Genomic DNA, 72089 nt, shown 5'->3' with positions numbered 1-72089 from the left:
CAAACTTCTCCGTCCACTTCTGCAAGTATGAGGGCTCCTCCTGTCAGAACCCAGTGAACCATGTACGGACCCTGCCAGTTGGGAGAGAATTTCCCTTTGGCTTCATCTTGATGCGGAAAAATTTTCTTTAACACCAGATGCCCCGGTGTGAATTGTCTTGGCTTGACTCTTTTGTTGAAGGCTCTGGACATTCTATTCTGATAGAGCTAACCGTGGCAAACTGCATTCATTCTCTTTTCGTCTATAAGAGCTAGCTGCTCGTAATGACTTTTCACCCATTTTGCATCGTCGAGCTCTGCTTCCTGTATGATCCTTAAGGAAGGAATTTCCACCTCGGCGGGAATGACTGCCCCTGTATCGTAAACCAGCATATAGGGGGTTGCCCCAATTGATGTGTGGACTGTGGTGCGGTGCCCCAATAAAGCAAATGATAACTTCTCGTGCCACTGTTTATGCTTCTCTATCATTTTCCTCAATATCTTCTTGATATTCTTATTGGCGGTTTCTACGGCACCGTTCATCTAAGGTCTGTAGGCTGTAGAATTCTTATGTTTGATATTGAAGGTTTCACACATGGCTTTCATCAGGTCACTGTTGAGGTTGGAACCATTATCAGTGACAATTGACTCTGGGATCCCGAACCGGCAAACAATACGGTCGCGGACGAAATCTGCCACGACTTTCTTAGTCACTGCTCTGTAAGATGCTGCTTCAACCCATTTGGTGAAATAATCAATTGCTACTAGGATAAATCTATGCCTGTTTGATGCGATAGGTTCGATTGGTCCGATAACATCCATTCCCCAGGCGGCGAACGGCCACGGCGAGCTTGTTGCATTAAGCTCATTTGAGGGCACCTTTATCATGTCTACGTGTATCTGCCAGCGGTGGCACTTTCGGACATACTGGATGTAGTCTGTTTCCATATTCATCCAAAAGTAACCAGCTCAGAGTATTTTCTTTGCTAAGACAAAACCATTCATATGTGGATCGCAGGTCCCTGCAAGAATTTCCTCTAATAGCCTGGATGCTTCCTTTGCGTAGACATACCTTAGTAATCCTAAATCAGGAGTCCTCCTGTATAGGATTCCTCCACTGTGAAAGAAATTGTTGGATAACCTCTGAAGCGTGCGCTTCTGAGTAGCATTTGCGCGTTTTGGGTATTCTCCTTTTGCCAAGTATCCCTTGACATCATGACACCAAGGCTTTACATCTGCTTCTTCTTCGATATGAGCACAGTAAGCTGGCTGATCCTGGATCTTTACCAAAATGGGATCAATGAAATTCTTGTCTGGATGTTGTATCATGGATGATAGGGTAGCCAGTGAATCGGCGAATTCATTCTGGACCCTGGGAACATGCTGGAATTCTGTCTTTGTGAACCTCTTTCTCAACTCCTGTACATGATGCAGATAGGGGAGTATCTTGGAGTTCTTGGTCGCCCATTCTTCTCGGACCTGATGTATAAGCAAGTCCGAATCTCCAATTACTAGCAACTCTTGAATGTTCATGTCAATGGCCATCTTTAGACCTAAGATGCAGGCTTCATACTCGACCATATTGTTGGTGCAAGTGAACCTGAGTTTGGCAGACACTGGATAATGCTGATCGGTTTCTGATACTAGGACCGCTCTTATGCCAACTCCTTTGAAATTTGTTGCTCCATCGAAAAACATTCTCCAACCGTCATAGGACTCTGCAATATCTTCTCCTATGAATGATACCTCCTCATCAGTAAAATATGTCTTCAGGGGTTCGTATTCTCCATCCATGGGATTTTCAGCAAGGTGATCTGCTAGTGTCTGTCCTTTGATTGTTTTATGAGTCACGTAGACAATGTCAAATTCGCTCAACAGGATTTGCCACTTGGCCAGCTTGCCAGTGGGCATGGGATTCTGAAAGATATACTTCAAAGGATCCATCCTTGATATGAGATATGTGGTATAGGCACAGAAATAGTGTCTCAGCTTCTGCGCCACCAAAGTCAAAGCACAACAGGTGCACTCTAATAGATAATATCGGGCCTCGTATGGGGTGAACTTCTTACTGAGGTAATAGATGGCCTGCTCTTTCCTTCCCGTTTCATCATGCTTCCCCAGAACACAACTGAACGCTCCATCCAGTACTACGAGGTAGAGCAATAGAGGTCGACCTAGCTCGGGCTGGATCAAAACTGGTGGTGTTGATAGGTACTTCTTGATTCGGTCGAAGGCCTTTTGGCAGTCATCGGTCCATTTAGTAGCGGCATCCTTCTTCAACATCTTAAAGATTGGCTCATAGATAACTGTAGATTGTGCTACGAACTAGCTGATATAGTTAAGTCTCCCCAAGAAACTCATTACGTCCTTCTTGTTCTTTGGCTGTGTCAATTCTTGAATAGCTTTGACCTTTGATGGATCTAGTTCTATTCCTCGGCGACTTACAGTGAACCCAAGTAGTTTTTCGACAGGAACTCCAAATGCGCACTTCGCGGGATTTAATTTTAGGTTATACCTTCTTAGTCTATTGAAGAACTTCTTCAAATCTTCCATGTGATCAGTGGCTTTCTTGGACTTGATGATAACATCGTCTACATATACTTCGATCTCCTTGTGTATCATATCGTGGAAAATGGTGGTCATGGCCCTCATGTAGGTGGCCCTTGAATTTTTTAACCCAAACGGCATCATTTTGTAGCATTACATTCCCCACGGCATAATGAAAGTCGTTTTCTCAGCATCTTCTTCATCCATCCAGATCTGATGATAACCAGCGAAACAATCTACAAATGATTGCAACTCGTGCTTGGAACAATTGTCAATCAGGATGTGTATGTTCGGCAAGGGGAAGTCATCTTTTGGACTTGCCTGGTTGAGATCCCAGTAGTCGACACAGACTCTGACCTTCCCATCCTTCTTTGGTATCGGCACAATGTTGGCTAACCATGTCGGATATTCTACTACCCTGAGAACTTTAGCTTTGACCTGCTTAGTGACTTTTTCCTTGATTTTCAGACTCATATCAGGCTGGAACTTTCTGAGCTTCTGCTTTACCAGTGGACATGTTGGATCAGTTGGCAGTTTGTGGGCCACAATAGATGTGCTCAGACCAGTCATGTCATCATATGACCAGGCGAATATGTCCTCGTATTCTCTTATAAATTTTGTGTACTCTTCCTTTTCTGATGGTGATAAGTGGACACTGATCCAAGTTTCTTTGACATTTTATGCATCTCCCAAGTTAACAATCTCGGCCTCGTCCAGGTTGGACTTAGGTCTGTTCTCAAAATTCTCAACCTCTTTAACAATCTCTTTTGGTATATCGTCTTCCTCTGAATCTATGTCTGTTTGTTGTGTTGTCTCGTTGCATGTCACAGTCATTGGTTTATCAAGATAAGTAATAGTAATGTTTATAAATAAAGTAATGAGAGAAAATAATAAGAGTAAGATTTATAATGAAATTGAAATGCTTTGATAAATTTCATAATTGTTTTGAACATTGGAGATCTTATTGCGAAATTAAAAATGCAAAAGGAAAGTTGACTAGTGAAAATAAAAGATAATGCATGATGCTTTGTTCAGCCTTGCTACCCCGAAGCTTTCTGGGCTCTGGTGGTTCTGATGGTCCAGTTATTGAGGAATGCTCCTCTGCTCACTACCTGTATGGAAGGGCCTTCCTTCCCCTCCTCCTAGAAAATGACACAACAATCCATGTCATCGTCTTCTAGGAACAAGTTCCTCACTGCTGCCAGTGCTTCCTCTTCTTCCGACCCATAGATAACATTGGTTGGCTGGAAAGTCTGCTCCAAATGTGGTATTGGCTACTCCAGCGGGTAGTATATCCCAGGCCGAAAGTGGTTCCATGTTTCTTCAGTTTGATAGGCTTGGCGATTACTTGGAGGTTCTTGCCAAGTCCCTTGCCAGGTTCATATCCGCTCCAGTTCAATATGCTTTCAATTTTGTTATCCCACCATTTGTCTTTGTCAACGGCGCTGACTCACTCGATGTGGTGATAGGTTTCCCTGCCTATCTTTCTTCTTCCTCCGATCGCTGGGATGGTTTGGCGACTCTATATGGGATTGCTACTGTCGCCGTGAATGATCACCTCTCGGTGATTCCACTCAAACTTCACTACCTGATGTAGTGTTGATGCTACAGCCCCAGTGGCATGAATCCACGGCCGTCCCAATAGCAAGTTGTAAGATGTCGGCACATTTATTACTTGGAAATCGACATCGAACCAAGTAGGCCTCATTTGCAAGCACAAACTAATTTCCCCAATAGTGGACCTTTGGGAACCGTCGAAAGCTTTGACGTTGATGGCCTCATCCTTGATCTCATGCAGTCCCTTCCCTAATGTTCTGAGTGTTACCAACGAACAAATATTGAGGCTGGACCCTCCATCAATCAGGATCCTAATGATAAAACAATCTTCGCATTGCACGGTGATGTGCAACACTTTGTTGTGACTCAACCCTTCTGGTGGCATCTCGTCTTCATGAAAAGTGATCTTGTGACTTTCCAATACCTACCCTACCATGTTTTCCACTTCTCCTCCGGTGATATTGCTTGGTACATATGCCTCACTCAGCACCTTCAACAAGGCATTCTTATGTGCATCGAAACTTTGTAGCAAAGCTAGGGTAGAAATTTGTGCCGGTGTTTTGTTCAACTGATCAATGACTGAGTATTCCTTGGCTTATATCTTTCTCCAGAGATCATCGGGCCTGGTTTCAGTGATGGTCGGCCGACTAGAGGCATGCTTACTCAACTTAGCTAAATGATCCGGAGTATAAACCCTGCCGGTTCTTATCATACCCTATGCTGCAACCATTTCCCCGAACTTGGCTTTCCCTTTCCTTCTCACCTCGGCTATGTAATCCCAAGGTATGGTATTTGTATGGAATGGTGTTACAACCGACATTGCTACCAGAATCAGCATGGTCACCTTTACTCCGAACGGAGCATGTACTTTGGAAGGTAACACAGCAACTTCAAATGGTACAGGTGCATTTGTTGGAGACCCAAACTCGACCTCAATCGGTGCTAGCATATTTGCCGAGGATGGTGCTTCAAACTCAAGTGGTATGGACATGTTTACCTCGGCATCCCCAGAAGGATGAATCTGGACTACGATCGGATTGAGGGTGACTATTGGCTTCTTTGGTTCGTCGCCTTCTGTATCAAACTGATTGATCCCTTGGGGTCCCAATCATCCTCTATTTCAATCATGTGAACACTTACACCCTTGTGGTCCGACATAGGGTTGTTGCGGACATTAGGAATAGGCTTATTTGCCACAATGATCTTGTTATCAATCAAAGTCTGGATCTTGTCTTTTAGAGAGCGGCATTCATCAATGGTATGCCCTTTCATGTCGGAATGGTATGCATAGGTTTTATTTGGATTGACCCATTGAGAAGGGTTTTCAAGGGTTATAGAAGGGATAGGGATGACATAACCAGCAGCTTTGATCCTTTTGTACAGCTGGTCAATTGTCTCAGCAATGGCGGTATAATGTGGGAGGTCTGCGGTCAAAATTTGGTCGAGGTCTAGGAAAGTTTTGGCGTGCGGGAGGTGACTGATAGTGGGATGGTTGAGCATTGTAGGCTTGATAGACATGTGCAGGTTGGGAGTATTTGGGTGAAGTAGGTTCATATGTGGGAGGTGGGGGTGATTGGTAAGTAGGTGGTGGAGTTTGGTAAGAGGGTGAGGGTGTTTGGTAATTTGGGGTAGGCTGATATGTGAGTGGAGGTATCGGATAGGCTTGGTATTTGATAGGGGATTTGGCTCTTTGTGCAACCATTACGGCACCTACGTCCCTTTTCTTGGACGTACCACTAGACTATAAATCCTTATTGGTAGCTTGCAAAGCTTCAAAGTTTGTAACCATACCACTTTTGATGCCTTCCTTATTTCTTTCCCCTAGCTTGATGATGTCGGAAAATTTCTGGCTCTCAATCAACATCAGCCTTTCATAGTACTGTGGGTCTTGAGCCCGGACGAAAAACTTGTTTATTTGTTCTTCTTCTAAAGCCGGTCTGACCTTAGCGGCTTCTGATATCCAACGAGTAGCATACTCGCAGAATGTTTCCGTGGGCTTCTTCTCTAAATTCTGGATGTAGAACACATCTGGCGCATTTTCTATGTTGAACCTGAACCTGCCCATAAAGTCAGATGCCATACTCACCCAGTTTGACCATTTCTTCGGGTCTTGGCTAATGTACCAAGACAGAGCATCTCCTCTAAGACTCCTCATGAAAAGCTTCATGCGAATCATTTCGTCCTTCCCTACTCCGACCAGCTTGTTGCAGTATGTTCTCAAGTGGACTCTCGGATCCCCTGTACCATCAAACATCTCGAACTTAGAAGGTTTGTACCCCTCAGGCAGTTCAACATCCGGTTGTATACAAAGATCTTCGTAGTTCAACCCTTCAATCCTCTTACTTCCTTCGATACCCTGAATTCGACTAGTCAATTTCTTGAGTTCTACAGCCAGGTTCCTGATGAGTGAGTCTTTATCATCAGACTCGGGTGCGCTTGAGATGGGTTGGGTAGAGTGTGGCATGGTTTACACGTAGATGGGGGTGTTATGATGAGTGTGGAAGTGGTCATTTGTGGAGTTCAAAGGTTCTGGGATGAGCATTGGAGTATTGTTGGAAGTGTGGCAAGTATTGCAGTGGTGGTGAGGAGTGGGATGGTTTTGTGGTTTTGGGATATTTTGTGGAGGTGTGGGGTTGATATCTGGGGTAGTGAGGGAAAATGACAGATTTACCAAGTTTTGAACTTGGTCAAGTTCCTCTTGAAATTTCAACAACTTTTGCTCGAGTTGGAATGCACTTTCTTTGGAGACCTGAGAACCATGAGTGACCTCTACCCGTTCAGTTGAGTTTTCCTTTCTGGTGTTGTTCAAATCTTCCATCTTTCCTTTGTTCCTGTTTTTGACAGGGCTAGGAGGAGGAGTGGGTGAAGGGCCCTTTGATCTTGTGGAATATGATGACAATGCCAGAGTGCACGAACTAACCTTTGGGGAGGGGAATAAGTAAAAACAAAAAAGGTAACAAGTCAGTGCGAATTATAAGAAAAAATGTTGCGATATTTAAACACATAGTGCAAGAATGTAAATCGTGTCCTAATTTGGGAACCTATTTGTGCCTGAGGTAGGTCTAGCGACAAGTTGATTTGGAGAACTTAGAATGCTAAATGCCTCATTTTATTGATAAAAAGTAGACGTATCCCAAATTGACACTAAATAACAGGAAATAAAATATCACTAGTGGTCGTCGGCCTTATTACATTCATAAAACGAAAAAGTAAATTCCTATCTACTTGGTCCCAGAAGGACCTTCCTCAGGTTGAATGCTCTCGTTGATCAATCCTCCAGTTTACGTAGGTTTACCAGTAAAAATGCCTTGGCCAGTTGTTCTCCTTCATTTCTCTCCGCATTTTGGTAGTCGGTGACTCTCTTCCTCACTTTTCCTACTAATTCCAGCAGACTGTATTCCAGATATTACAACTTTTCGCTAGCTCTGGCGGCCCTCTCTTTCCACTCATTGATTTGGTCATCTGATGGAAGACTCCTCCAATAGTCTAGCAAGAGTGGGGGCGTGCTAACCATTCCGAAACTGGGGAGCTCATTCTTCATTTTCTGCAAAACAAAAGGGTTAAGACCCTACCCCTACCGGACTCGACTATTTAACATTAACAATTAGCATAAAAGCATTTAGTTCTCCAAATAAATGCACAGAACGTGGTAACGTCCATTTGGGTTTTAGGGAAACCCAATGGACTTTGGACAAGGCTATCTTGAAGAGTCATTATGCAGACAACAAATTGACTCAGCTAGGTTTGACCATGATGCATGCACAGTTAAACAGAGTAAGGTTCTATGGGGTTTTAGACTGGTACCCTTGAGCGGACAACTCAAGGGGGAAAGGCACGGAACCGTCGACTACGCCATTGATCGACTAGTTTTACCGCAAATATACCTTTTTCGAATTTAGGGGTGATAATATTGGAAGAGCGCAACCACTCGGTATAAGCGTTGCTATGGGATTTTGTTTGGTACGAGTGGAATATGATGTTGAAAACATGTTTATGCAATAATTGAAACAAGTTGTCACGTATTTTCACGTTCATAAAGTAACAATTACAATAATTTAAAACAGTAATAAAGAAGTGCGGTAAAGGAAAGAAGTAAAAGAAATAAGGGAAAGAAACAAGAGACAAGTCAGTTTTTGCAGTAGAAGAGGGAATTAAATGCTTAAAGGTATTAAACAAATAAAGGCACATAAGAAATATAAAGTCACAGTAATAGCTTGAAATGGTAAAAGCCTAAAAGAATATCCCTAGCAGAGTCGTCATGCTGTCGCGCCCCTTTTTTTCTTGCGAAATCGGGTTTATGACATTTGGGAGACAACTCGTTCCCTTTCGGGAATTGGGTTTTGAATTGAATAGTCGCCACCTAATGATTAGAGTGCATTAGGACACTAGGAGGGGTTTGTTTTGAGTAACAAGATATTGGGTAAGGGCTTGAAATTATCTCAAGGGGAAGGTGTTAGGCACCCCTCAGGATCTACTAGTATGGTTCCCGGCCAAACTATTGTTGTGACTTAAGTGCAAATAACACATAGGAAAATAAAGGCTTCAAATAAGAGGGGATTTTCACGTAATGGTTACAAATAAACAAAAGTAAGAAAAAGGAACTAAAAAGAGTTGATTTTCTTAAAAGAAATGGTTTAAAAAAGATTTAAAAGAAACAAAGAAAACAAAGGGAAGGGGGGTCCTAGGTTTATTAATAATATGGATCATCCCACACAACATCCGGTAATCACTCCTCAGTGAGGGGCTACACGTGATGTTATCGCATGGTCATCATATCCATATCTACCCTTTCCCACCCCGTTAAGGTATTAAAGCGCGGAATGGTCTCGTTTACTTATTGCATGCTATTACCCGCCCCAATCCTATCAGCCCCGGAGGCACTTGGGACTACTAATCCTAAAGGGAGGAGGTATTGGGCTTATTTGTGGTTTCAAAAGGTAAAATACTAAGGCGACAAACAAAACACATATAGCAAAGTTTGGGGAAGCATATAAACAAATAAAAGGGCTCAAACAGACCTCCTTTAAACCAAAGAAAGCACATAATGTAGCATGACTTACATGTACTATTTAGGGTCTGATTAAAACTTAAAAGGTTGAGGTAGACTGATTTATTACATAGTTCAGATAAGAAGCCCGAATCAGGCCTGCCTGCTGGTTGTAGCATATAAAATATGATTCAGTTTATAAACTTTCACCCTATGGTTTGCCTAAGTGTTAGACGAAGACCCTATACGCATGATATCTACTGATTCCAGAAACAATGAAGTAAACATGAATACATACTGATTTAAGAAATAATCATCTATTATTAAAGAAAAGGCTAGTTTTAGCAAAAGAGCATGTGTCACTGTTATTGGTTTTAGACTTATAAGCAAGTGAAGCAGTTCAGATTCGATTAAAGCTCCTATAGGCATGTTTTCTATGTGTTGTCGATTTTGGACACTTTGTAAACATGGTAAAAAATGCAGAAATCCTATAGGCATGGAATCTAGATGTTGAATTTCGTTTAAAGCCTATGAACATGATATCTAATTGTGGTTGATTATTTAAAATCTATAAACATGTTTGCCTAATAAGGAATGCATATGCAAGATTCAGAAAGAAACTATAGGCAGGATATCTATATAACACGCAGAAAATTCAGAAATTCCTATAGGCAGGATATCTATATGATATGTAGAAATTCAGAAATAACCTATAGGCATGGTATATATATGAGAATGCAAGATTCCTATAGACATGGTGTTTATATGAGAAGGCAGGAATTCATAAACTCCTATAGGCAGGTTATCTACCCCTTTTTGCATACATAGTTACCGCTCCCTTTTCACTAGCCATCCCCGAGAGTCTTATTACAAAGTTATTACAGCCCAGAAAGAGTAAAGAAAAGAAAAATACAATCAGAAAAGTAAAACCAATGAGCGCCTGATTCAGACTTCATGTCTGAAGTATGAAGTAAACCAACTCCAAGAGATCTTATTTCAATTTATCCCATTTGGATGTGTCAAGTTCCCTAAGAGTTTCATAAGAACTCCGAGAAGTGCTTACACCCAAATGTATCACCAGATTAAGCCATAGTGCAGTGTGGAAGGGCCAGCCCTCAGGTGTCCAAGTTCAGAGGGAACTCAAGGTCCTAAGGCAAGGCTCACAAGAGGGGGCAGAACTTAGGAACTAAGAGGGAGTGCAAGTGCGAAAGTAGCATTCTAAAAGGGGAAAGGAAAAGGGGAATAACTTAAAATCAGTACACATAAGGGTATAGGGGAATGGGGGAATTTGCAAGAGCAAAAGAAAAGCAAACTAAAAGGCATACCCAGCAATGGGAGATGCTGGCACACTTTCCAGCCTATTTGCTTAGAGGTCAAGACCCCAGTGGTTCAAACTTAATTCATGGACAACAACTTACATTGCCATGCCATAAGTAACAACTCAAAACACATAGGGGTGATAGGGGAGTGGGGGATCATAACAAAACACACATAAGGAAATCAGCATGCCAATTTAAGTGCTGAGATATACAGAAACAACATGTGAACATGGATACAAAAGCAATAAATACACATTGTTGTGGTGCTGAGAATTAAATCCAGACATACCAGTTTTCAGGGAAACAAGTAAAGAAAAGTAGTAGGCCTTGTAAAACAGGCCACAGTGTAGACAAGAAGAGAATATTATTATGAAAGAATATGAGTTCGGAAGGATTCTAAAAGTGTCTTATCGTTAGTGAAGAGGTTTGTGCCTTTTATAGTGTAAAATTAGGCAGAAATAAGGTAAGAAAATAGTTGAGGAACTGATTGTCAATCAATTACACAAGACTCCCTTTAATTAAGGGATTCAGATTCAAACGGGTAAAAACCATTTAAGGAAAGAAATTGAGTAAGCACTTTGTGCACAGCAAGCAATTAAGGGCAAATACATAAAATGTTATTTTAAGGACAGGGTTTTGAAGTACACGGTGGTACAAATAAGGTAAGAAAATCAATTAACAGCCAGTAAATCAAAGGTCGGGGATTTTTATATGAATGAACCGAGTCAAGAAAGGTGAGAAAGGCTTTAACTTAGGCCGAGTCATAGAGAAAATTAGCAAACAATGGAAAGAAATCAATCAAGCCATATTCAGAAGAATGTTTGAACTAATTGCAAATTTGAAAACTATTTTAGAGGGAAACTCATCATATATAAGGAGCATACGAGCATGTTAAGCATGAAAAAGACTATGGTGTCATTGTAAAATCAGTAGAAGATCCAGTGCAGAAGAGTTTAGCAAGAGCTGGAATCATATGAAGAACAAATGTTTTGAAACTCATTTCAGAGATTCAAAAAAGGTTCAGACGTCTCAGGAATAACTGAACCTCTACCATGTTCCTCTCAGCAACTGAAACTCGTGAGAAACATGATAGAAAAGTAACATGCAGAGCATAGCGGAAGAATTCAAAGAAAATAGAGTAGAAGAAGTTAACACGAAACGTAATGGAAAAGATTGATAAGATCAGTAGCAAAAACATGCTGAGAAGTTTTTTAGAAGAAACTTAAACAAAACTTAGTAGAAGGAAAATAGTAAAACACTTAAAAACACAGTAGAAAAATATAGTAGGAGAAACATATCAGAACATGGTGGAAGAAAGTACCAGAACACAATACAAAAGCGTATGAGAACATAGTATAGGAAAACACAGTAGGAGATGCATACAAGAACAGGATATAGAAAATACAATAGAAGAAGCATACAAGAACGTGGTAGAAGAAAAAATATAAGAACATAGTAGAGGCAGATACACACAAAAGAAAAAAAAAGTTAGAGAAACATTTAAACATTTTTCCAGAAAACCCTAGATCGGAAAAGAAATGGTTCCGAAAGTAATTTTGAAAGAAAAGCCAGAGAAATCATTTGAAACTTAGGGAAAGCATAGATACACAACAGATCTAAAAGAATCAGAGAAAACCTCGAAGGGTTAGGGTTTCAGAGGAACCCCAATAGTGAGAAAGGCTTCAAAGAGTCACCGATCTAAGTCGGATAGGTCAAAATCAGACTCAAACAACAATGGTATGCCGGAATAAGGCTGGAGATGGTCGTGAAACTTCGAATCGACAGAGGTCTAGATATGACCCTTCATGGTCAGGCCTTGAATCTTCAGAAATCAGGCGCGTGGGAGCCATAGAAGGCCGGTGTAGGGTTTCCATAGCCTTGGAAACCATGGATTCCGGTGGTTTTTAGGGTGGAAGTGATAGGAGGTGGCTAGGGTTTGAGAAGTTTCGAGAGAGTTTGAGAGAATGGGGAGGGTTTAGAGGCGCCTGGCAAATGAAAATGATTAGGGTTGGGGGTGTTGGTGAATTAAAAAAGGCAAGGTTGAAATGTGGTCGTTGATCATGTCGATCAACGGCCTGGATTAAAATGGGGTCGGACGGGTCATTCAAACGAGCTGTGGGTCGGGTAATTTTAGGAATTGGGATGGTGTTCAATTGGGTTTAATTGGGGTAGAATTTGGGCTACAATTGAAATAAAATCTGGCTAGATTTTAAATAGCCATTTGTTTCCCATTTATTTTGTAAAAAATAGCAAAATAAATTCTGGAATAAATTCAAAGTACTAAAATAATTTATAACATATAATTATCAATTAAAAATGCTGGACATAATTTTTATAAATATAAATGCAATCAAATCATAAATGAGGCAAATATTGCAATTACATGCAGTTGAGCTTTAAAAATACTAAATAAATTTGTAAAAACATGCAAAAATAATATGAGTTGTAGTTTAGCATAAATATGAGAACTCAACAAGTGAATTACCAAAAATGATAATTTTGGACACGTATTGGATTTTGCTTGATAAAATAAGGCAATAAAATTGATTTTGAAAGCCTTTAAAAATTAAAAAAAATAATAAAAATATTTGTAAATACTTATGTATGCATACATATACTATTTTGAAAGTATTTTGCATATAAAAATATACAGGGAAAAATTGGGTATCAACAGTGACACATAGTGATAATGCTCTGCTTCTTTTCCGACAAGGCTGCGGGGCTAGAGTTCACCCTCAACCACCTAAAACGGTTATACCGACCTCAGCTTTTTCGAGGGTTGATCAAGCTCCAACACCGAGCGTTGAAAGCATTTTTGCAAGAAACAATAAGGACAAGTATCGGGGTTGGATGAGCTGGTTCGTGCGGGTAAGGACCTATGACCTCATCCACGAGGAGAAACTGTCGTTTCCCGAGAAGTGGAACCTCGATCGTAAGTAACTTATTACCCATCAATCTTCGTACTCTAGTTTTTTTACTTTATGTAATACTTTCATCTGTTATGCAGCGGTTGCCTGGATGCCTCATGCGGTCCCCGACCTTAAAGACTGGTTTCGGAAGTTGGCTGCGACTTCCTCTCATGCCGAGCACTGCTGGCGTGACTTGGCAAGGGGCAGATGGGAGGCCAAGAATCATGGTTAGTTTATCCTGTAAGCCTTCGATGCCATTTTTCACAACGTTTCTCTTTATTTACACCTGACTTTATTTTATGCAGGCCTTGGAGATGTTGCTGAACTGAGGCTAGCTCCGCCTGGGGAAGAGGCCGAGTCCCCAATTTCAAAGTTGGGGAAAGATAACAAGAGGAAGAGGGTCTCGAGGTCCGAGGACCGCCAACCTAAAAGGGAGCCGGTTCAAAGACGCGGGAGAAATCTCATCCCTAAGACTGTAGAGTCATTTGTCAACTGGGGGAAGAAAAAGAGGAAGATGAGGGTGATGACTCGGCGCTGGTGGTTTGAGCAAGGAAGTCGGTCGAGGCCACCGATCCTTCTAAGCCAAACATGATTGTCGAGACCCGGCCTCGTGATGAGGAGTCCTCGAAGAGAGATTCGGGCAAAGCCCCCAAGTCCCTTGAGGTTGAGGTCATCCTTCGACCATCAACAAATATACCTGAGGGGGTCAGTTTTGAGATCCCTAGGGCTAAACAGGGTGCCCCGAGTGATTTGCTCGGGGTTGTGACACTAGGTCACTCTCCTTCTCTACCGGCCTTTTCTGAGGAGGCTATAAGGGATGCTCGGGCTCTACAGACCCCTGACATAGGTGGAGTCCCCAGTGAGGAGGATCTCTTTGGGATTGTTTTATCGGGGTTGATGATGCCGCCGATCTCAATGACGCATCTACCCTTTTCGAAGAGGCTCAACGCCTTTTATCTCGAAAAAGCATTAATTTCTATCGTTGCAATTTTCTTTTCCTTCTTCTCCCTTTACCCTAACTTGTATCTTTATTTCTGTATAGGCTTTCACCAAGTTTAGGGCCGACCTGAGCCAATGTGAGGCCGAGCTCCAGAAGACCTCGGAGGAGAGGAATGCTTTGAAACTCCTTTGTGGTCAAATAGAGGAGGAGCTCAGGGACCTTCAAACAGACTTGGTCTAGGCTCGTAAGGAAAAGTCCAAGCTAGACAAGCAGGTAACTATCCTTTTTAAAGAGTACGGTCTCGACCCAACTGTAGAGGCTAATACTTTAATATCTCAGTAGCAACAGAAGCTGTAAAGGATCGAGCTGCTCCGAGGGGAAGTCGATCAAATCAATGCTGACTGTGAGCGGTGGAAGGAGAACATGGATCGCCTTGCTGCGGAGAAAGAGGCTACCTTTGCCAAACTGTCATCGACCGAGATCCAACTTCGGAGCATTAAAGAGAAAAACTCAACCCATGCTAAAAGGATCGAGGAGCTTGAAGCCGAACTTGCTGAGGCCAAGGCGGAGGCCGAGAAAATGAAGGTCACGGCCGACAAGTCCATAGTCGTGTATCTGACTGATGTCGAGGCTGCCCAAACATAGCTTAGGGAGGCCATCGATCGAGCGCAGTAGAGTAATGATCTAGCCAAATGCCAATCTCGGAGGGAGACCCTCGAGGAAATCCATGCTCGAGGTTTGGACCTCTCCAAAGAGATAGCTCAAGCTAAGGCGCTTGAAGCTGATGCCTGGTTGATTATCTCCTCCGATGATGATGATGATGAACAATTCCGATAACAACGAGGGGCTCGAAGAGAAGCTTCCCCTGAGGGAGAAACCAGCCCCGGGTATAGTTAGGATTTTATTTTTCCTTTTCTTTTTTTGTAAGACCCTTGTCAGTCCCTTGTACATATTTTTGCCTATATATATAAAGAAATTTTCCCTTTTGAATGCATTCTCAATTTTTATCTACAAGCACATTTTCTGCCTTGTAAACCTTTAGCAGAATCTTATGCTTTGAATGGTGCGTTCGATATTTTGCTTTTGGGTGGCTTCCTCGAAGTCACCATAGTCGAGTTCGAATAAAGTTCGAACTTGAAAGCATGGGCCCTTTAGGGTTTGTGTCGAATAATGATGAGTCTCAGAGCTATAGTCAAGTCATTTTTTATTTGGGTTTGGAGTAGTCGAACCCTTGGGTTCGGATGAAGTGAGAACAAGATCTCGAACTCTAAGTCTATTGGCCCTTAGGGTCTTTATATTGGGCCGTTACGACCTCTAAAATATGGCTATTATTCCCCTTTCGTCTTAAAATACTTAGTAAAAATTTCTTTATGCCTTAGCATGTATTTTTTACTCATTGGGTTTTCTGAGAGTTTGATATCTATTGAAAACCCTCTGCTTTTTGTGCCTTAGCACGTTTGTTTTAAGATAATTTGGTACTTTATAAGGTTTTTCGAGGGCTGATTTTATTGAAGGCCTTTTGACTATTTGCCGAGGGTGTTGCGCCCCCTTTTTTCCTTCCGTAGAGAGAAGTCCGGGTTTCAAAGTTCATGGGGGTAATAACTCATTTCCTTTTGGGATTTGGGTATTTGAAGAGTCGCCACCTAGCGGATTATGGTGCCCTTAGGCACCTAGAGCGATTAACTCTTAGACTAGTTTGCATTACGAGAGATTTAGGGTAAGGGCTCGAAATAACCTTGAGGGAAAGGTGTTAGTCACCCCTCTCGGTCCACAACGGTAGGTCTCGGTCGCACTTATACTTATGTGAATTAGTTCTTTTAACAAATAAATAGTTTAAACACATACTTGCAAATAAAGGCATGTTAAGCACATATATGACTCAAGTAATGGAACAGGGGAAAAGGTTTGAACAAGTGGCACATATATAAAGGAAAGTAAAAATTTAAACATCAGAAATTGGGAAAGAGGGGTCCTAGGTTGGTTAGCCTACAGGATCACCCCACACAATGTCCGGTAATCACTCCTCAATGAGGGGTAAAACGTGACATTAGCGCGTAGTCATCATATCCTTACTACCCAATTCCCTCCCCTTGGTCATAGCCTAAAGCGTTCTAATAACCTTGATAATTGTCCTATGAGTGCACTACTCGTCCCTTCCTTGTGGCCCTGGAGGTATTTAGGACCTCTAATTTAGGTAGTTCTAGAACTTCTTAAGGTTTTAAAGGATAAAAGTCTAGGCGTCAATCAAAAACAATTAGGACTGCATTTAAAGAGAAAAAATTACAGGCTCACAGTCACATCCACAAATATAACAAATAAGTGCACGTTTCAAACAACAGTTAAGTATTTAAGAAAAATCCTAGAACATGATATCTAGGTGAGCAGGGATTATACAGCATTGAATTAGGACAAAGCATCAAAGACCTATTTAGCTTGCCTAATGATTTTAGACCTGTTAAATCTGAGCAGTCTCAAATAACAAAGCACAGTTTTATAGTTGCAGGATTTTAATCGTCCTAGAGGCTTTCCTAAAAGCATAATAGTGAAGTCCTAAAAGCATGGTATTTATAATGATTGGGAATGCAGTAAAACGGTAGAATGATTTTTAAACGACAACTTGAGATCCTATAGGCATGCTTTCTAGCAGTACTAATTTAAGGCAGCATTTGAAAACTTATTAAAGAAGCAACAAATTAATTAATTAAGCTAATTCAAAACATGAATTTGAACTGATTTGTTTAACTAAACTGGTTTTAAGTTCTATAGGCATGATTTCTATTAGAGTTGATTTCAATTCCAATAGGCATGATCTCTATTATTAAAGCCATTTAGATCATATAGACATGGTTTCTAATTGTGTGGAAGTAAAGCAAATATAACAAATGCATTTGAATCAACATGGACCCTATAAGCATGGTATCTACCCAATTTACCCAATATATATATATAACTACCCTGCCCTTTCCACTAATCACCCCACTATTTGTTACAATAATTATTACAGACCAATGAATTGAAAAATAGAAAATTACAGAAATTAATCTATAGAGAGCCTGCAGTAGACCCAAATGACTTCCCAGCCTCCAACAACCTCAAATGCCAAAGTTCCATAGCCAATTTCATGTCTAGGTGTATCAGAGTTCCCTAAGGACCTCAAGGATCCCGGGCAGTGCTCACACCTAGATCATTTCTCAAACAATAACTGATTTAGGTGCAGTGTGGAAAGGCTAGCTCTGACATGCCAAAGTTCAGAGAGATCTCAAGGATCTCAAGGTAGTACACATGTCAGAGGGGCAGGACCTATTATTCTAAGAGTAAAGTGAGAGTTCTTGACATAGTTTTGAAAAGGTTTTTGAAAATTGTACAGAGATGACTTTAGAAGTAAAAGATTTTTTAGAAACAGGAAATAGTTTGGTGGCAAAAGATAGTTTGAGAAGAGTACCAAAACAACAGACAATCAATTGGTCATAAAAAACATCCAGATTCAGAAAACACTTAACAAACAGATCTCACATAGGGATAAAGGGATTGAGGCACCTAAGAGTCAAATTGGGGTACATGGATAGGATATAGAGGAAACATATAGTCAACAAACTGCATAAAACACTTGGGGTCTTAGAGACTCAGTAGGCTAATCATGGACAGTAAGTAGTTAAGACATATATCATAATTGACATGTCTTGAACAGGATTAAACATACAATTTAGACATACTAGTAAAGAAGTAAGCAGGAAAGAGGGCATACATTGAACAGGACAGAGTTTTAGACATGCTAGGCAAAGAAGTAAGCAAAAAAGAGTGCAGAATATAAAGAATACATTGAACAGGCAGAGTTTAGACATGCTGATCAAAAAAGTAGGCAGGAATATAAGTTGAACTCATAACTGATGTACTAGTACAGGAATGTTTGGATTTCAAAACTTAACTAGAGACATACCAGATGAAGAAAAGGGTGTAGAATATAAAGCAAATAAAGTTCCAATATCTAGCCTTGGCTTTCAGCCGGCTAGATCAGTAAGTATCGCAAATAGCAGAAAAGAAAAAGAGAACTTTTAGAGTGTAAGTGTGCTTTTTGTGAACTAATGTTCTGTTTTTAGAAATGAGAATAGGAGGGAGTTTATATAGTAATTAAAAGCTTAGGAAAATAAGGTAAGGGATTAATTAAGTAGCAATTAGAGAGATTCAGGGAATCAATCACATGTAAAAATTAGCAAGTCTTCCCCTTAATCAAGGGATAATCAAATCAACAGTAAAAGCATTCTAGATATTTAAGGAAAAGAATCAAGTAAGGTTCGGGTACAAAGTAGGTAATTAGGAGTAAATGAACAGAAGTTTCAATTAAGGTAACAATCAATAAATATCAGCAAATAACAAATAAGGCAAGGGGAAAGCTAATTAAGGCAAAGGGTTCAATCAAAAATAAGAATCAAAGTTTGTTAAGGAAAATAGTTCAAACCAAATCAGAGAATAAGAATTTCAGAATAGTCAAGGAGAAAATCACGTTCAGAGTCACAAGTTTAGCAAATAAAATAAGGTAAGAAATGAATAGTCAGGATTCAACACGTAATTTTAACGAACAAATAGTTAAATCGACACTAATTCAAGGAGAAAGATATAGGTCTTAACATGAATAGTAAGGATGAACACAAGCATAGAGAATCAGTGAAAGGTTGAACTAAGAAATTCAGTAGAGGCATATTAGGACAAGAAAATCACGAGGAATCACAAGAGCTAAAGCAAGAACACAATCAGTATACCAATATTCAGAAACCAGACGAAGAAGGCTTTTAGTACAAGCGAGTTAAGGTTTACAAAATCAGTCAAAACACACAAGAAGCAGAAGATTAAACACTCAAAAATCATCTAACATTTTGTAAAAGAAATTTCCGGAAACCCCAGTTTAGAAAAAGATGAAAATCACTTGAAAATCATATGATTCTAATAAAGAATCTCAAGGTTGTTGTAAAACTCATGTGAAAAAAGTTCAAATCATCTTAGACCTGTACAAATCTAAGAGGTTCAGAAAAAGAAATTAGGGTTTCGAAGAGAACAACACAGAGGTGAAGGAACATGCTTAGAAACCCATAGATCATAGTCAATATAGGACGATCTTACTCGGAATCACACTGGAACAGCCTGAAACAGGCGAGAAAGGGACCATAAATGCAAGCCAACTGACCATGGTCCCTTGAGGACCATGGAGATGGCGATATCAACGTGAGAGAGGCTAATAGAGGCCCAGGGGTGGTAAGAGACCACCAGAGATAGCCATAGACGAGTGACGATTAAGTTTGATTAGGCTTAGGTTTGAGAGCATTTGAGAGAAGAGAAGGGTTTCAGGGCGGCGGATGGTGTAGAATGAAAGGGTTTGGGGGGGTCATTTGGTTTATTTTAAAAAGGGTCATTTGTGGCCGTTGATCTCTATGATCAACAGCCAAGATTGAAGGGGTTTTAGGGCCGGATCGGGTAGCAGGGTTTGGGCTGGGTAATTTGAACTAAAATTGGGCTGGTTATTGGGTCGAGATAGGGATAAAAATTGAAATAAAAATAGGCTAGATTTTAAATAGCCACTTTAATAGCTACATAATTTATAAAAATAGTAAATGAGTTCCAAAAAAATATTTTCGTGCACTAAAATGATTTAAAATAGTTTTTTTGATATTTTAAAAATATAAAAGACTATTTTATGCATCAATAATGTAATTATGCATTAGTAGGGTTATTATTGCAAAGATGTGCAATTTAGCCTAAAAATGTAAATATAATTACAAAAAATGCATTAAAATATTTAAACACTATTTTGGCATAAATAAATAATTCAAATGACTAAATCATCACCAAAGTAATTTGAAGGATAATTATCGGATATTTTATAAATAAAAGAGAAGAAATACATTGATTTGGAGCTTTTAAAATTATGGAAAAATTATAAAAAATATTTATGCATGCTTATAACTGCATATGTGCTATTTTGAAAGTATATATATGTATTAAAAATATATGAGAAAAAATTGGGTATCAACAGAGGGTAGCCTTTTTAATCGGTTTTTCAAAGAATTTGAAGGCCTATTTTTATTGCGGGATTCGGACGTCTCTGAGCCGCATTAATTTGCTCGTAGCTTTTGGGTATGCCTCTTGGGCTTATTCCCCTATAACACTCCGAACATGTTCGAACTGTTAGTCCCCAAGAATGGGGTGCCTCTTTGAGGTCTTATGAATTCGAGCTTAGATAACTCGAATATGTCGATCGTCAACGACAGTCCCTGAGTATTTGAAGCATATTTGCTCTTGGCCCTTGAATCATTTCTCACAAAATTATAAGTATGGAGCTCGTATAGCAGAAAATTTTCTTTGAGACACAAAATGTTTGATATAGAAAGAATGCTTCTTTGAATAATTTATACATGCGTATATGTTTTGCCATCGGGGATCGACTAATCTATGTGGATACAATTCATTCGACCATTTGGTCCATTACAAAGTTTCCCTATCGAGACCTTTTGACATGAAGTACTTTCCTCAAAAATATAACATCCGAGGGTGATGCCCCTTAGTATTCGAGGTTGATTGTAAAGAAGCCTTGGATACTGTTGAATTTTTCTCAGGTAGCACATAATTATTGCCTTGTTAAAAATCTCGCCGAAAAAACCCATTTGGGATAAAAACTGATCTAAGGGAGTGCAACGCGTGCTTTAAAACCTAAGGTCCTAGTGTTGAAGAGCTTCTCGACATCCTCGATCAAACACCTGCAATATGTTAGTATCAAATACAAATGGAAAGGGAGAGAGTCATACCTTAGCAATAATATTATTTGAGGAGTGATATATTCCAATTGTTTGGCAATTGTTTGCCCTCCATTGTGCCAAGTTTATAAGACCCCTTTTAGATGACACCGAGGACCCGATATGGTCCCTCCCAATTCGGGACTAGCTTCCCTTCGTTTAGGTCTCGAGTATTGAGGGTGACTTTCCTCAAAACTAAATACCTGATTCTGAAGTGGCGAAGGTTGGTTCTTTTATTAAAATATATCTTGATGTTTTGTTTTTGCGCAGCCATCCGAACGAGCTAGCGGCTTCTCGTTTTTCATCCAATAGTTCAAGGCTAGTATTCATAGCCTCGTGATTTGATTCTTCCGTTGCATGTCAAAATCTGGTGCTAGGTTCCCCGACTTCAACTAGATTCAAGGCCTCGGAGCCATATACTAAGGAGAACGGGGTTGCCCTTATACTGGACTTCGATGTTGTTCGATACTCCCAAAGGACCTCGGGTAGAATTTCTCTTCATTTCCCATTTAGCGTTGTTCAACCTTTTCTTTAAGCTTTGAATGATAGTCTTGTTCATCGATTCGGCTTGTTCGTTCACACTAGGGTGATACATCATTGATAATATCCTTTTTATTTTGTGGTCCTCGAGGAATTTCGTTACTTTGCTGCCGATAAATTTTTTTCCATTATCACACACTATTTCGACGGGTATCCCAAATCGACATACGATGTGATCCCAGATGAAGTCTATGACCTCTTTCTCTCTCACTTTCTCAAACACCTGTGCTTCAATCCATTTAGAGAAATAGTTAGTCATAAATAAAATGAACTTAGCTTTACCTGGGGCCCATGAAAGAGGCCGGCGATATCCATCCCCCATTTCATGAATGGCCATGGGGATAGGACTGAATGAAGTTGCTCTCCGGGCTAATAGATCATCGGCGCAAACCTTTGACATTTATCACATTTTCAAACAAACTCCTTAGTGTCTTTTTGCATGCTATCCCAGTAGTACCTTGCTCTAATGTTTTGTGAATCAATGATTCGGTGCCAGAGTAGTTCCCACAAGTGCCTTCATGGACCTCTCGTAAATATAATCGGTGTCTCCTGGTCCTAAACATACTGACAATGGTTCATCGAATATCCTTCTGTATAATGTTACATCTTCATCCAATGTGAATCGAGCAGCTTTGGTTCATAGGGCCCTCGACTCTTTAGGGTCCGATGGGAGCTTTCTATTCTTCAAGTATTTAATATATTTATTCCTTCAATACCAGGTCAGGCTTGTAGAGTTTATGTCGACGTGACATTTCTCGATCACAGATCTCGAGAGTTGAACGACAGTCCCCGAGCTGATCTCATCTTCCTCAATCGATGAACCCAGATTTGCAAGTGCATCAGCCTCACTGTTTTGTTCTCGAGGTATATGCTGTAAAGTCCATTCCTTGAAACGGTGCAATGTTACCTGCAGCTTGTCCAAATACCTTTGCATTCTATCCTCTCGAACTTCAAAGGTTTTGTTTACTTGGTTCACCACCAGTAAAGAGTCACACTTGGCTTCAATGACTTCCACTCCCAAGCTTTTAGCTAGCTCGAGACCTGCAATCATGGCCTCGTACTCGACCTCATTGTTAGTCAACCTAGAAGTTTTGATAGACTGCCTAATAGTGCTACCCGTGGGCGGCCTTAAAACGATGCTTAGCTCGGACCCCTTCACATTCGAAGCACTGTCTGTGAAAAGGGTCCACACCCTCGATGATGTACCTGATTTTAACAAGAGTTCCTTTTCAACTTCGAGTACGAGGGTTGGCATGAAATCGGCCACGAAGTCCGCTAGAATTTGAGACTTGATGGCCGTTCGGGGTTGATACTCGATATTGTACCCATTGAGTTTGACGGCCCAGTTAGACAATCGGCCCAATATTTCGGGCTTGTGCAAAATATTACGAAGTGGGTAAGTGGTTAACATGCATATAGGGTGACATTGAAAGTATGGTCTTAACTTCCTAGAAGCGCTTATCAGTGCAAGTGCCAATTTCTGTAAGTGTCGATATCTAGTTTATGCTTCTCCTAAGGTTCGACTCACATAATAAATAGAAAATTGCGTACCTTGCTCATCTCGAACCAGGACACCACTTACCGCGATTTTTGACACTGCCAAGTACAAGTAAAGTTTCTCTTCTGCCTTTGGAGCGTGAAGCAGTGGTGGGCTCGACAGGTATCGCTTTAATTCCTTTAATGCATGTTGGCATTCCGGGGTCCGGGCAAAATCGTTCTTCTTTTTGAGTAGAGAGAAAAATCTATGGCTTCGATCCGACGACCTCAAGATGAATCGGCCCAAAGCAGCTATCGTCCAATCAGCCTCTGCACGGCTTTTACACTTTCCACGATGGTGATGTCTTCGATAGCCTTGATTTTATCGGGGTTGATCTTGATTCCCCGGTTTAACACCATGAAGCCCAAGAATTTGCCCGAACCGACCCCAAAAGCATATTTCTCGGGGTTGAACTTCATGTTATATTTCCTCAAAATCTCGAACATTTCCTGCAAATGAGCCAAATGGTCCTCTGCATGCAGGGACTTAACTAGCATGTCATCAATATCAACTTCCATTGACTTACCTATTTGTTCTTCGAACATCTTATTTATTAGGCGCTGGGAAGTAACTCCTACATTTTTTAGCCCGAAGGGCATTACATTGTAACAAAATGTTCCATACTTGGAGATAAATGAAGTTTTTTCCTGGTCTTCCGGGTTCATTTGAATTTGATTGTACCTGGAATAGTCATCGAGAAAAGTAAGGATCTCGTGGCCAGCCGTGGCGTCAATCATGCGATCGATGTTAGGCAGTGGAAAAGAATTTTTTGGGCCTGCCTTGTTTAAATCTTTATAATCCACACACATTCTAAGTTTGTTCCCTTTTTTAGGGACTACGGCTACATTCGCTCACCATTCGGGATACTTTCACCTCCCGAATAGACCCAATTTCGAGAGGTTTAGTTACCTCGTCCTTAATGAATGTGTGCTTTACCTCAGACTGGGGTCTTCTCTTTTGCTTCATCGGTTTGAACCTAGGTTCCAGGCATAGCCGATACATCGTTATCTCCGGTGGGATCCCTATCATGTCTAAATGGGACCAAGCAAAACAATCTATGTTATCAATAAAAAATTGAGTAAGCTTTCTCCTAAGTTCAGGAGTTAATCCCGTTCCCGGGTATACCTTTCGCTCGGGCGGGTACTCGATAAATATAACTTGTTCCAACTCTTCGACCATTGATTTGGTGGCGTTGGAATCTTCAAGAACAATAATGGTTCGAGGGGTTAGGAAATCCTCCTCTTTTTCTTCTATCTCATGCTTCCCCGATTCAGTCAAGGTTGGTGGCTGTGATTGCTATTTGGCCTCTGTTTACCTTTGATGCTCGATCTTTCCGAGGTTGATAACGTCGATATCGGTGTTACATCATCGACCGCGAACATTTCCTTTGCAGCATGCTGCTCCCCGTATACTGTTTTTATATTGTTCAACATCGGGAATTTTATCATTTGGTGGAGAGTCGAAGGGACTGCCCTCATATTGTGGATCCAAGGCCTTCTGAGTATGGTATTGTACCTCATGTCGCCCTCGATCACGTGGAACTTGGTATCTTGAATGGTTCCAGCCACGTTCGCCTGTAGAGTAATCTCCCCTTTATTTGTTTCACTAGCCATATTGAAGCCGTTTAAGACCCGAGTTGCGGACACGATTTGATCTTGTAGGACGAGCTGCTCCACGACCCTCGATCGGATGATATCGTTGAGCTACCTAGATACACTAAAACACGTTTAACTTGAAATTTATTTAATTAGATAGAAATTAGTAGAGCGTCGTTTTAGGGCTAAGAAATGCCTTCTGCTTCTTCGTAGTTGAATGATAAGGAGCCTTCGATCATATAATCTCGAGTTCGTTTTTCCCTAGTGATTGATACCTTAGTGAATTTGAATATGGGTCCCTGTGGAATGTCGATCCTGCCGACGATCATATAAATGACATGTTGGGGTTCCTTCTGTTCATTTTTCCTATTGGCTTCATTTTCTCAGAAATGATTCTTGGCTCGATCGCTGAGGAACTCTCGAAGGTGGCCCTCGTTGAATAGACGGGCTACCTCCTCCCTTAATTTCCTGTAATCCTCGGTCTTGTGACCATGCGTGCCATGATATTTGCACATCAAATTTGGGTTTCTTTGGGAAGGATCGGTCTGTATGGGTCTGGGCCATCTAGTATCTTTGATCCTTCCGATTGCCGATACAATGCCCGATGAGTCGATGCTAAAGTTATATTCCGATAACTGAGGTGCCTCTATGGGATCGACATGCTTATCAAAACCAATTTTGCTCATAAGTCCCCAAGAATTCTGTCCTCGATCACTTCTTCGATCATTCTAGGCAGAATTGCATCTTGAATCATTGTTCCTTCGATTTGAGGTATATGGTTGATATCGTTCTCTATTTGACCTTGGCTCCCTGTCGACGTCCCTCTGGGTTTTAACTGCCGACCTGTTTGGATGTACTGACCTGGAAGTGGATCCTAAGTGGTCGTCCTCGACCCTGATCTTCGATTGATATCGATTGTGCACATCTACCCAAGTTATAGCCAGATACTAGATCAAATTTTGTTTCAACTAACGTGATGCTATCGAACTTCGGTCGTTCAACCCTTGGGTGAAAGCTTGAACGGCCCAATCATCTATGAACGCTGGTAACTCCATGCGTTCCATTTGAAATCGGGATACGAACTCCCTCAGTATTTTGTTATCCCTTTGCCTTACCTTGAAAAGTTTCGATTTTCTTGTTGCGACCTTTATTGCCCCGGCATGTGCCTTTACGAAAGAATTTGCTAACATGGCAAATGAGTCAATGGAATTTGGCGGCAGGTTGTGATACCAAATCATTGCTCCCTTTGAAAGGGTCTCTTCAAACTTTTTCAATAACACAAATTCGATCTCATCATCTTCTAAATCGTTACCATTGATGGCGCATGTATATGAAGTAACATGTTCATTGGGGTCGGTGGTCCCATTATATTTGGGTATGTCTGGCATATGAAACTTCTTTGGAATAGGCTTCGGAGCCGCACTTTGAGGAAACGGCTTTTGTACAAATTTCTCTGAATTCATGCCTTTCAAGATTGGTGGTGCCCCTCGTATCTGATCAACTAGAGAGTTGTATGTATCCACTTTTTATCATTAGCTTCGATTTTCTTCTCCCCTGACTCGATTCTCTTGGTGAGCTCCTTGAGCATTTTCATTACTGCAGGATCAGTCCCTGATCTGTTACCATTCGACCTCTCTAGCACCGGCTCGGTATAGCGAGAAAATTTCCGGCTCAACCCCACTCGGAGTTCTATGTTGATTTTGAAGTTGAGCAATAGCGGCCTGCTGAGCTTGTAGCATCTCGAATATCACCTGGAGACTAACTCCCCTGTGTCCTACGCCTTGTGTACCTTGGCCACCAGATCGGCCTTCCCTGCGCACACTCCCTTTGGGGTCCACGCCTAGGTCCGTATTTAAAGAAATGTGCGAACTGACATCGACTGGATCGGCAACCGGTGCTCCCCCGAGGTTAGCCGGTGGCACGTCGGCTCCTGGAGCAATTACATTATCGTTTTCCGTGTGAAACCCGAGACCATCGTCCATGTGTGGGTGCGTTTTGTGAGTTTGACATGTCTTAACCTGAGAAAAAATACTTGACAAGAACAAGCGTGAAAAAATGTGTGTTATTTGAATCAGCACCAAACAATCACTATTATCCTTAGCCCCATGGTGGGCGCCAAACTGTTTACTCTAAATTTCGAGTAACAATTAAACTTATATTGTGATTTTAAGGATATATGATTTAATTCAATGCCAATTGATAAACAAGGAATTAAACGAATAAATTAGAGAATAAAGTTAATCAAACTCGTGTGTTAGCCAAGTCTGTTTTGTTTATGGACAAACGATATCCAGTCAGGCCTATGGCTAGATCCTTTTAGATCTACAGGCCGATCGGCTTCTAGAACAGTGACAGCCTAGTCTGATTCCCCCCAACCTCGACATAGGGTAGCCTCGAGGTGGGATGGCAAATGATAAAACAACTTTGATGAACAATAAAAGCAATAGCAAGAAAGTAATGAGTGTATAAATTCTTATTAGTGAATAACGATGATTACAAATGAATGGGATCCCTCTTTATATAATAGGGAATCCTAAATAAGGTACACTTCTAATTATAGTAGAAAATCATATTTGATAACTGATTAACCACCGAGGACCAATCCATTCTGAAATTAACGCCATGATCTTCGATCCGTTGCGGGTATCTCGCTCTTTCCGTTACTAAACTATACCGGCATCATCTTGAAGTATGCCCTCTTCTGACCTCGGTTAGTGATGTCGACCTCGATCTTGGAAAAAAGCTTCGACCCTGAACTCGATGTCCTGGCCTTTCAACGTGGTATCTCTTTTTCCATCAAAGGACGAAATCGGGTAGCCCCAATTTCCACCGTATACAGAAAGGTTAGGAGAAAAATCCTAATTTTACTAAAGATGGAAAAAAACCCAAAGTTTTTAGAGCAAAACATGATAGGATAGGTTATGAGAATACACCAGGGTTTTAGAACAAAACACGTATAGGACAATGTACACTTTCTTGGAGGCAAAAGGAAACCCATAGCCTCTTTCCCATTTCCACTGGCTTTCTACCTTTATTTAGTCCATATCTCATATTGGCATTTTTAATTGCAAGTCAGTTGCCATTCACTTCTGGCTAGTTAACCTGTCCTAAACACTTCTGATCAAAATAGCAGAAGGTTTATCCAAGATATTACAGCGAAAGAGTTCTACATAGGAAATACCCAGACACATCATATAGAGAAGCAGAGATTGTCTTCTTTCTTCCTTTTTGGACTAGAAATTCATGGAAACTAGATAACCTACAGAAAATCCTAGATGGCAATGAAGGTTAAATCAATTTCCTCAGGCTTGAAATCACAAATATAAAGACAGATACAGATAGAATCAACATGAAGGCAAGTACAACAGAAAGTTAAATTAGATGGAGAATCCCTTGAGTGGAGCAAATTTGGTCAATATCTCGACTTCCTTCTCTGCTGATTTCTGTTTCTTGAGCTTCCATTCTGAGCTTTGGGAGTTAGCCACCTGAATTTCATCAACTATCTTTGGAAGATTGTCCATGACCATTCTTTGCTTTGTTTTTGCTTCAGCTATCTTCTTGTTAGTTCTGTCAGCAACCTTAGATAATGCAGCTCGACGTGATTGCAAGATGGCAATCTTTTCATCAATTTCCTTTATAGCTGAGGAAGTAGACACGTCTTCAACCTCAAGTAGAGCTATTTCTTGCTTTGACGCATGGTATTCATCCCTTAGCGTAGAAACATGAGTCACTTTAGCCTCGAGGTCAGCAAAGAATTTGTCAGCTTGCTTAGCTAATAGCTTAGCTTTCAGGAAGTAATTGCTGGCCAATGGGATTTCTTGGATTAGCTTTAGCATTGAAAGCTCTCTAGCACTGAGGTTAGGATCATTTTGGAGCTCCAAAGACAAGGTTGTGATTTCGGTAATTTTTTCAGAGGTAAATAAAGCAGGAAAACCAATATTTAGGAGGTTAACAAGTTTCTTTCGAGCTTCAGTCATTTCTTTTTCTCTCCAAGAGCCAAAGCTAATGCTTGGACTTTGGTGAAGAGGCAAAAGTAGAATGTCATCAAGTGAATTAATGTAATTATCGAAATCCTCTGGAGCTACTTCAACAGGAAATTCCTTGAGAGAACTTGATGGTTCCTGTTGGCAGGCTAGAGTGATGGTTGTTGCATAGTCATCAGATGCTGGAACACTCTCCAACAATGAACTTTCTGGTTCTTTTGGTGCTTCATTGTTTTCTATGTTTTCTTCCTTAATTAGGAGTGCATCGGGGACTTCAGTATTAACCATGTTAGAATGAACTTTCTTCCATAAATACCGTCCTTGCTGCTTCAGATTGGACTTCCTTTTCCGCGAAGAAGTTCCTCCTCCTTGACCAGTTTTACAGGCCTTTCCAGGATGAGTTGATTGAGATTGCGGCTTAGCTTCTGCTGCAGATGAATGTGAAGTGTGCAAAAAAAATGTTAAGGAATAATAACTACGTCAATATGTGCCTCAACATGTTCCGCAAAAAGAGTTTAAAAACAGCTAAAGAGTAAAAACAAATATTATCAAGTAAATAAACAGGCATCATGGATATCAGCTTTTTCTGGTCCTAATAAACGGCTAGAAATTGGAACTGAATCCTTGTGGTTAGTATCATGACAAAGTAAAGACCAAGGCTGTAAACTTCACAAAGGCTATCTTCAGTTGGGTTCTAACGCATGACTAATGTGACCTAAATACTTTTCAAAATGACTTATACCTAGCTTAAAAGTTTTAAAAATCAACATCATTAACAGCTACGAACATACAGTCAGGTAACTTTTCATCGCTGTCATGTGTAGAATGACTTGCAGCAAGTTGCCACCTTATAACAAGGCTATTAACAGACAGCACTAATTGAGCAAATCTATTGGAATTAAGGTACATGCCAACTTGTGAGTAAAATAGAAAGGCCGATTCAGCAGGAATGAAGACTGCCGATGTTAAAGGAATAATTATATTAAGCAACCTAAGCCAGATCTAAGGCCATTTACATGGTGCCAGGATTCCGGATCATAAACTGCCTTATTATCTTTCAGATTGGTACTAATAATATCTCATGACCTTTAGAGTAAAGTAATCCCATGAGGTGGAAGCAGGGGTGTAGCTAGGTGTTGGTACGAGGGTTCAACTGAATTGCCTTCGCCGGAATATTATATTGTGTAAATAGGGAAGAAGTGAATTTTTTTGTTATATATAAATGGTTGAACCCCCTTAACATAAGAGTACGCTTGAGTATAGTGGCAAAGGGGGTTAAAAAATTACTTTATAGCTTGTTTGGATGGTTGTTACATACTGTATTGTATTGTTACTTTAAATACAATATTTGTTTTAATTATTACTTAAATTTTATTCTATCGTGTTGTTAAATCTGTCGTTACGTAACAACAAAAACCATCATTTTATGTAACGGCCGATTTTGGTGTGGTCGCATCATTATGGGATATGAGCCTCCCCCTCCCCCTCTTTGCTATCCTCACCTTAAGATTAGGGATATGAGCCTTGTCAAGGTTGAGTAATCTCCTCCCTGCACTTGGCAATTCAGAGAATGAGTTAAAGTTTATTGTACCTGCAAAAGAAAAAGCTATGTTAGTTAAATAATTCGCCAGTGTGTTGCCCTCTCTTAGAACATGTTGGAAGATCACATTGAAACTCTCCTTCATCCCCTTGATCCTTTTCACCTCCTTTCCTATACTACATGGTGTTTCCCATTCACCTTCTATGATCCTTTTCATTACCAGGGAATCGGTCTCTACAATTAGAGCAGTGTTTTTGAGAGCGCGAAGCGCAAAAAAGCGACAAGGGCTCGCTTCGCTTTTGAAGCGAAGCGCAAAGCGAAGCGCAAAGCGAAGCGCACGCTTTATTAAAGTGAAGCGCAATTCTTAAAAAACATAATGTAAAATTATAAATAATCAAAAACTTCAATTTAAATACTTAAAAGTAGGTACTAGGTACCACAAACCATCCACAAACCATCCTCAAACCATAGGACAAGCAAAATCAAAGCTACTAAATTACTAGAATCAACATCTTATTCTTTTACTCTTCTTCTTCTTCTTCAAGATTGTCAAAATCTTGAATTCCTCTATTATCTTCATATTGCTCGTCATCTTCTTCTTCCCCCTCCTCTTCATGATCACTTTCATCTTCATCAATTAGGGATAGGGATCGACTTGTAGTAGCCACACTTTTTCCCTTCCTAATAGAGCTTGAACTTGGAGTATATCTCCTTAAACCATAAGGATCTTCCCCAACTCCACTACCAACCGCAACATCACCCCAAGTGAAATCGGAGTCGCCTTCAAATACTTCTTCACCTTCGCAATTTTCGGGGACTCCGGTTAGCCACTCATTAGCCTCATCAATATTGTCCAAAAGAATTGGATCAATTATATTGCGGTGGTTGTAGCGACGCCTCAATGCTCTATTGTATTTTATGAACACTAGATTATGGAGGCGCTTCAAGGTTAGTCGATTCCTTTTCTTTGTATGAATCTGCAAAAAAAGATATGTCAACTAATTAGTAGGAGTTTGGACAATTGAGATATAATTTACTTTATCTCAAAATACGAAATAATTCTTTTTATTTCTCACGTGTTCAAAAACACTCCAGTTCCTTTCACATCCAGATGAGCTACAAGTTAAACTTAGAACTTTGATGGCGAAAGCCTGTAGCTCAGGAGTCTCTACACCATATTGGTCCCACCATTCAACTATAGAAGTCAAAAAAAATGTTCAAGAGTTAATAAGTATAAAGAATACATTGAAGTTAGAGCTATAAAATATAGAAACACTTGGTCACCTGGCGACTTCGTCGTTCTTTGTTTAATAGCAAGTCGGAGCTTAAAAAGTCCTTCAGCTGCCTTGTAAATAGCAAGCTGATCTACTATCTTTTCTTGCAAGTCTTCATCTGGGTTCAACTTGATAACAACCTGATGGAATCCTGTCCACACTTCTTTAGCCAATGAATTCTTCTCATGCTGCTCATAAAAGAGTGATGGGTTCAGAATAAGTCCAGCTGCATGCAAAGGTCTATGAAGTTGCTCATCCCATCTTGCATCAATGATCTGAAAGACCTTTGCATATTTCTGCTCATCACTGAATGATGCTTGAATAGTCTCCTTGGCCCTATCCATAGCTTCATAGAGGTAGCCCATTGATGGTTTTTGCTCCCCATCCACCAAACGGAGAACTTTAACCAAAGGGCCACCAATTTTAAGAGCATGAAGGACATTATTCCAAAAAGAATAAGAAAGAATAATGCGTGCAACCTCTTTCCCCGCACTTTCCTTTGCAAATTTACTCTTGCTCCATTCCTCTGAAGTGACCATCTTTCTCAAATTGTTTTTTTGACAGTGGATACTATGCAGAGTCAAGAAAGCAGTGGCGAACCTTGTCTTGCCCGGTTTCACCAAATTTTTTTGCATGGTGAATCTTCTCATCATATTCAATAACAAGGGCCGCTGAGAAATATAAGAATGTAACCTAACGCCCTGGCCAAAAACTGTAGAGAAGGGTTTTTCCCTGAAAATGTCCCCGAACATCAAGTTGATACAATGAGCCCCACATGGAGTCCAATAGACATTCTTGTACGCTCCTTCAATCATGCCACCTGCTTTCTTATTTTCACTTGCATTATCAGTGACCACTTGAACAACTTTGCTTGGACCAATCTTTTCGATGGTATTCTGAAACAAGGTGAACATTTTGATGTGGTCAGTGTTATTAGAGGATGCAGCTGTTGATTAACACAAAATGCTAGTCCTTCAACAATTGCCTTAGCTTCTGCCACAATATTAGTTGTATAACACCAAATCTCCTTCACTATTCCGCACACAAAAGCCATAAGAACTTGGTCCTAGATTGCCCCTTGATGCACCATCAGTATTACATTTGAACCATCTTTCATAAGGTGACTGCCAAGCCACTCTCTTGGTCACAACATATGGTTTATACCCTTCAAAAAATCTGATCATGTCTGGCTATAGTAATGGAATATGTGGAAACCAGGGATATCTTACCTTTGCTAGATTATGCAGTGACTTGTTCACTTCATGGATCACCATGCTACAAGACACTGTACCTCCATATTTCATAGTGTTTCTCCTCTTCCAAAGCTCTCATGTTATCACTGCCGGAACCCTGGAACAAAGGCTTGAGTTTTGGACAAACAATCCTCATTCCACCACACCCTTATAATATGATGAACCTGGACTAGATTCTCTACTATACCTGCTGCCTGCATAAATGTCCTCCACACCATATCAGCTGTTGTACTTGTTAGGAATAAATGTTGAAAAGAGTCCTCCTGAGGCTGAGTACAACACCAACATTTTGATACCACCATGTGTCCACTCCTTCTCCACATATCATCTGTAGGGACTTTACCTTTCCATAGTCTCCACAAAAAGAAGGATATTTTGAAAGGCAGTCCCTTAGTCTACAATAGCTTGTATTCAGCATTTATGGGTGCTCTATGGCTCAAGATTTGCCATGCACTACTTACTGTGAATCTCCCTGAAGCTGTAGGCATCCACTTAGGTGTATCCCAATATTGATCATTGTTTTCAAATAGAACCTCCTGTCTAATGTGATCTGCAATATCTATTGGAAAAGTTTGTTCCAACGGCTGCCCATTCCAATCATTTCCCTCTCTCAACTCAGCCACCTCCTCAAGTTCTTCATTAATGTGAAACTCCGGTGGAACAACATGATATAATGCCCCTAAGCCTGTCCAGTTCTCATGCCATATGTTGGTAGAATTCATTTCCCATAGTATTTGATATTCCACTTCTTCCCTTGCTTCCAACATCTTCCTCCATACATGTGAACCTCTCCTAAATTGAACTACAGTAGGTATTTCGTTTTTACAATATTTGTTCCACACGAAGTTTGTCCATAGAGACTTGGTAGTTCTAAACTTCCACCACCATTTAGCAAATAAAGCTTTAGAGACATCAACCAAAGATCTAAAACCTGCACCCCCTCCTCCTTAGGTAGGCATATGTTTTGCCATTTTGTCCAGTGTCTACTCCTGCCTTCTTCCTTATTGCTCCAGAAAAACCTAGCAAAGGTTTTGTATAAGTGTTCAAGCACATTATTAGGTGGATCAAGTGCATAAAGGATGTATGTAGGCATGCTTTGCAACACACTAGATATTAATGTAGCTTTTCTCCCATAGGACACAAGCTTCCCCTTCCAAGAATGTAGCTTTGCCTTCACCTTCATCATCAGATCATTGTAGTAGTCCTTCCTTCTTCTTGTATAGAAAATAGGGCTACCAAGATAGTTGAATGGAAACTAACCTCTTGCAAAGCCAGTAATAGTCCTCACAGTGTGCCATAATGATCCAGCTACATTAGAATGCATATAAAAGGAACTTTTTGCCTTGTTGATCATCTGGCCTGAAGTGTGTTCATACTTAGTCAAGACTTCCATAATCTTTTCTAAGGAATATGAATCAGTAGATGCAAAGATGATAGTGTCATCAGCATATGCTAAGTGGTTAAGAGGATCAGTCCACTTAGGCATGCCAAACCCCTTAAATTTCTTATCCTCAAACAGCTTATTCAATGATCTAGACAACACCTCCGCTGAGAGTATGAATAAGGCTGGTGACAATGGATCTCCCTGCTTGACTCCCCTTGTGGAATGAAAGAATCCTGATGCTTGCCCATTGATTAACACTGAATACCAGTTATTAGCAATCAGATTCTATACCATGTTGATGAAGCATTCCGCAAATTCCATCTTCCTTAGTACATACATCAAATATATCCATGATCCCCTATCATATGCCTTGCCATGTCTAGCTTGATCACCACATTAGCATGTTTGCCTCTCAGTATTATATCTGTGACTATCTCTTGTGTTAACAAAATGTTTTCAAAGATACTCCTTCCTTTGACAAATCCTGATTGATTGGATGATATCAAAGAGGGCAGTATCTTTTCCAATCTATCATGCACCACCCTAGAGAACACCTTGTTGATAAAATTACCCAGACTTATTGGCCTGAGATCAGAGAAAGTCTCAACCCTAGGCTTTTTAGGAATCAGTACAAGGTTGGTATGTGTAATGGATTTAGGCAATGATCTTCCCTAATAAAAAACCTGCACCATTTTGTAGATATCATCTCCTACAATTTCCCAGCATTCCTAAAAGAACACGAACACACCTGAGAAGCCATCAGGACCACTAGCACTCTCTCCCCTTAAAGCAAATACTGCCCCTTCAACTTCACCCCTAGTAGGCATTCTGCAAAGCTCCACATTCTACATTCTGCTCATTAGACACCATAGAAAGGGACATTGTTGAGAAGTGCAAATGATGTAGGATCAGCTTCTTTTGTGAATTGCTTCTGAAAGAAATCTACGGCAGCCTCAGCCATGTGATCTTGATTTTCAATACAATCACCTTCATTGTTTTGAATTCTCTTTAGTTGCAGCTTCTGTCTTTTGCCATTGACATGATTGTGGAAGAACCTTGTGTTCCTATCTCGTTCAGCAAACCAATTCATGCCTGCTTTTTGCTTCCAATATTGTTCCTCAATGCTGAGATACATCTTCAATTCAGCTTGTGCCTTTTGGAGCACAATCCTGTTTTCAATGGTTGGCTCTTCTTCAAATAACATCTCCTTCACTCTATCAATATCCTCCCTAAAAGCTAGCTGTTTGAAAATGTCTCCATAAGTCAACTTACTCCATTTAGACAAAATGGGGTAGCTGAAAGAAACAATAGACATCTCATTGAAACTGCTCGTACCCTACTCATACAATCTCATGCTCCGTTGCGTTTTTGGGGAGATGCAATTCTTACATCTTGCTATCTTATTAATCGTATGCCATCTTCAGCTATCCAGAATCAAGCTCCAATATCTGTCCTGGTTCCCCACTTACCTTTGTTCTCTCTTCCACCCCATGTCTTTGGGAGCACGTGTTTTGTTCATAACCTTATTCCAGGAAAAGATAAGTTAGCTCCTCGTGCTCTTAAGTGCATCTTTCTGGGTTACTCGAGAACGCAAAAGGGATATCGATACTTTTCTCCTGACCTCCAACACTGCCTTATGTCCGTTGATGTTACCTTCTTTGAAACCCAAGTATAATTCACAGGTCCAGGTAATCACTTACATATTTCTGAGGTGCTACCTGTTCTATCTTTTGGAGATTCAGTCACTATCTCCCATTCATCTTCCTCTACAACTCCAATTCCACCACCTACAGCTCTAGTTGCAGCTCCACCACCTATAGCTCCAGTTCCACAACCTAGTACAGTTCAACCTTCTGCAGCTCCACCACTCCTGACTTATCAACGTCGTCCGAGCCCAGCATCAGGCCCACCTGATTCACGTCCTGCACCTGACCCTACTAATACTGCGGACCTGTCTCCTCTTAGTCAACTGATTGCACCACGGAGAGGTATACGGACCACACTTAATCCTAATCCCCATTATGTCGGTTTAAGTTACCATCGTCTGTCATCACCCCATTGTGCATTTGTATCATCTTTGTCCTCTGTTTCCATCCCTAAGTCTACAGGTGAAGCACTGTCTCATCCAGGATGGCGACAAGCTATGATTGACGAGATATCTGTTTTACATACGAGTGGTACTTGGGAGCTTGTTCCTCTTCCTTCAGGTAAATCGACCGGTGGTTGTCGTTGGGTGTATGCAGTCAAAGTTGGTCCAGATGGCCAAGTTGATCGACTTAAGGCTCGTCTTGTTGCCAAAAGGTATACTCAGATATTTGGGCTCGATTACAGTAATACTTTCTCTCCCGTAGCTAAAATAGCATCAGTCCGCCTTATTCTATCCATGGTTGTTGTTCACCATTGGCCTCTCTATTAGTTCAACATTAAGAATGTTTTTCTTCACGGTGACCTTGAGGATAAGGTTTATATGGAGCAACCACTTGGTTTTGTTGCTCAGGGAGAGTCTAGTAGCCGTGTATGTCGGTTGCGCCGGTCCTCTATGGTCTAAAGCAGTCTCCTCGAGCCTGGTTTGATAAGTTCAGCACAACTATTCAGGAGTTTGGCATAACTCGTAGTGAAGCTTTTCAAATCTCTGTATTTATGTGGTGGTTTATGTTGATGATATTGTTATCACCGGTAATGATTAGGATGGTATTACTAAGTCGAAGCAACATCTCTTTCAGCACTTTTAGACTAAGGATCTGGGCAGATTAAAGTATTTTCTGGGCATTGAGGTCACTCAGTCTAGCTCAGGTATTGTGATCTCACAACGGAAGTATGCCTTAGACATTCTTGAGGAGACAGGAATGACAGGCTATAGACCTGTTGACACTCCTATAAATCTGAATTCTAAACTTTTGCTAGGGCAGGGGGAGCCGCTTAGCGATCTTGCAATATATAGGCGGTTGGTTGGTAAATTAAATTACCTCATAGTGACTACACCTGACATTTCCTTTCCTATAAGTGTTGTAAGTCAGTTTATGAATTCTCCCTGTGATAGTCATTGGGATGCAGTTATCCGCATTCTTCGGTATATAAAATCAGCTCCAGGCAAAGGACTATTGTTTGAGGATCGAGGCCATGAACAGATCGTTGGATACTCAGATGCTGATTGGGCAGGATCACCTTCTGATAGACATTCTACAACTGGATATTGTGTTTTAGTAGGAGGTAACTTGGTGTCTTGGAAGAGCAAGAAACAGAATGTCGTTGCTCGGTATAGTGCAGAAGCAGAATATCGAGCAATGGCTATGGCAACATGTGAGTTAGTTTGGATCAAACAGCTGCTCAAGGAGTTGAAATTTAGTGAGATCGGCCAAATGGAACTTGTGTGTGATAATCAAGTTGCCCTTCATATTGCATCGAATCCGGTGTTCCATGAGAGAACTAAACATATTGAGATTGACTGTCACTTCGTCAGAGAAAAGATATTCTCGGGAGATATTACTACAAAGTTTGTGAAGTCGAATGATCAGCTTGCGGATATTTTTACCAAGTCCATCACTGGTCCTCGTATTAGTTATATATGTAACAAACTTGGTACATATGATTTGTATGCACCAGTTTGAGGGAGAGTGTTAGAATAGCTATGTGAATATATATGTAATTAGTTCTAGTCTTATAGGTAATAGGAGTAGGTTATATATTATGCGTACTGATAAATAGGGTTCATTGTATTACAATTAACATCAATAATAGATTTTCTCCCGTGCATTCTCACGGATGTTAACAAAGGAATTAGGAGAATTAGTTGCAGCTAGTTGTAGTGTGTATATATAGACCATAACTCATTGTATTTTGTTTTAAGATTTGGAAATATCTTAGCTCAGATTACTCTCAATAGAGATTCTTCTTTAGAACCTTCTCGCTCATTTTCTCCTCTAACATTCTTACTGAGCTAATCTCAAATCATCATTAGGGTATCAGAGCACGGGAGATAGATTCATGTTCACTGCAATTATCATCTTCTGATTTCTGTAAAGTCATTTTGTTGCAGATTAATTGGGATTTTCTCAATCGATTGAGCTAGGGTTTGCGATTTTCAATTTGTAGTGCGGGAGATAGATTCATGCTCACTGCGATTATCATTTCTGATTTCTGTAAAGTCATTTTGTTGCAGATTGATTGGGATTTTCTCAATCGATTGAGCTAGGGTTTACGATTTTCAATTTGCGTGTAAATCGTGAAAACGAAGAGATAGATTACTTGAATATGTCAGCTACGGTGATTGGAGAAGAAACGTCCACTGGAACCAGCACAGGAACAACCATAAACCATCATCATCCCCTGTATCTACAACCATGCGACACTCCAGGCAGCTCCTTGATTTCAATTAAGCTAACCGGAACTAAGAAATATGCATTGTGTAAAATTGGTGAAAGTGGCACCATTAAGAATGTGCTCTATATTCCAGAATTTGAATACAAGCTATTGTCCATTTCCGAACTTACAAGGGACTTAAGATACTTCATATCCTTCTATCCTGGTTATTGGATCATGCAGGACCTTTACAGTGGGAAAGTGAAGTGGGAAAGTGAAGGGTATTGGTAAGGAACTAGATGGCTTGTACAATCTGCAGCACCAGAAAGTTGAAGCCAAGGCTGCAGGCCTGCAGCTATACACTTACATGATGATTCTATAAAGGAGGAGGACTTGGGAGTATGGCATGGAAGACTGGGACATGCTCCAGACAAAGTAGTAAAGCAAATTCCAAACATGAAGTTCAAGACTAGTAATGATAGAATAAGGGATTGTACAATCTGTCCTTTAGCTAGACAAGGAAGATTGCCTTTCCCAAAGAGTACAAGTAGATCAAATAGCCTTTTGATTTGATTCATGTAGATGTATGGGGCCCATATAGAGTGTCAACTCACAATGGACATAAATTTTTCCCTACTGTAGTAGATGACTGCAGTAGGATGATATGGATTTACTTGTTAAGTCTCAAGAGTGATGTGGTTGTAGGTTTGAGACAATTTCTAGCTTTAATAAAGATTCAATTTAGTGTAACAATGAATTTTAAGAATGACAATGGATCTGAGTTTGTTAATTTTGAATGCAACAATTTGTTCCACTCATATGGATTGGTCCATCAGAGTTCATGTGTCCACACCCCACAGCAAAATGGGGTAGTAGAAAGGAAACAAAGACACATATTAGAGGTAGCTTAGGGCCATTAGACTGCAGGGTCATCTACCTCTTAAGTTCTAGGGAGAGTGTGTTCATGCTGTTGTTTATGTGATCAACAGACTTCCTTTACCATATTGTCAGGAGAATCATCTTATGAGATGTTGCATGGGAAAGTACCATCATTACAGCACATGAGAACCATAGGATGCCTTAGTTTTGCTAAAGCTGTAGGAGTAGTAGACAATTGCAGCCAGATCTATTGGGGCTGTACTGATGGGATACTCATCATCCCAAAAAGGCTACAGACTATATAATATCCTAACTAACACTTTCTTTATTAGCAGGGATGTCAAATTCATGGAACACATCTTCCCTTTTCAGCTGCTAAAGGAAGGAAAGCTGCAGATTTTTCCCGATGAAGTGCTTGATTCATCTGCTAGCAGTAATGATACATCTGCTAACAGTGATGATGGTCCAACAGCAACAGCACCTATAGATGAAAAACCACTCTCTCAAGAAGCATCACCTGCTGCAGAGGCACCATCCTCACCACATTCACTGGGTTTTGAAGATGCACAGCCACAGGCAGAGTCATTTTCAGATGCAATTACACTCAACAATATAGATGGTCAGATCAGGAAATCAGGCACAGCCTGTGTGGATGCAAGATTATGTATGCAATGGGTCACTGACAGGTTCTGCTGGGAAGCACCCTTGCAAGTATCCAATGCAAGACTACTTGAGTCATGCTGGTGTTTCAGCCAAGTATAAGTCCTACCTATCCAGAATTACAGACTTGAAGGAGCCTGTGAGCTATGAGAAAGCAACAGCAGATCCCAAGTGGATTGAAGCAATGGACCAAGAGTTGACTGCACTCAAAGAAAATGGAACTTAGACACTAGTAGACTTACCAGCCAGAAAGGTTCCTATTGCGTGTAAATGGGTGTTCAAAGTAAAGTATAGAGCCAATGGAGAGGTTGAAAGATACAGGACACAACTAGCGGCCAAAGGAAACTTTTTCTCCTATAGTCAAGATGGTGACAATGAGAGTGCTTCTAGCTTTGGCAGCAGCAAACAACTGGAATTTGTACCAAATGGATGTTTACAATTCTTCAAGGAGACCTCACTGAAGAAGTCTACATTGAAGAAGTCTACATGTGCATACCTCAGGGATTTCCAAGCAGGCTGCATAAATCCCTTTATGGGTTGAAGCAAGCTTCAAGACAGTGGAATCTAAAATTGACTGAGGCATTGCACAGTTCAGGTTTTGTGCAGAGCCACTTTGATTATTTCTTTTTCACAAAGAAGCAAGGCAACAAATTAGTGATCATTCTGGTATACGTGGATGATCTTCTCATAACCAGGAATGATCACTGTCTAATTTCAGAGGCAAAGTCCATATTTCAGTGTAACTTTAAAATCAAAGACTTGGGGAGTTGAAGTTTTTTCTTGGAATTGAAATAGCAAGGTCAAGAGAAGGGATATTGATGAATCAAAGAAAATTTGCAATGAAATTGATCACTAATCTTGGATTGGCAGGATCAAAACCAGCAGCTACACCAATGGAATGCAATCAGAAACTCACTACTGTGGAGTATGATCAACGCATAAACATGAAAGAAGATGAGAAGTTGGCAGATGCAGGACCATATCAAAGGTTGGTGGGAAGCTGTTGTATCTCACCATGACAAGGCCAGAAATATGCTATGCAGTGCATGTACTAAGTCAGTTCATGCATTGCCCAAAGAAGTCACACGGAAGCTGCAGTCAGAGTTGTCAGGTATATAAAAGAGGTGCTCCAGGATTGGGTTTGCTAATGAGCTCAAAACAGTCTACAAAGCTCACATCCTTTTGTGATGCTGATGGCCAGTCTCAAGAAGATCAGTAACAGGATATGTGATGATTCTGAGAGATTCTTTAGTATCTTGGAGATCAAAGAAGCAATGCACAATATCGAGAAGCTCAGTAGAAGCAGAATACCGGAGCATGGCTTCTGCAGTTTCAGAGATCCTATGGCTAACAGGACTGTACAAAGAATAAGGTGCAGAGGTTGAATTGCCAGTGGAATTATTCCACAAACGTACAAAGCATATAAAGATAGATCTACATTTTATCAGGGAGAGAATTCAACAAGGGATTGTCAGAACCAAGTATGTGATGTTAAAAGATCAAGAAGCAGATTTGTTTACAAAGGCCCTGGGAAGATCACAATATGAATACCTAATGAGCAAGCTAGGAGTGCTCAATCTATTTGCACCACCTAGCTTGAGGGGGAGTAGTGAGGAAAGGAACAAGCACGTGACTAGCATGTGAGGCAGAAGGATTAGTTTGTTAGTAGCTGCTAGTTAGTTATAACTAATTATGGGATTAGGCACTGTAGATGTTAACGGAAGAATTAGGAGAATTAGTTGCAGCTAGTTGTAGAGTGTATATATAGACCATAACGCATTGTATTGTTTTAAGATTTGGAAATATCTTAGCTTAGATTACTCTCAATGGAGATTCTTCTCTAGAACCTTCTCGTTCATCTTCTCCTCCAACATTCTTAGAGAGCTAATCAGCTCAAATCTTCATTACAGTAGACGAATGGGTTGTTTTATAAGTAGTGGGTGTAGCATAATGAATTATAACTTGAGTTCACACCAAAATTGATAGAGCACCAGAAGGGAGAAGGGAAAAAGGGGAGAAGGATATACAGAAATTGGAGGAATGAGATAGAAGAATAGGAAGGGATCCATTCATAAAATGGTACTCAATTCAAGTGTCTTAAACAAAGTTTGAGGTCCTATTACCCTATTTATTGGATAGCAAGTTCTGAACCAGTTAGAACTCTTCAAACCACTATAAACCTTGTCTTTAATTAAGAGTATAAGCTTGGACATAACCTTATATCTAAGATAAAATCATCACTATTTTATTTTCAACTAATAACAGAAAAGATATGATCACATAAAACCTTATGTTAGATAGTTAGTTGTAATACATATTGGCCCATATCCAAAAATTGCTATATTGTACTATATAAACATTGTATATAAATAGGGCTATTATAAAACAATTATTAATAATACAATTTTTTCGTGTTATTATTTCTCGCATGGTATCAGAGCGGCAGTGAGAAAACATCTGGGAAGGAAAACCCAGACAAGCAGTCGACGTGCTTCAATTTCCGGCGACCTTTTAGGGTTGCTTTGTGTTGTCTCTCTTTTTCTCAGTGTTGTGCAAAATCCAACACTACCACAAGGTTCCTTATCACAAGCTACCAAACATTAGTAAGATTCTCTGGCAAAGCCCCCTCCACGTGCTCCCACAAGCCGGTAAGAACCTCGACTCTGGCAGCGCGTCTAACACATGCGCCGGCGCGTGAAGCACTTTCCGGTCAATTTTTGACAAATTTCTTAAGGACATGTTGTTTGTGAGAAGATTCTGAGTCCACCAGTACTATTTCCTACAGATTCCGAGAATTTTGGAATTTTTCGGCAAGTTACAGTGATTATCCTTTGATTTTTTTCTGTTTTTGTTGATATTTGCTAGAACTCTCTCTTAATTTTATCATGTCTCTAGGGTTGGATATTTTTGGTTCCAAAACATAGAGAACTGGAAGTTTAAGTGTTATGATTACTTTAGAACCCTTAATGGGAAGTTCAAACTACTTATGTTGGGCTTTCTCAGTTGAGTTGTGGTACAAGGGTCAAGGTGTTCAAGATCACTTAACCAAAAAGGCTAGTGAGGAAGATGAAACGGGCAAAGTACTTTAGGAGAAGATTGATGCTCAGTTACATAGTATCCTATGGCAATATATTGATTCCAAATTGATGCCCTTGTTTCGTCCATTCCAAACATGTCATTTAGTTTGAGAAAAAACTCGCACTTTATACACTAATGACAAATCTTGTTTCTATGATGTGATATCGCGGATGACAAATTTGAAGAAATAGGAATTGGATATGTCTACTTCCTTGGGTTAGTATAAGCAGTCATGGAGGAATTTGAGAAGTCGATGCTAGTGATGTCAGTTTCTACTAGTGTTCAAAATGGAAGATGTTTCTAGTTCTTTCACTCGTTGGACTTCCTAATGACCTTGATTCAGTACGCGACCAAATTTTGGCTAGTCCGACTCTTCCTACAGTTGATATGAATTATTCTTTCGATTACTTTGCCTTGCTACCGCGCCCAATCACATAGCGATCTCATCACAGACAGCTAATTTCTCTGTTCTCGCATCCCATATAGTAGAAAATCGAGCATCTCAGACTATGGAGAATAGACAAAAAGGAGGCCGTTTTGGAAGATCTCGACCTAAGTATTCTTATTGTAATAACCTTGGACACACTCGTGATGTGTGTTATTCTTTGCATGGTCGACCACCTAAAAATACTCATGTTGCTCAAATCGAGACTGCATGTAACCAGGGATTTTCTTTATCGGGAGGGAAATATAATGAGTTTCTTCAGTATCGATCAAGTAAGCAGACACCTCCACAAATAGCCTATGTTGCTCAAACTGATACTTCTGTTGCTGATAATTCCTTTGCTTGTGTTTCTCAATCTACTACTCTTTGACAGTGAGTCATGGAGGCAATAGGTTCTTTTGTCAAATATTGTTTATTCACAATCTCTTCCCAATGTTATCTTAGCAAATAGAGTCCAAACAAAAGCAAAAGGAGTTGGACAAGCTAATCCCCTATCCTCTGTCACTTCAGATTTTGTTCTTTATGTCCCTGGTTGTCCTTTTAATCTTACATCTGTTAGTCGGTTGACTCGTGGCCTCCATTGTGGTATATATTTTATTGATGATTCTTTTGTTATGCAGGACTGCAGTATGGGACAGACAATTGGCACAGGGCGTGAATCACAATGCCTTTACTACCTTGACTCACTCAATCCCTCCATAACATATCTGTTACAGATTCTCCCGACCTAATTCACAGACATTTAGGCATCCGAGTTTATCCATGCTTCAGAAGATGGTGTCTAGTGTCTAGTTTATCTACATTAGATTGTGAGTCGTGTCAACTAGGGAAACATACCCGAGTCACCTTTCCGCTTAGTGCTAAGAGTCGTGTAAAGTCTCTTTTTCTTTAGTTCATTCTGACATACTAGTAGAGTCAGTTCAACCTTAGGATTTCGTTATTTTGTTAGTTTTATTGATAATTACTCAAGATGTACTTGGATTTTACTAATGAAAGATCGTTATGAGTTGTTTCTTATATTGTAGAGTTTTTGTGCTAAAATAAAAAATCAATTTGGCATATGTAGTCGCACCATTCGCTGTTGATAATGCCTTGAAATACTTATCCTCTTAATTTCAACAATTTATGACTTCTGAAGAAATTATTCATCAGACATCCCCTCTGCATAATGGGGTAGCTGAGAGAAAGAATATGCACCTCACTGAGACTGCTCGCACACTTCTTATTTAGTCCCATGTTTCGCTGCATTTTGGGCGATGTGGTTCTCACGGCTTGTTATTTTATTAGTCGGATGCTTTCATCTTCCATCCAGATCCAGATTCCGCATTCAATATTGTTTCCTCAGTCACCCGTATACTCTTTCTCCCCTCGTATTTTTGGGAGCACATGTTTTGTCCATAACTTAGCTCCCGGAAAGATAAGTTAGATCCTCGTGCTCCCAAATATGTCTTCCTTGGTTATTCTCCAGTTCAGAAGGGATATCGTTGCTACTCACATGATCTTTGTAGGTACCTTATATCCGCTGATGTCATATTTTTCGAGTCTCGACCTTACTTTACCTCTTTTGACCACCTTGATATATTTAAGGTCTTAACTATACAGACTCTTGAGGAGTTTACCATAGCTCCTCCTAGCATCCATCCTCAGTCACAAAAGTCTTATCCATACCGACTATTGAGAATCTAGTGTTGCTCCTCCTAGATCCCCAGCCATAGGAATACCATTCTTGACTTATCGTCGTCGTCCGCGTATAGCATCAGGCCCAACTGATTCACATTCTACACCTGACTCTTCTCCTACTGCGAACTTGTCTCCTTCTAGTCCACCGATTGCACTTCGAAAAGGTATACGATCCATACTTAATTCTAATACACATTATATCGATTTAAGTTATCATCGTCTATCATCCCTATTATACTTTTGTATCTTATTTGTCCTCTGTTTCTATCCCTAAGTCTACAGGTGAAGCAATGTCTCATCCAAGATGGCTACAGGCTATGATTGACGAGATGTTTGTTTTACATGCGAGTGGTACTTGGGAACTTATTCCTCTTCCTTCAAGTAAATCTACTGTTGGTTGTCGTTGGGTTTATATAGTCAAAGTTGGTCGATTGATCGCTTTAATGCCCGCCTTGTTGCCAAATGGTATACTCAGATATTTGGGCTTGATTACAGTGATAGTTTCTCTCCTGTGGCTAAAATAGCACTTGTCCATCTATTTCTATTGCCATTGGTCTCTCTATCAGTTGGACATTAAGAATGTTTTTCTTCACGATGATCTTGAGGATGAAGTTTATGTGAAGCAACCACCTGATTTTGTTGCTAAGGGGGAGGCTAGTGGCCTTGTATGTCGATTGCACCAGTCACTTTATAGCCTAAAACAGTCTCCTCGAGCTTGGTTTGGTAAATTCAGCATAGTTATTCAGGAGTTTGGCATGACTAATAGTGAAGCTGATTACTCTGTATTCTATCGGCATTCTGCTTCAAATCTGTGTTTTTATTTGGTGGTTTATATTGATGATATCGTTATTACTGGCAATGATCAAGATGACATCACTAGTTTGAAACAACATCTCTTTCAGCACTTCGAGACTAAGGATCTGGGTAGATTGAAGTATTTTCTATGTATTAAGGTCACTCAGTCTAGCTCAGGTATTGTTATTTCACAACGAAAGTATGCCTTAGACATTCTTGAGGAGACAGGAATGATGGGTCGTAGACCTATTGACACTCATACGGGTCCGAATGCTAAACCTCTGCCAGGACAAGGGGAGCCTCTTAGCAATCCTGCAAGATATAGGCGGCTGGTTGGTAAGTTAAATTACCTCACGGTAACAAGACCTGACATTTCCTTTCTCGTGAGCATTGTAAGTCACTTTATGGACTCTCCTAGTGATAGTCATTGGGATGCAGGTGTTCAAAACTTTGGTATTTAAAATCAGCCCTCGGCAAAGTACTATTGTTTGAGGATCAAGGTCATGAGCAGATCGTGGGATACATAGACGTTGATTGAGCAGGATCACCTTCTAATAGACATTCTACGTCAGAATATTGTGTTTAGTAGGAGGTAATTCGGTGTCATGGAAGAGCAAGAAATAGAATGTAGTTGCTCGGTCTAGCGCAAAAGCAGAATATTGAGCAATAGCTATGGCAACACGTGAGCTAGTTTGGATCAAACAGTTGTTCAAGGAATTGAAATTTGGTGAAATCAATCAGATGGAACTTGTGCATGATAATCGGGTTGCCCTTTATATTGCATCAAATCCGGTGTTTCAATGAGAGGACTAAATACATTAAGATTGACTGTCACTTCACCAGAGAAAAGACTCTCGGGAGATATTGTTACAAAGTTTGTGAAGTCAAATAATCAGCTTGCAGATACCTTCACTAAGTCCCTCACTAGTCCTCGTATTAGTTATATCTGTAACAAACTCAGTCCATATGATTTATATGCACCAGCTAAGCTTAAGAGGGAGTGTTAAATAGTTATTAGTAATATATATTATCCCACATCCAAAAATAGCTATATAGTACTATGTAAACATTGTATAAAAATAGAGCTATTGTGAAAACACTTAAGTTATCAATAATATAATTTTTTTCGTTTCATTATTTCTGACACCTTATTTTAGAGATATGACGGTCTTTATTTATTTTTGACTAATACATGAAAAGAAAGAACCTTCTTACGATCTACAACACAAGGGTGCATCTCCATGTTTACAAGACTAGCACCGAAGAAATCATGATCTTTAATAGAGAGCAACTGCAGGGCATTTGGATAAGATTATAAGATGGTCAACCAGCTTACCAACGTTGTTTTACTTATCTATGCATTTGATGAACACCAAAAGTGGTTATAAACCAAAATCAGTAAAAGATCACTTATAAACACTTTTGGTTTGATCAAGAGTGTTTATAAACTTATGGATTTTTAACTTATAAACATTTTTGTTTGACCAAGGTTTTTACTATTTTATCTGCATTATAAGTTGGTCAACCCCAACTTATGGATTCTGCAATCCTTGACATATCTTTCCCAAAACAAAATGTCCGAGTGTCTCTCAATTCCATTTTCGCCATTCGTCCTTCTCCTTATAAGGATACTTTTGAATTTATACTTTTTTAAAATAGTTTTAAGGACATATTAGTCATTTTAACAAAAAAAAAAATAAGCATTTTTATACCAATCAATCAACTGCTTTATGTATCAGCTTCATCACTTCTATCCAAAGACGTTATTATTATTTATAAAATTTGTTTCAACACTTGATGCTTATTAGCTACTTTCATTTCGCTACGCCAAATGAGTCCTAAGCTTATAAGCTAGTAAAATTAGCATGTAAGCACTTTCTGACTTATTTACACGGTTTATAAGCCCCAAGAGTATTGCCATAAACAACCAAAAGCAATAAGTTGGTTATCCCCAACTTATGACTTTTTAACTAATAAGCACGTTTTGGTTTGACAAAGATTTTTATAATTTTATCCCTAGTAATTTTTTATAATGTCGAAATGCCATTTCCGTATTAAATCACTAACTCCCTCTCCATTCCATTTCTACCATTCATCCTTTTTCCATGTAAAGATACTTTTATTTCATATTTTATGTAAACAACTTTATGGGCATTTCAGGAAAAATGTTTTTATTTTTTTACCAAACACATTAATTGCTTCTTATTAGTTGTAGGACTCATATTCAAACGCATAACTGCTTATTCATAAAATCAAAACTTGAAAGTGCTTCTCACACTTGATGCTTATCAACTACTTTTAATTAGTTAAACCAAAAGGGCTCCGAGTTGAAAGCCAAAGCATATGAAGAAGATTCCTGGTCCTACCCTCTACTAAGGTGTTAAAGATTACCGATTGCCGGATATTGCAATCTTCAAAGCAAAGGATTTCAGGTGTCTCCAAACAAGGAATAGCATAGGGTGACAATAAAAATCCGACATTAGATTAACACCAAAAGAAAACGAGTAATGTGGCAGGTAAGATGCTTTGGAAAAGCGCTATGATAGAACCTAATCAAATCAAGAACAAGAGACAGCTGCAAGTAATCAGTGATAATCAAGAGCAACAATAATAATGCAATTTGAGGCAGCTCTGGACATTAAGTAATTACACCATGATTAGACAAGAGAATGTAACGGATAAAGTTATTATGCTAATGCGGTTGGCAATTTTCAAGTCTAAAGAGCCTATATGGTGACCAAAATGGCAAAATGAAAAGAAAGAGGCCAAGAGACAGAACTGTGTAATCATAGAAAGAGAGTTTATCTATCAGTATATTATATCACAGAAAAACCTAAACATACATGACATTGTACAATATCTCATCAAGAAGCGTCAGAAATTTGCATAGTTCTCATACTAACCTTTGCCCTCAGATGACGAGAAAAAAGAATTGAATTCAGCTGGAATTTCCCAAACGAATGATGAGAAAAAAGCATTGATATCAGCTTCAGGGAAGTTTGTTTTGATATAGTCTTTAAGAGATATCTTGCTCAAAAACCACATTTTCTTTCTTGGGGTTTCTTGAAGCCTTTTTGGAGCAATCAAGTATCTATCTTGAAAGTATCCTGAAGCTTTGACTCTTTTTCCAACTTTCCAAGTCCAAATGTCGCCTGGATATGGCCAATCTTCAGGAGCATAAGGTAAGCCTTCTCCTGACTCCAAACATGCAACAGGCTTGAGATGTAAACCATCCATTTCTTTTGGAATCGTGCAGCTATTATTTACCTCTGAAGTGTTAATCTTCTCGCCACCTTCCACTATGAACATGTTAAAGATGCTGAATTAATTTTATGTTCTTCGTAAGTATGCACTAAGATCTATGGATATAATACGTGACTTTGAAAGCACTTTGAACTATTTGATGTATGACGATCTTTTACATTCTTACTGATGCATAATGAGGTGTCAAATTCTCGATTCTGTTCACTTCTTCATTTGTAACTTGAAAGAGATGCACAACACAGATTATGGTCAAGAATCCTGATATACAAACTGGAGAACTTTCTGTGCTGAAGAATATGTAGTAAAGTAAAAATCATGGACTTCCCGTTGTTCTAATACAGCATATTGCCAATTGAAAAAACAACTTCAGAATCAAGAAGCTATCCAAGAGAGAAGAACCATGACTACTTAAAAGCTGTTAAGTAGTATTATCCTTAGAATTAATAGTAAACGCCAGTATATGCTGCTCTATAGTTATGTGAGAACCAAGCAAGTTCATCCACTGTTTAAGAAAGATTGAAAAAAATCAAGAAAGTTACACAATTTGAATGTTATAACAAGAATGAGAGACGGGAGATTTGATACAGGAAATATAAAACCAAACATTGAACATGTTTTCGGGACAATTAACACTTTAAATGGAGCTCAATTAACAGCATGTCATTAAATTCTGCACTTAGATTTCTGGAAAGGTGCCAAAATATGTATACTATTTCCAAATTAATTGTGTTCTTTTACTTTCAAATAGCTAAACTTAAACATCTCATCTTTAACCAAAAACCTTAGTCTAAAATTTGCATAATAGTACCCAAAGAGGCAAAAGACACTACGTCATTTCTTCCCATCTGCTTAAGCCTTGATGGCCAGAGTTAAAGCGATATCTGTGCTGGTGAGAGATAGCAGGTACCCGGTGGAATAGTCGAGGTGCAATCGGGTGGAATAATAGAGGTGCGACCGGTTGGAATAGTCGAGGTGCGTGCAAGGTAGCCCGAACAAAACTGATTGACCGAAATTAATTGCATTCACTAGCCAAAAGTGTATAATATATATATAATACGCATATATACCAAAAATATATATATATATATATATTTTGTCGGCCATTATTTTTGGGAACGGCTAAAAATATACATTTCTCAACAAAATTTGCTTAATTGCTGGTATAATTTTGCATCGGTTGAATGGTATATGTAGCTTCTAGATATCGAAACATTTTTATATAAACCAAATTATTTTTTTTTCTCAATTCAAATTAGTCAGACTAACCAATAAAAAAACAAGAAGTCACTTATAGAATGCATGAGCAAATTAGCAAGGCTTGCTACCTTGTATTCCTAAAATTTGACCCAAATTCCACATCTTTTTCTTTCATTTTATGGGGTAAAAAAAGATTTCATTTTTCTTAATTAATTTCTCTAATCCTTGTTGAAATGGCTAAAAAAAAAAGTGAAGCTTGAATTTACTTGGAACTAAACATGCACAGAACCTGCAGTGTATTACAATTGCTTAAAGAAAATTAAGAAAAAGTTTACATTAATGGAAAACTTACTGTTGATAGTGAGAACTGTAGGCCAAATTGAAAGGAACCCACAATGGGCTTTTGCTGCAGCAGCAGAGAGAAGAAGAGAAGTAATTGAGAATAGAGCTTCTGGGTTGAGACGGATGATCAAAATTAAAGAGTTACTTTTATTTTTCCCGTTATGATTAATAGTTGAGAGGACTGGAATTTGTATGCTAGCTGACAGGACCGAGGAACTGAGTCAGACTGTCACTGGTTAGTGATTAATAGCATATTTGCCCAAGCCTCGAAAAATCCGCTAATTTTAAGAAAAACAATTTTTGTTTGACTAATCAATTTTAAAAAGTATTTTTGAATAATAATTTATATTTGACCAAACTTTTCAAAAATGCTTGTAAGCATCAAATTATAAAAAATGACATGAAGAGATTTGCTTAATAGTTAATGTTATATAAGTAGATAAATAATCACAAATATTTATAATTTAGATAATAATTAGTTTTTTATTTTATTTAAGTAAAATGTAAAAATAAAATTAAAAAGTATTTTATTCTTTCAAGATAATTTAAATATAACAACAAATTATTCAATAAATAGGAAAATTCATCCCAAATATCATTATACATGTTATTTAATAGTTTAAACTAAGACTATTATGGTATATATATAATATTTTGCTAAGAATATTTTTGGCAAGAAAAAAAGTCAAAACTGCTTCTGCTTTTGGAGAGAAGCTAATTTTTTATGCTTCTTAAAAATTGCTTTTGCTTCTTGCCAAAATCACTCCCCCTAGCCAAAATCACTTTTTTTTTTTCAAAAAAAACTTGGCCAAATACCTCAAATTGAGAAAAAAAATCACTTTTTTCAAACAAAAATACTTTTGGCTTGGGAAGAAGTTTGGCCAAACAGGCTATAAGAGTTATTTAATGGTCTAGTGTTTCCATTGAGCTTTTTTTTTTTATTAGAAGGATATACTTATATTATATATAAACTAACCAGATACATGAGAATGTAGTAGATGCATAAGAGGCATCATAGTTGCTAAACTAGGGTTTACAACCAAGCTTCCTCTAAGGAAAGCATTAGTAGACTGGAAATTAAAAGTAGATACTACACTATTAACACTAGAGTTAATACGGCTATTACACAAACTATTAGTAGCATAGTGCAGTTGTGTGAAGTACTGAAAGTTACTGGAACAAGTCTCCTTTGTAATATACCGCTACAGTCGTTATGATATGGAGACTCTGCAAAAGATGGTGGTGTGTCAAAAAAGTATGCACTGCTCTTGTGCATGGATGGATCCATATTTAGCTAAAGTATCTGCAACACCATCCTGCTCTCTGTAGATGGATAATATAGGAGGGCTATCCAGTTGTAGGAGGAGTAACCTGCAATCGTTAAGGATGTTATTGTAGTGCATAGTAGTTGAGTGAAACATACCTAAGATTGCATGTGCATCTGTTTCGGTAATGAGAGGTTGGAGGTGTTGTTGCACTGCCAGTTTTAACCCCATAAGGAGTGCAAGAAGTTCTGTCTGAACACTTGTACTTGGGTTTGCTTTGCCGAGAAACCTAAAATCCAATTGCCTTGATGATTGTGAAAAAATGCCTCCAATACCATACCTTTGTTGTATATATGAGCAAGAGCCGTCAATGTTTAATTTATAAATAGAACCTGTTGGAGGATGCCATTTTATGTATAAAGGAGTTACACACTTATGTGCTGACTTTGGGGTGGTTAGGAAGTAGTATTCTGCTGCCATATTTATTATGAAAGGAATATTTAAAGGATTTCATTGATGTTCAAAAATGTTCTTATTTCTTATAATACAAATATGCCATAATGCAAATGGGGTAAGAGTTGTAGAAGGTATTTTATGGGGAGTAGATGGAATAGGTGTGTATAAATTGGTGTAACCAATTGATATTAAGCGTTGGGGATGTAGTGGAATTAGGATGGGGAAAGGAGTGATGAAGGTCAGTCCATAATTGAGTTGCATGTGAGCATTCAAAAAAGAGATGAATGATATTTTCATGGGCCGGATAACATTGTGGGCATAGAGATGAAGTTAGGATTCCTAAATTTGTAAGATACATCGTTGTGGGTAATCTATTATGGCAAAGTAACCAAAGGAAGAAAGATATTTTTGGAGGAATGGGAAGTGTCCAAATTCACTTATAAGAATACTGTGAGGTTGTGGGTTTGATAAGAGAGTTATAAATAGATTTAACCGAAAATTGACCATTTTTTGTATTAGCCCGGTATATTTGATCATGTGTTATAGGTGAAAAAGGCAAGTAGATATTTAGGATGTTAGATTATAATTGATTTGGTATAACAAAAGGTAATTTGTCAAGGTGCCACCTATGATTGTAGTAGTAGTTAGAGACTAGTTTTTTTTTCCTCAAGACAAGGGAGAGGTCCCGTTAGGCAACTACGAATTAGTAAATTAGACTGGATCCAAGGATCCAACCAGAATTTAATATGTTGTCGTTCGTAATATTCCATTTATATCATAATCGACAGTGAGACCATCCATTCATGATATTGCGCCAAGTATAGGAGACATTAGTATTCATTAATTTTGATGGTCGTAGATACTTGTGTAGGAGCACCTGTGTGCATAGTTGGTGTGGATTTTGAAATAGTCTCCATGCAAGACTTGCATGTAGGGCTTTATTTTTAGTAGCTAGGTTTTGTATTCCTAAACCCCCTTGGGCTAAAGGTTGAGTGATTGTGCTCCATTTAATGAGGTGTAATTTTTTCTTATGAGGAGATGTTTCCCAGAGAAAATTTCTTTGGCAGTGATTGAGGTGGGATAGTATATAATTAGGAATTTTAATGTATTGCATAAGATGATTAGAAAGGTGATTTAAAGTAGAGCAAATTAAAGTAGTCATTCCTGCTTTAGATAAAAAAAAAATTAGTTTTCCAGCCTGCTAACTTATTTTTAAAATCGTCAATTAAGAATTAGCAATCCCTTTTTTGTTGGTTGCTTTATAAAAATAGGGAATCTTAGATATTTACTAAAACTTTTCCCCTCATTCATGTGAAAAAGTTGTAATACAGTGGTTCTAGCAGGAGTGTGTTTTTTGAGAAGAATATTTTTGACTTGTCAAAGTTAATAGTTTGTCCAGATAAATTAGTGAATTGAGCCAATGTATGAAGAATTAATTGACACGTAGTAGGTGTTACTTTTGCTGTGAGAATAATATCGTCAGCAAAAAATAAATGAGATAGTTGAGGACCTCTGTTAGCCAAAGTTAATGGTAACCAATTATTGTAATCCACTTCCATATTTATTTTTCGTGAAAGCATTTCTAGGCAAATGATAAAAAGATAAGGTGATAATGGATCCCCCTGTCGTATTCCTCTGGCTGGTGTGAAATATTCAGTAGGGCTTTCATTAATTAAAATTAAAGTGGAAGTTGTTGTTATGCAAGACATAATTAATTTAATAAAATTTTGAGGAAAATTTAAGGTTACTAAAGAGTTATGAATGAAAGACCATTTTATTTTGTCAAAAGCCTTTTCAAGGTCCAATTTAAGAAGCATATTTAAATTATTCCCCTTCAATCTTTGGAATTTGGTAATGATTTCCTGAACAATAAGAGCATTATCAGCTGCTCTTTTGTTCTTTTGGAAACTAGATTGAGTTGGATGGATAATGTGATCCAGGATTGGTTTTAGTCTATTTAAAATTATCTTGGTTATAATCTTGTAAATAGTATTACAAAGACTGATAGGTTGATATTGAGATATTGTAGCAGCATGCTGATGTTTAGGAATTAGACAAATGTAAGTAGCGTTAATGGTAGGATTTATTTGATGATCTAGGAAAATTTTATGACAAAAATACTTGACAGAGCTACCTATGGTGTCCCAATATTGTTGATAAAAAGGCGGGTGAAGACCATCTGGTCCAGGTGCTTTTAATGGTTTGAAGGAATGGATTGTAGTTAGAATTTCATGATCTTGCAAAGGTTTGGTTAATAACAAACAATCCTAAGGAGTTAATACGTTAAATGGTTGTATTGTGGTGTTTTTTTTAGAAGAAATTTATTGGGTGTTGAATAGAGTTTGAAAATAATTTGTAATGTTATTCCTAATTAGATGTGGATCAGTGATCCAGTTTCCCCTTTAATCTTGTAGAGCTGTTAAACGATTATGTCTTCGACGATTTAACGTTGTAAGATGAAAAAATTTAGTATTTGCATCGCCATCATTTAATCAATTAATACGGGACTTTAACTTCCAAAAGTCCTCCTCAAGCTTTAGTATGTGATTAAAATCCAGTTTTAATTGATCCTCTAAATCATCTAAGAACTGGCTAGTAGGGTAGTTAAAAGAAGATTGAATACCATTTAATCTAGCCAAAATCTTCCTCTTTCGTTTAAATATGTTACCAAAAGTGAAAGTATTCTATTCTTGGACTATGTCAGTGAAATTTGTTATGGCTGGAAGTAACATTAAATTATCCAGCCATGCTTGTTTGACTATACTAGGAAATTAAGGATGTGTAGTTCATATCGTCTCAAATCTAAAGATTTTTTTGCGAGGTAATATACAATGTTTTAATTCTAATAGCACGGGACAATGATTGGATGTGTACGTGGGAGATGTGTAACTAAAGCTTCAGGATAATTTGAAATCCACTCGTAATTTGTGTATTTTCACGTGTGTGAGCTTGGGTGTGAGACGAGAAAGTAAAAGGGAGGAGATCACAGAGATGTGACACCGCGAAACCCGCTGCTCCGGCGAAACCGAAGAAGGTTGATGTCGCAGGTGTTTTTGCTTGAGGGAGTGTCTTTTTCTTTTTCTTTTTTAGAGATGGGGGATTGAGAGAGGAGTAGGATGATGCTATGGCTGGGGGATGGGTCTGGTCCGGCGGCTTAGTTCAGGCGTTAGAAGGATCTCTCATTGTGTGTCCTTTTGGCTGATTAGCCTTAGCTTTTATAGGTGTAGAGTCTATGGTTGTATTTTGTGTTTCTTGCTCATTAGTCTCTAGGTTTTTTGTGTATTAGGTCCTTAGGATCTTTTTTATTTGTTTTTATTCCAACGAAAAGTCTAGAAGGGTCCCTAGGCTTAATGGGCTAATCTGGATTGGGCCAAAAACTAGGCTCTAAAACTCTTAAAATTGTGATCCAACATCTTAATTGACTCATTTTAAAATAAGATAAAAATACTACACAATGCAAAAACTAATCCTAATTAATTAAACTAAACATGAAACTATTATATAATTTTTTGTATTTTTTAATTTTATATAAAGATAAAAATAAGGTACTATTTTTGTATTATTTTTTTTACTTTATGAAAGGTACATAAAATAAAATATTTTTGTAACTTTCATTTTCTTGTAATAAAATAAAGTAAAAGAGTCAAATTAATTAAAATAACTATATTAGGCCTAAATTAAATATTTACATATAAAATATAAAAATCTTGGGGAGGGTCAAAAATCACATGTCTACGCATGACATTTTAAAATGGAACTTTTAATGGGCATATAATTGATCTACTAGATGCGGCAGTTTCTAGAGATTTTTAAATTCAACAATTGATTGTTGCTAAGATTCTTGGCACCATGACGTCTTAATCCGTGTATTAACCTGAAACTCATTCTCCTTAACATGTATTCCTCTTATTCGGATAAAGTATTTTGTAATCCAAGTTGGAGTCAAATTATAGTATCCCAATTCATGCTGCCCGCCTTAGCCGCCTGTAGGCTTTCTTTTCTATATGGATTAGGATATCTTATTCTTGTTGGACTCTAATATATATTTATCCCACGTCGGTTAAGACCTTTAGTGAGGTGCCTTGAGAAATCTATATAAAAACCACATTCCATGTCTAATGAGCATCAATCAATTTTCGTCATCTTCAAGCGGCTCTTGAGTTCGTGTTTGACGACTCGAACGTGCTAGTGTTTGAGGCAATTTCTTTTATCTTCTTTTACGTTTTCTTCTTTCATTGGGGTTTTTTTTGTAGGCCAAACAAGAAGGGTGTGTTCTTGTTTAACGAGATAATTCATGCATGAAGTAGATAATTTTGGGGTGTGAGAGGATGAGTGCTCATCCTTGTCCGAATATCAGAGATAACTCTCAATATGACTCGACTATCGGAGAGATTACTTTCAATATGGCTCGACTATCGGAGAGATTACTCTCAATGTGGATCGACTATCAGAGAGATTACTCTCAATGCGCCCCGACTATCGGAGAGACTACTCTCAATGTGGCCTGACTATCGGAGAGATTACTCTCAATGCGCCCTGACTATCGGAGAGATTACTCTCAATGTGGCGCGACTATCTGAGAGATTACTCTCAATGCGCCCCGACTAACGGAGAGATTACTCTCAATGTGGCCCGACTATCGGTGAGATTACTCTCAATAAAAATTATAGTTCCTTTTAAGGACAAACCCACGAAGAAGCCAACTTAAGGTACAAAGGGACTTATATGTCCACCTTAAGATTGGAAAGTTATAAAGCTTCAGATCGAAGACGACATCGACTTGACGACATCGACTTGAACACTTGAAAAACTTTAAAGATTTGGCGGACTTTGCAGACTTCAACTTGAAGAGTGGTTGACTTTTAAAATTCAACTTGAAAAATTAGCAGGCTTGAAGACGTCAACTTGAAGATTTGGAGGGCTTAAACAATTTAACTTTAAGACCCATGAATTTGAAGACTTCAACTTGAAGACCGACGGATTTGAAGACTTCAACTTGAAGACCGACGGATTTAAAGACTTCAACTTGGAAACTTGGAGGGCTTAAATATTTCAACTTGAAGAGTAGCGAACGTGAAGACTTCAACTTGAAGACCGACGGACTTGAAGATCTCAACTGGGAGACTTCAACTTGAAGACCGACGGACTTGAAGATCTCAACTTGGAGACTTCAACTTGAAGACCGACGGACTTGAAGACTTCAACTTGGAGATTTGGAGGGCTTAAATATTTCAACATCTCTTTTGCTTTACATTGTCCGACTTTTATCTTAGTCGCATAATTTTCAGCTTTACGCGATTGTAACAAAAAAATCATATCTTGTTGTGGGAGAGTCTAAATAATGAACCGTTTGATTTCTCAAAAATTAGACTTCAATATCAAAAATATATTCAAAACTTAGAATCAAACACCTTCAGAATCGCCCCAGATAATATTTTTTGAGACCAACTTTAGATTCTACCACGTTGAAAATTTTGGATTTGTGCAGTCTCACCAAACAAAATCATTTCTTGGTGTAGAAAAGTAAAAATCACGAACCGTTCAATTTCTTGAAAGCTTAACTTGCAAATGTATAAAATATCCAAAATGAAAGATTTAATGCCTTAAGAATAGTTTTAGATAATAGTTCGAAATCAATATCAAATTCTGACGCGGTGACGATTTCAGTTTTACACGACTTTACCAAAACTTTTGTATCTTGATGTAGGAATGTCGAAATCACGAACCGTTTGATCTATTGGAAACTTAACTTCCAAATATATAACATATCCAAAACGCAAGATTTAATGCCTTAAGGATAGTTTCAGATAATATTTTGAAATCAATACTAAATTCTGACACGACAACTATTTCAGATTTGCACAACTTCATCAAAATACTTTTGTATCTTGATGTAGGAATGTCAAAATCACAAACCGTTTGGTCCATTGGAAACTTAACTTCCAAATATATAACATATACAAAATACAAAATTTCATACCTTAAGGATAGTTTCAGATAATATTTTGAAATCAATACTAAATTCTGACACACTGACAATTTCAGATTTGTGCGACTTCGCCAAAGGTTTTGTATCTTGAAGTAGGGATGTCGAAATTACGAACCACTCAATTTATTAGAAACTAAACTTCAAAATCTAAAATATATCCAAATGTAAAATTTAATATCTTAATGGTAGTTTCAGATAATAGTTCGAAGTTGACTTTGGTTTTTGATATGCCGACAGTTCCAAATTAGCGCGACTTTACCAAAATATTTGTATCTTGGTGTGGAAGCCTTGAGATTGTAAGACCTTTTTAACTGTTAGAAATTGAAATTTAAGAGCTTCATTCTCACCAAATATCTTGGGTGCACTGAATTCGAAACGTCATGAAGGCATACCAAAAAAACTTGAAGGCATAACGGATCCCCGGACTTCAATGCAAATGCTTGGTAGCCACCTAAAAGATATTAATTATTTTATTGGAGACACCAGTTTACCATAGCGGCTTGCCCCCTTTAAATCAAATGGGATTCAAAGTTTAACAGAAGAATGGTATCTCAGCTCGATTTTCAAGTGCTGATTGAATGAATTACATTCCATCGTACTTCATTCGGGCAACGATTGAGGGGATATGTATCTTTTGAACTTATGCGACTGAACTCAGAATGAAACTCTAATCTGCCTACGTACCTCAATGAAGAGGATCAAGTCATACCTTAGTTCAGAATGGGTAATATATTTTTTTAGGTGGTGGGTCGTATAGAGTTTAGACTTATGCAGGCCAGGAGTGTAGCAATGTGCAATTTAGGCTCATGCGTTGAGGAGCGTCATGACTTGCAGTTTAGGCTCGTGTGTTGAGGAGCATTATAACTTGAAGATTTTTCTCAAATTTGAAGAACTTCATGACATGCAGTTTAGGCTCGTGCGTCCAGGAGTATAGTAATTTGAAGATTTAGCTTAAAGTTCGAAATGCTTCGCAACTTGAAGACTTTCTCAATTTGAAGAGCTTTGCAACTTGAAGTTCAGCTCGAATTTGAAGAGCTTCGCGACTTGAAGATTTAGCTCAAAGTTGAAGAGCTTTGCAACTTGAACGCTTTTCTCAAATTTGAAGAGCTTTACTACTTGAACACTTTGCTGAATTTGATGAGCTTTATGTCTTGAAGTTTGGCTCGAATTTGAAAAAATTTGCGATTTGAAGTCCTTGCTGTGAGCACGTGATTTTTGCCTTACGAAAAACTACTCCAAAATAAATCAAAAAATAAAATAAATTTCTTTTACTGTGTAATTTTTGAATTTTGCGTGGTGTTAAATACTTGTGTTATGTCCGTAAGTGTTTACATTGTCATAATAAAATGAAAAAATAAAATAAAATACATATTGCATGCATATAGGATTTAATTATGCATTTAAAAGATAATTTAAATAAAATCACAAAAAAATATGCAATCGTTCTTTTAAATATTCCACTGTGTGATTGATGTTTTGTTTATGTGTTAAATAATTGTTATAGAGTAATTAATATATTTTTGTGAAGTTAAAATTATTTTATAGTTAATATTAAAAATTTAAATTAGAAAAAATGAAAATATATATATATATATATATATAAAATCGAACCTGGATTAAAATCCAGGCCCAAAACTAATCCAGGTCCAAAACATTTTAACCCCCACAGCCCAGTCCTTTAGCCCAGGCCCGGTCCAAACCAGACGAACCAAAACGACAGCGTTTGGTCGTGGCTTCTCAGAAACCGTTGGATCAAATCCAACCAACGGTCAAGATCTCACCCCTTTTACCCGTAACCCGTAACCCGATCCAGTGACCCGACTCAGCCGACCCTGGCATTAAACCAAACGACATCGTTTGGTTTAATGAATTGATCCTGGCCCTTCATCTTACTTGATCGGACGGACAATATCAATCCACCCCACCCCTATATAAGTCCCAAGCCCTTACCCCGGCCCCTAACTGAACACCCCCCCTCCTCTCACTGTTCATCATCTTCCTCAGACCCCCCTAACCCTAGCCGCCCTAGGATCCCACCGCCTGAAACCCGGCGGCATCAACGCCGCTGGCCACCAAAATAACACCCTAGAACCCCCTGAACCTCCTCTATCCGAATATGTTAGCCGTTTGGCTCGAATCTTCCTGAAGGTTCTCGAATCTTCATTTGAAGATTCAAGCCAAACTTAGATCTAAACCAACCAGCCCCAAATTAACACCATGGCTTCCCCTAACTACCCTCGTTGTGGATCTGGTGTTGGTTTGGTTCGAATCGCCTCAGAACTTTTCGAATCTTCTTTTGAAGGTTCGAATCAAATCTGAACTCACTCAGATTCTTTCCAAACTAACACCAAACGACCCTTAGGCCTCCCTCACCCTTGTGTCATCTTTGGTTCCCTTCGAATCTGTCTAGAAGTGTTCGAATTTAGGATCCAAGAATCAGAAAACCCTAAAAATTTCAAAACATGGAATTTGCCTGAGTTAAATAGAAGATTGGGGTCTAATCGACCTTAGTCGAAGTATTTTCAGTTGAAAATACTTCGACTAAGGTCTGTTTGATTTCAAAAAGGTCCGAATTCAAAGTCAAGTTCGAGTCCGTATGAAATTGAAGATTCAGAGGTATTTTCCTATTTTTCTTTTGTTTCCTACATATGTTGTTGCCTATTTTAGTTGTCTGTTTAATTTTTTCATTTTTTTTATTTGTTTAATTCCGTGATTCTGCCTCCTACCTATCTACTTGATCCGAATGTGAATTGTTTCTATTGGTTGTGATTAATTACAATGTGTCTAATCGACTCGATTAAGTTCGTCGATTAGTTATATTATAGAATTCTGTTTCTGAAAATGCTGTTTGAAATAATCTGTTTATCAGTTGTTTGTCGACAATTGTTGTAAATAATCAGTTTGACTAATACTCGTTAATTAAATCAGCTTTGTTTGAAATTCAATAAGATGCTGTTGATTTCTTAGCATTAAGTTTCAGGCAGTGTCAATATACTGACCATGCCCCTGCACTTATGCTAAATTCAATTTCAATTCAGATTTTTGTTCTGTTAAGTTCTGTGTATTGTTAATAAGTTTGTATACAAGTTCCGTGTTCAATCTGAATTTAGTTTTGTCCATTAGCTATTAGACATTGGGTGTGGGATCAATTAGCTATCATTAAAAAGACAAAATGTTTGTTTTGATTTAGGAATTGGTTTTTAGCTGCTAAACAGTTTAATTCAGATAAACCTGTTAAGATTTAGGCCGTCTTTGGTCTGGGGCAGTAAAAACTGTAATTACAGTAGGATTTTCAAGGGTATTTCTGGGATAGAAACAGTAGGGTAATGTGATAATAGTAGTGGGCTGAAAGTGGAAAGTTAATGGCTATTATTTAGTGTGATAATGGGAAACAAAGGGTAATGGGCTGCTGAAAATCAGGGAAAAGTTAGCCTAATGGGATTTAAAGTGGAAAAAAAGATTTTTAATGGAAATTTTCTATTTTTAAAAGAAAAAGGGGGTCCGGGCAGCACTTAAAAAGGGGGGACAGACCTGTATAAGATAGAGGGGATTGGGACTGATTTAGGAGAGTTTTACACACAGACTTTGAGAGCTTAGAGAGAGTTTAAAAACAGACTTTAAGAGGAGAAGAAAAAAAATCAGATTTGAAAGCAGATTTTAAGAATTTAGGAGAACTTATCAGATTTTAAGAGGGAATTTGAGAGAGAGAAATCAGTTTTTTTTCAGACAGAAATTTTAGAGTTCAGTTTTTCAGAGAGATTAGAACAAGGAAAAGTGAGACTTTGGGTAGATTTTAAGAGGAGAAACAATCTGATTTAGAAAGAAAGAAATATGAAATAGGAATCTGAAACAGGTAGAGGAAAGAAACTGAAATCTGAAATGTTATCTTTCTAGAATCTGTCCGTTGTTTGCTTGTGAATATTGTTCGGCTCAAATCTGAAATTTTCCTCAAGCTTCTGTCACTGTTCATCTAGGTTAACGGGTCTTGTTCAGACTTGCTGTGTTATTGGTATATTCTGCTGATTTTGTTACTGCTGCTACTGCTGAAATTTACTTCTTCTACCTCCATTTCCAGGTACATACCTTTTAAACTCAGGTTGTGAAAAGCTTCAACACGGCAAATAAATGAAGTTTGGAGTTATAATTTTGCTTTTTACTCATCTAAGTCCTTTAGTTTAAATTTCTGTTTTATTTCATGTTGGTTAACTAGTAGTGAATTCAACACTATGGCTATTAGTTAATCATCTTATTTTGAAATTCGTGTAAAAGTTTGTAATAATATTATCCATTTCGAAATCTCATTAGTATAGTTATATTTGAATTGTCAAAGTAGGGAATATGGCATGAATGTTGGTCATTATTTAATTTTGTTGTTAACTAAGTAAGAAAGTAATGTAGAAGTATCAAGAAAACTACAGTAGTAATATCTATTGTTAAATAAGGTAAAATGGTGTTGGTATTATTTTCATGTATAAGATAGCAGGTATCTATAGAACCATCAGTGGATGGTAAGTTGAGTTGTTATGGCTCATTATGATGTTAAAGTGCTACGAATGTTTCAAGACATACAAATATGTGGCATGTAAGGCAATGTTGTTAATCAATTTGTACAATAATTCCCTTTATTATCAATTTGATGCCTATTTACCATCCTAAATAAATAATTAGGCCTATTAGATTAAAAGCAAGTATATGAGAATAAGATGAGATATACAAATTGCAACACTTTTTATCAACGACAATTAGAAATAGGGCTTGCACTAAATAGAAATAATAAAAGTTCTTGAAAAAATATTCTTCCCTTTATAAATCATTTTTAGTTTCATATACAATTCATTATTGGGCATATAGATATATATGTTGTATTTGTGAAGAATAGTATTAATCATGTTCTTATTCTTTATTTTGAATTTGAATAGTCTTGGATGAACATGTTATATGCGGAAATTATAATCAACGGGCAACATTCAATAAATTGTGAATTCTTTTTCAAGAATTAAAGGGTATCTTAAATGAAGATTTCTCATAATATAATAAACAATTTGTGGAAAAATCCCTAATATCATTACAAATATTTTGCGCAATTAGGGATACGTTCGCGTACCCTGATTATATTTTTAAAAGCAAAAAATTCGGATTATGCGTACGCGCAATTTCGAGCGAATATTTAATAAAAGGATTTTTCCAAAGGCGTTAAATCAATTTCATAAAAACCCGAGATGTACGGTTCACTATTTAAAAAAAACAAATATTCTTGATTCGACACAATTTCGAAAAAATGATTGTTTAATAAATATATTATCAAAAGTTATCGTGTACACGTACGCGTGACACAATTCCGCATTTTTAAATTTATAACACGAATATACGTACGCGTAATTCGATTCAAAGAAGGGTCCTCAATCACAATAAGTATAAGCGGTAGTAAAATCATGTAACATCAATATATTTAATAAAATCAAGATAATTAAGCCAATAATAAAAACAGTTAAGCGACCGTGCTAGAACCACGGAATTCGGAAATGCCTAACACCTTCTTCCGGATTAACAGAATTCCTTACTCAGGATTTCTGGTTCGCAGAATAATAAACAGAGTCATATTCTCCTCGATTCAGGGATTGAAATTGGTGACTTGGGACGCCTTAAAATTCCCAGGTGGCGACTCTTAAATAATTAAATAAATCACGTTTCGACTGTCCTTTAATTGGAGAAAACTCCCCACGCGCCCCCGCGGGCGCGGTAAAAAGGAGGTGCGACAGCTCTGGCGACTCTTTTGGGGATAAAAGTGGTTTCTATCTTCCACTGTAACCCAGAACCACTGGTTCAGGGTTTAAAGAATTCGAGCTTAAAATAACTGCATTAATTGGCTTTATTTACTATATGATTTTCAATTGTTTATATGCTTAACATGCTAAATGTTTTTTTTACTGCTTTAATATTATTTGAATTGTGAATATATACAACTGCTACGAAACCCCTTTCTTTCTGAGTCTTCTGAATTTATGGTGTACACGTGCGCGTGACCCACCTTTCTGTTAAAGTCATACCAAATAAGACGGAGTTGGGACAAGTAACTAGGCCGGGCAGACTTTCGTGCTCCCGGTACGTTGCCCCCGCTTCGGCTCAAATTGTCCGTTTGGGTAAGCCAGGTTTAGAACAATCAACCTAAGGTTTTACACTTAGAATAACTCAGCCATGTACCGGATCCCTAGTAGGAACGAATATTTGCATCATATGCATTTGGCCTTGGAGACTCAACACAGGGGTTGGGTCTGTCTAGGACAGGTGAACCCAAAATAAAAAGACCATCATGATGCATCCTACTTGTTACTTGTGCATTCATTTGCCTCGAACATGCTTGTTGACCAGCTTAAATAAAATCATGGTAAGAAGAAAGGAATAAAATGGGTTGTTTTAAAAAAAATTCGAAAAAAAAAATAGTTTTAAATTTTGAAATAAAGGTATTTAATAAATAAAAAAAAATTTCGAAAATGATTTTATTTCTAGTATAAAGTTTCAAAATGAATTTTGACTTTATCAAAATTAAAATTCAGATACAAAATGAGCACCACACAAAGCCCCTCATCCACAAGTACGGAAGAATTTCTATGTCAGCTTCAAATGTGGTGGTATGATTTAGGCGAAGACGGTCAAAAATGGGTCGTCAAGCATTTGGGAAATCTCACGGACATTATGAAAGTTAAACCCCGTGATGATCTGATTGCGGCGTTAGTAACTTTCTGGGATCCTGTTCACAATGTTTTTCGTTTCTCTGACTTCGAGCTTACTCCTACATTAGAGGAGATAACTGGCTATGTTGGTTTTGACGGAAGTTTAAGAAATCAAAGCTTGATATTCACAAAGGCTCATTCGGTACATCGATTATTCGGTCTTCTGAACATCAGCAGTCAAATCAGGAAAAGCAATGTCATCAATGGATGTTGTTCCTTCAACTTTTTGTATTCAAGGTTCGGAAAGTCAGATGGGTTCGAAATTCATGAGAAAAGGCCTTACTAATAAGCAAAACAAAGACACTTGGCAGATGCACCGTCGATTTGCTTTCATGGTGGCTTTTCTAGGAGTCATGGTCTTCCCAAATAAAGAGCGAACAATTGATATTCGCACCGCAAAAATTGTGCAAATCCTCACCACCAAAGAAAATCACACCTTTGTCCCCATCATTCTATCAGACATTTATCGGGCTTTGACTTTATGTAAATCAGGAGCAAAGGTCTTCGAAGGATGCAAAATTTTGTTGCAAATGTGGGTGATGGAGCATCTCCAACAACAACCCAAGATCATACAGTATGGGTCAAACAATGATAATTGCATCGAGAGCTATGAGGAAAGAACAAAAAATTATCAGGCTCCAGAAGGGATAGAAGCATGGGTATCTCATCTAAAGGCTTTAACGGCAAATCAAATTGAATGGACTCTGGGATGGCTCCCGATGAGGGAAGTAATACACATGTCAGCCTCAAATAGTTATCTACTACTATTGGGATTGAGAAGCATTCAGCCATATGCACCACTGAGAGTCCTCAGGCAATTAGGGAGATATCAAATAGTTCCTGATGATGAAGATTTGAGTGTGCAAGTAATCGAATTACACCCAGAAGCCACTATTCCTGAGGCTCTACTTCAGTAGATGTGGAATGGGTGCCGATACTTGAAAAGTGATACTCAAGTCCCAGACGCTACAAAGGGTGAGATAAATCCTGGATATGCAAGGTGGTTTGAAAAACGATCTCGCGTGGATGATGTATCAGAGCCTGAGCTAAGAAGGCCAACAAAAAGACCCCATGTTCAAAACTTCAGTGATAAAATCCAAGAACGGTTGATCTGGGGAGAAAAGGAAAAAGGGTACAAAGCAACTATCCATGCCCTAAAAGAAAATCTAAGAAGCCTCAGTTTGGAGAAAGATTTGCAAGCACAAGAAGCTGAAGGCGAGAAGAAGAGTCTAGCTTGTGAGAATGAAAATCTTCATGCCCGATTCCAAAAAATGAAAAGAGTTTCTGAAACGCCAAAGAGGAGATGGAAGGATCAAAAAACCATCGCCAATCGCTTTGAAAGAATGCAAGATTATGATTCCATTCTTGCGGAAAACGAAAGGGCATTGAGCAAGGCAAAAGAAAGGATCCAACAATTAAACGAAGAAGCCAGATCTAACAAGGAACGCCAGGATAGGCAATCCGAAAAAGACAAGGCACAATTCAAGAAGGAAAAGGACTATTGGATGCGATCAGAAGACCAGCTTCGTGCACAACTAGAAGAGGCAAGAAGATGCAACAGAGAACACCAACAAGCAGACCTCGACAGGGAAAGAGCGCAAGCAAGATTAGAGCAGGCCAGACTCCGAGCTCTGTTAGAATCAGCTCTAGATCGTGAGAACCGTGTCAGAGATATAGCCACCACTCGTCAGCAGCAATTGCAAGACCAAGACCAACGTCTCCAAGGTTTCAGGGCACAAATCCACGACCTGGCAGTCTTCACATCTCAAAGTTATGTAAACTGCCAAGGAATGAATTATGAAAGGTTTACAGAGCATGCGCCCACTTTTGCTCGTCATCTAGCAATGGAGTTGGAAAGGATGTATCGTACGCTGGGAGGCCATCCGGGTCAAGCTCCACATTGAGCAGATAATCCAATATTTGACAACAAAAGTGGAAAGTGGGGCACGTTGTGAGATGTTAAGAATTGTATCTTTTATTTTAATTTAAGTGTGTGTTTTCAAGCCATTTTCTTAAAGTTTTCAAATGTAATTCCATCTTTTTGTAATGAATAAAAGTGATTGCCTTTGATCCGAACTACGCAAGGTCTGATTCATGTGAGGCATGATACGTAGGCAATCTCTAAGATTCGACCACCACGATAAAAGATATATATAATAAATAAAAGTGAATAACAATAAAAATTTCAAGAAAGCTAGGACGACACAAGCAGCCGAGCAAATGCATAATAGAAAGGGATTATTTGTCTAGGAGCATTGCATCTCAACGTGTGATTATATATGTGTTAAACTCTCAAAACTAACAAGTTAGTTTCTCTAAAGAGTATACTGGCATATTATCACTATCACACAAGATCAAAAGGACCAATACCCGAAAATATGTCTATCCTAGATGTTGACACAGGTATGGAGATAGAGGAGATGGATGTCGGGAAAATGAAAGAAGAGATGTTTAAGCTCAAGCAGCAAATGGCTGAGATGTACCAAGCTTGGTCTACAGGACAGTTACCCCCATCTTACCCAAATAACCCTGCTCCATCAATGACCCAAACTCAGGATAATATCACCACTGAATTATCCCCAAACTTCCCCATTTACCAGCACTACCGAGGCACCACCTCTCAGACACCGCAGTCTCCACCTCCAAAACCCGTTCCATATTTTCCTCCAACTATGACTCCTATTTTCGTAGCACCTCCCCCTGCTACATTTCATAAATCTCCAAGTGAGCCTACATTCCAGGCCCAAGACAACCAATATTACCCCCGGAACCCACCCTCAAAGCTTCCGAAATTCATTCAACTACTCCTCGTTTTGATCTCCCAACCGAAATTGACAAGCCAGCCAAAAATGCTGAACAAGAAGAGATGTTCAGGAAGGTCAAAAGTCTAGAACAATCATTTAGAGACATGCAAGGATTAGGCGGGCAGGTCAGTGTAGCATACAAAGACTTATGCTTATTCCCCAATGTACAATTGCCAGTTGGTTTCAAGATGCCCAAATTTGACCTATACAGCGGGCACGGCGACCCAGTAGCCCACTTAAGGGGTTTCTGTAGCAAGATGCGAGGAGCTGGGGGAAAAGATGAATTATTAATGGCTTACTTCAGTCAAAGTCTAAGCGGATCAGCTTTGGGGTGGTATACACGCCAGGACCATGGGAGATGGTACACCTGGGATGACCTGGCACAGGCATTCGCATACCATTTCCAATACAATCTGGAAATCATCCCAGATCGATTATCTTTGACAAAATTTGAGAAGAAGCACAATGAAAGCTTCAGAGAGTATGGTTTTCGGTGGAGAGAACAGGCAGCAAGAGTGGATCCTCCTATGAAGGAGAGTGAAATGGTAGACTACTTCCTCCAAGCCTTGGAACCGACTTACTATGCCCACTTGGTTTCAGCGGTTGGGAAATCATTCAACGAAGTAGTGAAGATGGGAGGTATGGTGGAAGAAGGCCTCAAGACAAATAAAATCATGAGCTATTCAGCAATTAAGGCAACTACTCAAGCTATTCAAGGCGGGGTAGGAGGAATCGGAAGAAAGAAGAGGGAGGAAGCAACAGTAGTTGATTCAGGAATTTGGTCGGGACCCAGAGGTTCACCGCTTTACTATAATCAACCACGACCTCGCCAATGAGCTTACCACCATGATTCATCCCAACACTACTATCACCCTTCAGAGCCTCATTTTTCCATTAACCATGCTCAAGCATACAATCAGCCACGTGTTCACACCAATTGGCGTGCTCCTGTCACACCAAATACTTACCCACGAGCCTATCCCGGACCAGGTTTCAGGCCTAGGCCAGCATTCAGGGGAGAAAGGGAACAGAAAAAGAAAACTTGCACTCCATTGGAAGAGTCTTACACCAGTCTGTTCCACAGGCTGAGACAGCTAGACATGCTGAGACCAATACAATCCAAGCTACCCAATCCTCCTCCAAAGAATCTGGATTACACCATTAGCTGTGAATATTGCTCCGGTGTACCAGGCCATGATACGGAGAAATGTTGGCATTTGAAAAATGCAATACAAGAGCTGATTGATACTAATAAAATCGAGGTTCAAACCCCCGAAGCCCCAAATATCAATAGAAATCCAATGCCAGCCCATCAAGAGGCTAATATGATAGAAATCATACAAGCTAATGGGGAGACAAAAAAGCCGTCACAAACTGTCATGATGATCAAATCTCATGAAACCAAGCCAGATAAGCAGTTAACAGAGGAGAAGCCGGTATCTAAGCAGAACAGAAATGGTGATGGACCATCTATGATAATCGAGGAGGGATCATCGAGCAAAGTTGCTGCAAAACAAGAAAGGATGAAAGTGATAGTACCAGGGGTTGCTAACAAACCCATTATATTTGTGGAAGGAGCCCGTAAAGATCAGGTTATTATTGCACCTGCAATCCAGCTGCCGGTCATCAACAACAAAGCCATCCCATGGAACTATGAACGGGTGACTGTAATGTACAAGGGCAAAGAAATCAAGGAAGAAGTGTGTGAGGTGCAAGGCTTGACACGTTCGGGAAGATGTTTTACTCCCGAAGAGTTGAGAAAAACTAAAAACAATCCAACGCCAACAAAGAGAGCTGTGACGGAAGAAGAGGCGGAGGAGTTTTTAAGAAAAATGAAACTCCATGATTATTCTGTCGTGGATCAATTAAAAAAGACCCCCGCTCAAATTTCATTGTTGTTCATTACTGATCCATTCAGAGGAGCACCGTCTGGCTTTGATGAAAATCCTGAATGAGGCTCATGTTCCTGAAAAGATCTCTGTAAATCATTTGGGAAAAATAGCCAACAGAATCTTTGAGACAAACAGAATTACATTTGCTGATGATGAATTACCTGTGGAAGGTACCGAGCACAACAGAGCTCTTTACCTCACCGTGAAATGTGAAAACTCCGTAGTAACCCGGGTATTGGTTGACAATGGGTCCAGTGCAAACATATGCCCTCTCTCCACTTTAAACAAATTAAAAATTAAAGAGGAGAGGATCCAGAAGAATAGTATCTGCGTACGAGGATTTGACGGTGGAAGCAGAGATTCATTTGGCGACATAGTGTTGGAACTAACTATAGGGCCAGTTGAATTCACAATGGAATTCCAAGTGTTGGACATGACTGTTTCTTACAACTTGTTGTTGGGTCGACCATGGATCCATGCTGCTAAAGCAGTCCCGTCAACACTACATCAGGCTGTCAAGTTTGAATGGGATCATCAAGAAATAGTCGTGCATGGAGAAGAAAGTTTAAATGCTCACAACAGTACCATTGTACCATTCGAGGGAACAGAAATTGACCAAGGACCATGGGTATACCAAGTGTCCGACACGGTGTCAGTAGAGAAAATTCCAGAAGGGAAATACCTTCCGAATCCAAAGATATCCTCTGCATCAGTCATGGTAGCTTATGAAATGTTAAAGAATGTCTTTATACCCGACAAAGGTCTGGGCTTATCTCTGCAAGGAATTGTACAACCAGTATCTCTCCCCGAGAACTGGGGAACATTCGGTTTAGGGTTCATACCCACCGCCAATGACGTGATAAGGGCTAGGAAGTTGAAACACCGAGCATGGGTTCTTCCAAAACCAGTGCCACATCTGTCAAAGTCTTTTGTCAAGACCAGTGCTAAAAATCGCCCGATAACAACACTTCCTAAATCCCGGGTCAATCCTGAAGAGGAATTAATTGAAAGGTTCGAGAAATTGTTTAGTGATGTGAATATGTTGGAAAGCGGAGAAGGGTGTAGCAACGCAGAAGTTCAATTCGTTGGGCCAGAAACAAAGCTCAATAATTGGAAAGTCACTCCTCTCCCAATTCGAAAGGAGTCTTGGTAGTTTATTTTGATTTTCTTTCAGTTTGTTTGGGTTACTTCAGGGTTGTAATCCCAAAGCTTATCTTACAGTTTGTTTGAAGTGTGCAAACCTTGTTATCTTTCATCATCCAATAAAAAGCAGTTTCCTTTTTATTATCATTCCTGATAGTTTTCTTTTCTTTTTCTTCTTTCCTGTACAGTTCCTTTTATGCTGGCTCTAGTGATATGGCATGCATGAGGAATCCTCAGCCCAGTCTTAAAAATCAATCTGGTTCCGAAGTAATAATTCAAGAAATATATTGTGATTATGAATCAGAATATGATGAAGATGAGGTTTTTGAAGAGATTAGTAAAGAGTTAATTCACTTTGAGGAAAAAATCAAACCTAACTTGAGTGATACCAAAGACGTCAATATAGGGGACACGAGTAATGTCCGGGAAACTAAAATAAGTGTCCATCTCGAACCAAAGATCCGAGAGGAGTTAATTAAAGCACTCATAGAATTCAAAAATGTTTTTGCATGGTCGTTTGACGACATGCCGGGCTTGAGCACTGATTTAGTGGTCCACAAATTGCCCACCGATCCAACGGTGCCTCCTGTCAAGCAGAGGCTGAGAAAATTCAAGCCTGATATGAGTGTGAGAATTAAGGAAGAAATCACCAAACAATTGGAAGCAAAGGTCATTCAAGTCACTCGATATCCTGTTTGGTTAGCTAATGTCGTTCCTGTGCCAAAGAAAGATGGCAAAATTAGAGTATGCGTCGACTATCGCAATCTCAACAAAGCAAGTCCAAAGGATAATTTCCCATTACCCAATATCCATATTTTGATCGACAATTGTGCCAAGCATGATATAGGGTCTTTCGTGGATTGTTATGCCGGGTATCATCAAATTCTAATGGATGAAGAAGATACGGAAAAGACGGCATTCATCACACCATGGGGAACTTATTGCTACCGGGTAATGCCATTCGGTCTAAAGAACGCTGGAGCAACCTATATGAGAGCAATGACCACAGTGTTTCATGATATGATACACAAGGAAATTGAGGTAT

General features: G+C 38.9%; 2 protein-coding genes across 2 annotated transcripts; both read right to left on the bottom strand.

The window, feature by feature from the left end:
* Positions 1-27610: 27610 nt before the first annotated feature.
* On the bottom strand, positions 27611-50985 carry LOC107816309 (uncharacterized). Its single transcript, XM_016642008.2, has 3 exons — positions 50775-50985; positions 48865-49260; positions 27611-29102 (listed from the first exon to the last, which is right to left on the bottom strand). Coding segments are annotated over exons 1-3 (1431 nt in total). The 5' UTR covers positions 50776-50985; the 3' UTR covers positions 27611-28068.
* LOC142182707 (uncharacterized) lies at positions 30272-39368 on the bottom strand. Its single transcript, XM_075257276.1, has 3 exons — positions 31499-39368; positions 31291-31409; positions 30272-31191 (listed from the first exon to the last, which is right to left on the bottom strand). Exons 1-3 carry the CDS (start codon positions 32400-32402, stop codon positions 30736-30738), a joined length of 1479 nt encoding a protein of 492 aa, XP_075113377.1. The 5' UTR covers positions 32403-39368; the 3' UTR covers positions 30272-30735.
* Positions 50986-72089: the final 21104 nt, after the last annotated feature.

Source organism: Nicotiana tabacum, chromosome 7, assembly GCF_000715075.1.
Source record: "Nicotiana tabacum cultivar K326 chromosome 7, ASM71507v2, whole genome shotgun sequence".
In the NCBI taxonomy this organism is placed as follows: Eukaryota; Viridiplantae; Streptophyta; class Magnoliopsida; order Solanales; family Solanaceae; genus Nicotiana; species Nicotiana tabacum.
The sequence above is the reverse complement of the archived record's forward strand: the minus strand, read 5'-3'. Positions and strand labels throughout refer to the sequence as shown.

Excerpts from the sequence above, each read along its gene's own strand:
- LOC107816309 (XM_016642008.2), bottom strand. Across the intron at positions 29,103-48,864 it reads CTCGTCATCTGAGGGCAAAG|CAGAAGCTAAGCCGCAATCT; the intron begins GTTAGTATGAGA and ends ATTCATCTGCAG.
- LOC142182707 (XM_075257276.1), bottom strand. The coding sequence starts at position 32,402 with ATGTTCACCTTGTTTCAGAATACCATCGAAAAGATTGGTCCAAGCAAA. Across the intron at positions 31,410-31,498 it reads AAGAACGACGAAGTCGCCAG|TTGAATGGTGGGACCAATAT; the intron begins GTGACCAAGTGT and ends TGACTTCTATAG. Across the intron at positions 31,192-31,290 it reads ACTGGAGTGTTTTTGAACAC|ATTCATACAAAGAAAAGGAA; the intron begins GTGAGAAATAAA and ends CTTTTTTTGCAG.